The 72,089-nt window shown below is 40.6% G+C and overlaps 2 protein-coding genes and 1 pseudogene across 3 annotated transcripts; all 3 read right to left on the bottom strand.

Annotated features, from left to right (window-relative positions):
* Positions 1-36,904: 36,904 nt before the first annotated feature.
* LOC147443207 (uncharacterized) lies at positions 36,905-39,829 on the bottom strand. 2 transcript variants are annotated; one of them, XM_086529117.1, is made up of 4 exons: positions 39,697-39,829; positions 39,119-39,303; positions 38,838-39,035; positions 36,905-38,411 (listed from the first exon to the last, which is right to left on the bottom strand). In XM_086529117.1, exons 1-4 carry the CDS (start codon positions 39,767-39,769, stop codon positions 38,238-38,240), a joined length of 630 nt encoding a protein of 209 aa, XP_086385243.1. In that variant the 5' UTR covers positions 39,770-39,829; the 3' UTR covers positions 36,905-38,237. The 2 variants fall into 2 exon arrangements, with proteins under 2 accessions (XP_086385243.1, XP_086385242.1); XM_086529116.1 differs by lacking the exon at positions 39,697-39,829 and having other exon boundaries at positions 39,119-39,401.
* Positions 39,830-41,033: 1,204 nt separating this feature from the next.
* On the bottom strand, positions 41,034-41,775 carry LOC147443208 (uncharacterized). Its single transcript, XM_086529115.1, has one exon. The coding sequence runs from the start codon at positions 41,773-41,775 to the stop codon at positions 41,047-41,049; it is 729 nt and encodes a 242-aa protein (XP_086385241.1). The 3' UTR covers positions 41,034-41,046.
* Positions 41,776-41,814: 39 nt separating this feature from the next.
* Positions 41,815-42,906, bottom strand: LOC147443209 (uncharacterized; annotated as a pseudogene).
* Between the last annotated feature and the right edge of the window lie 29,183 nt (positions 42,907-72,089).

A 72,089-nucleotide genomic window follows, 5' to 3' on the forward strand; every position in this document is an offset into this window, starting at 1 on the left:
CATATTTTGATACTTTGCCAACACAGATCCATTGTAATAGCTGTCTAGAGGTTATATTTCAAGTTTCATCCCATTTGGATCACAATTGACCCAAAACAAGTCAAAAGCGGAAAATTGCCAAGAAAAGCCTAAATTAGCCATAACTTGCTCAAACAGAGTTCAAACTGAATTTTGTGAGTGGAAAGAGCATAAGGGGGCTACTGAGAGTGAGCATAACCAAAATAGTCTAAATCTGTGAAAAAAGACATCATACGCGTATAATGTCTTTTTCAGCATAACTGCAACAAAATTCTCACTTGATGAAACAGAAGTTGTCCAACTGACAAGATTAAACAATTGATCAAGTATCAATCAGTTTGGATCAATTCTGACCACAAAAACTTGAGGAAAACAAATTGCCGAGACGGAAAAGTTAAAGTCCTTGAGGGGAATTGATGAATTTGAGATCGGGCAGGAACCTCCAGAATAACCAACAAAACAAGGGGAACCAGCAAGTATCATATCAACCGAGGTAAGTGTAAACCAAAGTTGGGTGAAACCATTAGAGCCGATCTTTGAAGGAAGTGTCTCTGATACTTCTTCGGGGAGATCTTACGAGATTTTCACCGAACACTTGGAACACTTGAACCTGAACAACAGAGAAAATATGGCAGCAGGATCATCAAGCCCTTCCGCCACAATGAAGCTATTGTTCATAAAATACCAGTACGACAATGAGCAAGGTGCCAAGATCTACAAAGATGGAATGGACCGCTATTGTGTAAAGATAGAGGAGAGACCTAGTGATTTCAAGGACTTAGTGCCTGTGAGCTATAGCGGAGATAGATATCTAGATGACGAGGGTACCATGTACTTGGTAGTCCTAAACCCTAACATTGTGGACAAGTGGGGATTGATGGGCACCAAAGCCAAAGTAGATGAAGAACTCGAGGAGAAAGCACCAATAATGAACTTCCTTGATGCGAGGTTAAGAAGAGAGAATGAAACTACAAGGATCAACACTGATAACATCTATGTGGGGCTATACAAATATAATAATGGGGAGCAAGATCTCTATTATAGATGTGAAGAACCCTACACTGGAGAGTTGACAGACCGAAAAAGACTTTATGTCTTTACCTACACAAAGGGATCGGAAGTGAAAATTGCCACTTACGACAAGTATGGGAGGCAATACTCAACAATGGGCAAGAAAGAATTAGAAGGATATACATACTTTGGGGGACCACTACATCAGTATTATGTTACTTCTAGCTCACAAAGACCAGCACCAACAAATGGAGTGCAAAACCCAATGACGACAGGAGGACAAAGAACTCAGGCTGCTGACTCTTTCAGTCAACCTCCGTACTCGAAGCTTGGACCAATGGGATCATTACATTCCAGAGAGTCAATGGATACGAATCCAGGTAGTGCAGTTCCAATCCACACATATACCACTCCAGGTCCAAGGTTCGAAGCGGAACCATCACATTTACCTCCTAGTAGTAGATTCAGGGCAGGGGAACCGACAAGGGTAACCCATGAAGTCCATGATGCTAGAGAAAGCTTTAGCAGGGACACAGGAGCAATGAGATTGGTAGCAGACCATAGACGTATGAGACCATCTCAAGTCGCGAAGTGTATGCCAAAGAAGTATGGTGGTTCGGGAGATCCGTATGCCCATGTGTCACTCTTTAAGCAAGTCTTAAGAGCTGAGCAGATAACAGATTTCCATACACAATACGAGGGATTTGGTCTTACTCTAGAAGGTACGGCATTGACATGGTTTCAACCACTGAACATAGGGGGATTCCATGACATTGACCATTTGCTAAGAGAGTTTGCTGAGGAATTCTCAAAACGAGGGATTAAGCACAATACGGTCTCACAAATATATGCTTTTAAATAGAGAGAACACGAAAAAGTGAAGGAAGCTTCACTTCGCTTCAAACAATACATTGAGAGATGTCCAGTACGTGAACGACCACAAGATGACAGACTATCTGTTCTCTTTATTGAGGGACTGAGAAATGACACTCTCAAGAAGGACTTGCACTTGAAAGCTTGTACAAGTTTCGAGCAAGTAACGAGAGAGGCATTGTACTTAGTGGATAACTGTACGGTTTATGGAGAGGTGTCAGCGGATACAGATTTTGCATCCAGTAGCTCCTCCTCCGTAGCGAGCGAGACTACCACTAAAAAGAATGTTCAAACAACAACCATGCCAAATGTAGAGCAAATGATAGAAGATGCTCTAAAAAGGATGGCACCATACCAAAAACCATTGCCAAAAACATTGAAATGGTGTGCTATTGAACAAAAATGGACAAACCATCCAACAGAGGAGTGTTATTACAACAAAGGGTATGTAAGGGAGCGTCAGTATGCACCTCCTGCTCAATTAGCACCACCTCAGGTACATCCAGTACCTCGATACCCAACGGGAAATGTACCAGGACCTATGGGGATAGAAAGACCGCAACCGGTATTGGGACAACAACCGCCTTTACCAGGAGCAAGACCAGTGGGAATTAGATATGCACCAACCTTAGAGAATCAGGAAGAACAAGCCTTAGTGCCTGTTCAAGCCTATTATGAAGAATCTGGGGCACACATGTCTCCAATTGTGTATTACCCACCAGAAGAACCCAAACAACCAGAACCATGGGGCATGATTGGGAATGCTGGAATACCAACAGTTACAAGTGCTTCTGATGAAGAGAGGTACAATTTGGACGCAAGAACATTGATGTTCATAGCTCATGGAGGGTTAACAGGACAAAGACCATCCTATTAACAAAGGACGAATCAAATGGGACCAAGACCAACACTAGGACCCTGTTACAAGTGTGGAGGTGACCATCTGATGAATGTTTGTCCACATACGGAAATCATTAGAATTAATGCTTATTGCACTGAGTGTGGGGTTACTCACTTCATTGAGGATTGTTCAAATAATCCAAACAAAGTGCAAAAGACGACATTGAATATGCTAGAAACTATTCCTACCAGCAGTGGGTCTGAAAATGAAACTCTGATACCAACGCAAGTTGTTACTAGAGCTCAAGCTAAGAAAACCACTAGAGAACCTGAGAATGGAAAGTTAGCGACTGAAGTGGTTAGTCAAGGACCGCGGAGTCAGAGAAACACATGGAAAGCTAGAAAAGCACGCATGAAGTTGAGAAAAGAACGTGAAGACGCTATTCTAGCTGAGGAACTAAAGCAAACTAAAGATAGATTAGAAAAACTTGAGAGTCAAAACGGGAAACGAGAGATGAGCCCGGAAAGAACGAAACAAAAGAGTATCAAAGAAACAACGAGCTTAAGCTCAGGGGGATCAGTGCTAGTCGACAAAGTACACGAACCATTGGACGCACTGATGAGAGCTTACGAAGCTAGGTTAAAGAACAACCAAACACAAGAACAGAGGTGGATGACATACCCAAACGCGGAATTGGAAAAGCAGAGACTTGAAATGTGCCAGAGAATGATCGAGACTGCACAAGCCTTATTAGAATCACCAAAAGAAACAATGAATTGTGGAACGGAAAACCCAATTCAGCAAGAGACTATCGTTTCACGGGTAGCTGAAATAACTTCCAGTGCACAAAAGCCTGAAAATACACACAAGGATGACCGCATAGTGTTGAACACAACCGATCAGGAGATAGAGAGTTTTCATCCAGTCATACAGAGGTCTTACGTAAGAGATGAGGATTACAATGAATTTTGGAAACAAGTGAGAGAGGCAAACTTTGCAAACGAGCTAAGTTGCCAAGCTAATCAGACAAATTGGGAAAAGGACATCAGGAATCCTCCCATAGTGGAATTTGAGGCAGGATCTCAAGTGGACTTGGATCTGCAATCTTACTGGGGAGATGGGGGCTCTGTTAGAACAATGGAGAGCAAACCTCACGCACTGAACACCTTACCTTCATACTTAGGAGAGTATGAAGCAAAATCCGAGATTAGAGCACTTCCCTCACGAAGAATCTCATCAGAAAAAATCATGGACTCACAAGGATTGATAGAAATCTTGTCAACACTAGTGACATGCACTATCACTCTAGCTGAGCTTTTGAGGCTAAGACCACATATGTGGACCACTGTAGGAAAATGCTTGGAGAAATTTGGGATAAAAGACCTAACATCGAGACTGCAAGAGGGTATACAAGAGCTGAGCAAACCACAAAAGAACGCTAAGCCTGTACCCTTAAACAAGGTCGGAGAGTATTGCGAAGGTGAAGAGGGGAATACAACCTTACCAGTTGAATTCCAAGGCGTGAACACGATGGCAATACTAGATAGCGGAGCTGGGGTAGCCATTGCTACAAAAGAAATCTGGAAAAAATGGGGGAAACCAGCAATAAGGAAGAATAGACTATTGAAACTCCAATTAGCAGATGGACACATGGAGAAACCTATGGGGTTATTAGAGAAAGTTGTAGTGACTTCTTGCGGCATTGAATACGAACATACTTTTGCTATTGTCGATTTTGGCAAGGAGAATAACTATGATATCATACTGGGAAGACCATTCATGAGACAGTTGAAAATGGTCCAGGATTGGGGCTACGATCACATATACCTGAGAAATATGGAAACCACTACACGTGTGAACCTGAAAGACCATAGCTACAAAGATGTGAACCGAACACCGGTGGAGGAGTTTGATTCAGCTACTTTGGCGGGATCCGAATTTCCAGCTTGGTTAGGTAAACCCAAGGAGTTATGGATGTGTGGAGCTTCGAAATGTGGAAGTCTGAAACGAGAAGAATGTGTTTTAGAAAGGGCTATCGAAGACGAAACTTATATAGGAGAACCCTTTCCAGAGGACACGCTTGAACCATTAGAATGGACACACATTCTAGCAACCCTAGATGTTTGTGCAATTCCGGATGGTCCCACAACGAAATTTTGCGACAAGGACGGGTACGACGTGGTTCCGTACTTCATGTTGAGAACTGTACTCGAAAAAGAAACTGAAAAGAACGATACACTGGAAAAGGAAGATGAAGAAGAGGTGTTTCACGACATTCCCGATCATCCAGAGTGGGGAAATGAAGCAGACAACGAGTCAACGGACAATTCAAGCGGAAACGAAGAAACTATAACGGATGTCCGATTTTATGATTTTCCGAACCAAACTAAACAACGCCAGAAACGCTATAGAGCAAAGAAAAAAACAAAGGGGGTTAGAACCAATCCGATGCCTAGAATAAGAGGAAAAAATCAATTCCTAATGCTAGTAAAGGCGGAAGATTGTGTTAAGGACAAGATTTCTGGAAGAATGAGAGGCAATGATCAAAAGAGCTTACGAAAAGACAAAAGAGGCTCAAGAAATCAAGTTCAAAGGAATGGAACGAAAACAGAAACAGAAAAAACAAAAAAGAACAAGCGCAACAGAGAACACACGGAGTCCAAGTTAGAACGTAGAAACAAGTACAGAGAGCTCACGAAAACTCTGAAAGAAGTTTGGACAACAGAATTTGAGAGTGGAGAGGACGAAAACGCCAAAATCAAGGAAAACATGGATGTTCCCTCTCACTATAGGAAATTCACAATAGAGGATAGGAAGGTGGTATTAACCCAACCTATTTGAGAGAGAAGAGAGAACGAATCTTATGACGGACCGGAGGATGCAAAAAAAGTTGATTTAGCAGCTCCAGGTGAGCCACCTAGACCGGTGTACATAGCCACAGATTTGTCTCCAACGGGGAGAGACTTTTGAGTCTTCTCAGAGAGTACAGGGATGTGTTTGCATGGTCTTATAAGGACTTAAAGGGAGTTGACCCATCGATATGCCAACACACAATCCCACTGAAACAAGACACAAAGCCTAGCAGACAGAGACCATACACATATAATGATACGTTTGCTAAGTGAATCAAAGAAGAGATAGATAAGCTAATGGAAGCTGAATTCATATACGAGATTGAACACACCGATTGGGTATCTCCAATTGTGGTAGTACCCAAGAAGAACGGAAAACTCCGAGTGTGTGTCAACTTAAAGAAAGTGAATGCTGCAACAATCAGGGACAATTATCCCCTGCCGATAACTGATCATGTTCTAGAGCGTGTATCAGGGAAAACAACATACTCTTTTCTTGATGGTTTTTCAGGATATAACCAGCTAGCCATAGCACTGGAAGATCAACATAAAACAGCTTTTGCAACGGAGTGGGGAATCTATGCTTATAGGGTTATGCCTTTTGGTCTAACCAATGCTCCCGCAACCTTCCAGAGGCTGATGACGCATGCTTTCAAAGAATACTTAAGGTTGTTTCTAGAAATATACATGGATGACTTATGTGTACATTCTCTTCTGAGAGATGAGCATCTAGAACACCTAAGAAAAGTATTTGAGAAATGTAGGACATATCGCATTTGTCTCAATCCTGAGAAATGTGTGTTTATGGTCCGACAGGGCAGAATTCTGGGACATATTGTCTCACAAAACGGAATATCCACGGATTTAGAGAAGATAAAAGTTATAGTGGATATGCCTAGACCAACCAATGCGAAACAAGTACAGAGCTTTATGGGACATTGCGGATATTATAGACGATTCATTTACATGTACGCTATAATAGGCCAACCACTTTACAGGCTAATAGTGAACTTTGAATGGACAGAGGAGTGTGAGGAATCGTTCAAGAAATTGAAAGAGGCACTCATTACTGCTCCAGTCTTGAAATCACCAGATTGGGAGAAGATATTCCATGTGCATATAGATGCTTCGGCATATGCAATAGGATGCATTCTGGCTCAGCCAGAAGAAGGAAACATGGATTTTCCTATCTGTTACGCCAGTCGACAGCTCAACAATGCAGAGAAGAATTACACCACAACAGAGCGAGAGGGATTAGGAATGATATATGCTGTGAAGAAATTTCGGCATTATCTTCTAGCCAACAAGTTTGTGTTTTTTACGGATCACCAAGCCTTGCTCTACCTAGTGAATAAACCATGCAATACCGGGAGAATAGTGAGATGGTTCATTATCTTACTGGAATTCGACTTCACGGTAGTAGTAAAGAAAGGAAAAACACATCTTAGAGCTGATCATCTTTCGCGATTGACGAATGGAGAAGACCCTATAGGAGTAGATGACGACATGCCAGACGCGTACTTGTTCAACATAGAAATGATACCGAAGTGGTCTCAAAATGTCGTTAACCTATTAACCTATGGAGGAGAGTTCGATAGAAGAGAATACAACCAGAAACATATTGCTATTCAGCAATCCAAGAATCTTCAATTGGTTGCAGGAAGGTTGTATCAATTGGAAAATGATCATGTTTTACGACTATGCATCAATCCTGAGGAATATAATATATATCTGTGCGAAGCACATGTTCAGGAATGTGCATTTCATTGTTCAAGAAGGAACACATATAGGAATTTGTTACAATTGGGAGTCTATTGGCCAGGAATGAAAGAAAGCGTACATGAATATGTCACTGTATGTATTGTATGTTCATCAAAACCGCCAGCAGAGTATTCGACATTATATCAGATAATGATCGCTCCAGAATGGAGTCAGTATATTGTTGAATATCTCACAAATAGAACTTTCCCAGAAGGAACGTCAAAAGCTCGTCAGAAATCTGTAGAGACAGAAGCTAGAGATTACGCTTTAATAGGAGATCAACTCTATAAGAGAGGTAAAGACAACCAGCTTAGGATTTGCGCATCAGAGTCTGAGTATGTGATAATCCTGGAGCAAGCTCATGGAGGAGTAGGTGGAGGCCATTTCTCAGTGATAAGACAGCAAAACTTGTCTTAGCCGCAGGAATATGGTGGCCAACATTACATATGGACGCTGAGGAATACGTTAAACGGTGTGATGACTGTCAGCGGACCAAAGTACCACTTAAAAGAGATGATATGCCGCTTAGACCAATGATGGGGGCAAGAGCTTTTGCAAAATGGGGGATTGATTATGTCGGACCCATTTCACCTCCTGCATATAAGACTCATGCACAATACATCGTTGTGGCTACAGACTATCTAACAAAGTGGGTCGAAGCAAAGGCAACTCAAAAAGCAGATGCCAGGACCACGGCACAATTTCTATATGAATACGTCTTTGTACGATATGGATTGCCAATAGAAATTGTGAGTGATCGAGGCACACATTTTATAAATGAAGTGATAGAGATCCTTCTAGATGAATTCATGGTAATCCATAGGAAATCAGCCCCGTATCATCCACAAGCAAACGGACAAGCTGAAGCAACAAACAAAACCATATGCACGGTCCTTACGAAGATTGTATCTGAGTCGAGAACTGACTGGGACCAGAAGTTTGCATTCAACATTATGGGCATATAGGGTAGCATATAAAACATCAATAGGAACGACCCCATATAACATGGTTTTTGGGCTAAATGCTATCTTACCAATAGAATTCTTGATTTCAACCTTAAGGGTGGCTAAGGATCTAGAGTGGACAGGGCACGAGCTTTCTGATAGAATAGATGACCTGGAAAAGCTAGATGAGCTTCGCCTAAAAGCAGTAGCTTCTATCTACGCTCAAAAAAGGCGACAAAAGGAATTTTTTGATAAGCATGTGCGGACTAAAGAGTTTAAGGTTGGGGACTATGTCCTAGTTTACACTCTGAAACAGCATGCTAAGAAGCTTAAAAAGCGAGGGATGGGACCTCTGGTGATTAAAGATCTATCACCAAGTGGAGCCGTCAAGCTTGCTACATTAGACGGAGAAGAAATGCCCAATTGGATTAGTGGATGCAGAGTGAAAAAGTATCTTTTGCCGCTAACCCAAGACATGCTTCTCAAAATACATCAAGAAAAGCTGCGTGTCCAGAAAAAGAAAATGATTTTGGAGGAAGCGCAAGCCGAGGCGAAGAAAGAATGGAGAAAAGAAGACTACTACGTCAGAAACAGCGCAGTGAAGGAGCAATACGAATAAACGCAGTCAGTATAACAGAAATGGATAATGACAAGGAAGAACCCATCATTGAATGCAAAGTAGGAACCAACCAAATCAAAGCCAGAGCACTATTGGATTCAGGAGCTCAAGCTAACCTACTTTCACTCAGTTTGTATAGACAATTGACAAATGACACTAAACTACAAACTGCCAAGCAAGAGTTAAAGAGTTACTCTGAGAATTCAATCAAAACTGTCGGATGCACAGTTTTACATATACAGATTAACCGTTATGTGTATCCTCATATGTTTTACGTGGTTGAAGACCAAGCTACACAACATCCATTATTGCTAGGACAACCATGGCGGAAGCAATACAATGCAATGATTGACTGGAGTTCTAAATCAATGCTTATCAAATACGAAGGTGAAAGTCAATCAGTTAAGTTCACCAAAGGAGCAGAGCCAACTCCAAAGGGCGAATCCAAAGACAAAGGTAAACAACAACCAGAGAAAAAGAAGAAGCAATGGCAACCAAAAGTTTCTTTACAACCGGATTACTCTTCGACGAGGAATTCTCAACAGTGGATAAGGAAGACAAGCAATAATTTAACAGCTCAACCTTGGGAAAAAACGGAGTCAAAGTTGGTATGGAGACCAAAAAAGGTTGTGCCAGAGAACACAAAAACAGAGTCTTCAATACCAGACAACAGAGTGATTCCAGACAATCAAGGACAGTGAAACAGATCTGGACTCCAAAGAAGTTCATGATGGCACAAAGCTCTAGCAAGCAAATTTGGATCCCAAAGATTTGTAAACAGGAACTCCCTTCAGTACAATCAACGGACACTCCTAGGTATTTCAAGTCGAGGAAATCAACACAAAGAACAAAGCAGGTTTGGGTCGCAAAGAGTTTGTGGCAAGCACAAGTGAAGCGGAAGCAGATTTGGATTGTGAAAAAGAACAACAAAGTAAAGAAGAATCCATCTACTGATTCTACTACCGAAGTGCCAAAACCAACCCAAAACCCGACCACCAATCCTTCAATCAAACAAAGAGCAGCTTTATTGGAAAGACTGTTGTATCATCGCTCTACAATTGCACTGGGAACTTATGACCAAAACAACTACATTGCTTCGCCCACAGACACTTCATAGTCGTCCGGGAGGACTCAGACTAGGAGGGGGGGAGGTATACAGGTATACAGGAGTTACAAAGCAGCTACAAGCGCCAAAAACAAAGAAAAACAAAAATTATATTACAAGGGCAGTGTCTTACATGATTTTGCAATTTTTATGTTTGATTGCGGATATTGATAATATTTATGTCCTTATATACCTTGTTTTGCAACAAGAAGAGATCAAATGATGAATTTGGGTCTCTAGACGTGTAAATATCACTAAATAAGAGTGTTTTTGGAGCAAAAAAGTGAAAAAAAGTGGTAATCCAAGTCCAGAAATCACAAATAAGTGTATATTCATATACACAGGGTTACCAGCTATTTATCGTGTATGTTTGGAATTTGTTGGCTTCAATTTTCTATTTTCCTTTATTTTTTATGATTTTCTTAGTAAAAGTAAAAGAAAAATAAAAAATCAGGTGAAACGAGATCGGAAAAAAGAAAAGAATAGACGGTGATGGTCCTAATGACAAGGGCAACCCATGGTAAAAATTGGGTACAATTCTGAAAAAGTTGCGGAAAGCCCGAAATGACAGAATTTTGGCAAAGTGGACAGATTTCTCAGAAACAGGTCAAACGGAGTCCAAATTGAGAAATTTCAAATCCTAAAGTGCATTTCACGACGAGATAGGAGCACATGTCAAATTTGGTAACAAGTGATCCGGGAAGTCCGAAGTTAAGTATTTTTCACTTCACTTTCAAGCTCATTTCCACTATTACCTTCTTGGAGAGAGCAAAGAGCACACAGGAGCATCCGACCTTCTACCGCCTTCTACGACTGCTACGAGAGCTCAGAGGACACCAGACATGAGAGGTAGACTCGTTGCCATAAGCTTTTGATGCTTATCGTTAACTTTTGTCGCGAAAACTGACCAAAACCAAGAAACAAGAGCAGACGGGGAATGGGGAAGAACGCTAGGTAGGGGCACAACCGCCTAACCAAACCTTGCAAGAACTTAGAGGTGGGTTACCCTAACATAGAAGATGGGTTTCTAACACTCAAAGCTCGAGAAAGAACGACTGGAAAAACCCTAGGTCAACAGAGCCTGCAAGAGGCAAACAGGAAAAAGTTGTCGAAACGACACAAAACTTCTCAGGAAGCTTAACAACATCGAGGGCAATGCAACCATGGAGTATCTCCGGGTTTGGATCACCAAAAGTAGGTCGGAACAACCGATTCGTCGGCTGCGGACACACAAAGCGTCATTTTGGCATAACGGCTAAAATTGACGACCAAATGACATGAAACTTCACAAGCAGCTTCAAATATACATGGATGACTTATGTTTGCAAGCAAAACCCAAAAGAAAGCTGATTCACTTACTGATGGTGAAAAAGACGCTTTCGGGCAACCAAATGGAGAAAGATGGAGAACGGGGAGCCAAAGTCAAGTTCAACCAAATAGGTGGCTTCACAACATATCCAATGAGCTGGAAATGCAACTCTCGAGAAGAAAAGTTGAAGAAATTCAACTCCAAGGCAAAAAGACGACTTCGGAGACTGAAATGCCTATAAGGGGGCTTTTTAGCTAAACTGATGACTTTTTAAGTTGAAAACTAGTTATCAGGGCTTAGGGCACTAGCACAAAGCATTCTTTGCACAAAAAGACCAACATTTCAAGAAAAGACATCATACGCGTATGATGTCTCACAGCATGATTTTCACATCCATTTCAACATTTGAGTGCATAGCCTCATTAAGTAGGCCATAAAAATTGATTTTTGGTCCTAATTTTGTCAAAATAACTCCAAACTCATTGAAACCTTGTAGGATTGTTGATTAACACATCTATAAGCTATCTGGAACCAAAAAGCACCATTTTGACACAAAAGACATCATACGCGTATGATGTCTATTTGCACTTACAGAGCCACAACTGCTCATTTGTCATCATACATCCATTATATATATCTAATACATGCTACATATGAAGTTTGGAACCATTTGGTCAAGTGGATCACCCCATTAGCCCAATTGAGGGAAAATCCTTCATCCAAAGCCTATTTTAGCCCAAATCCAATATACTCAAGTCCAAACCAAGATTTGAGTAGGGACAGTCCTTCACTAATACATGGGGAGTCCACAGAACCAATCCCGTGAAAAATTGATGAAAAAGACATCATACGCGTATGATGTCTCCAGAGCCATTTTTAGCCCAAAATCTATCCAAACTTCATAAATCCACTGAATAAGCCTATCTAAAGCCATATCCAAGCTTATAGAGAAATTTGGTCCAAAAATACACTAAAAGACATCATACGCGTATGATGTCTCACTATGTGATTTTGGCACCTCAGGGCTTCAACCACCAAACAGAAGTGATCTACATGCCATTTGAAGGTGAACCACCAAGTTTTATCCAATTTGGATCATAAAATCCAATTCCCTTTCAAATTTTGCCAAGAGCCGGAACTAGACTAAACTGGCCAAAACTTGACCAAATGGTATCCAAACTCAAATCCAAGCATATGATACTCATGTATACACTATCAGCTACAAGCACAACCAATATGAATTCATTTTGACACAAAAGACATCATACGCGTATAATGTCTCCAGCATGATTTTATGCCCAGTTTGCATATTTTTTCACCTACCCTGCATCCTTAGGCCCTGAATAGCTCATGTTTCAATTTTCAAGTCATTTGAATAGTTAAAAGCTTCATTTCGGCTTTCAGTACTAAAAAGACGCTAACTTCTGAAATTGGAGTTACAGGATCAATGGATTCCGCCAAGTCATCAGCAACAAAGAGAAAAAGATCGACAATCAAAGATGCTCTTGCAGAAGCAGAACCCTTTGACATTCCAGCAGAAACCCTCAAGCCAACCAAAACTTGGGTGGAGGAAGCAGTACTGGAACAAGAGGGAATAAAGATCTACCAGGGGACTTTCAGAGATCCTCAAGGGCAAGCGGTGGATATACCGATGATCCCACAAGAATTGGTGGATTATAGCAGGTCAGAGAACATCAGCAGGTACCTGGAAAGGGCAGACTTGCACAGATTCTTCACCTCGAGACCATCAGGTGTAGATACAAGAAGAGTGTATGAGTTGGCAACCTCCATTCAGAAGGATGGGAAAGCCACATTGACAGCAATAGATGGAGAGAAAGTAGAGGTACAGATCACTCCACAGCTCATTGCAGATGCATTGAAGCTGCACAACAAAGGGAGCTCTGTCAGGGAAAGAAGGGAGGCTATAGAGGTTTATGGGTCCAAGAAACATAATGCAACCTATGGAGATATGGCAGACCAAAGAGCGGCAACTGTACAACCAGTTTCTCCATATTTGCAGTAAAAGACCGCAAAAGTATATGACACCACCCCATGCCATTGCAACTACCATCACATGGGCATTGAAGAGCAATATGCCAAAATAGGTGAATTACGCTCAACACATCCACGAGCAAGTAATTGCCATGCACAATGAGAAGCCAAAGTATATAGGAGGAGCTGAAGTTCTGACAAGAATAGCTTATGAAGCTATTGGAGCCAGAGATCATTGGCCAAAGGTTCCCTCCCAGAATGAGTGGCTTAGAGAAGCCGATGAGAAGGAAGAACAGCCTGAAGTATCCAAGAGGGCGTCCACAAGAGCACGCAGGAAACTAGAAATAGTTTCAGAACCTGAAGAGGATGTGGATGAGCCGCTTATGAAGAAAGCAAAGAAGAGGTTGCTCCCAAGCAAACCAAAAGTCAGAAAGCGGCAAGAATGGAAAGACTGGTGGAGCAATTTAGAGCGGAAAGAGCTCTAAAGGGGGACTTTGAAGAAAAGTGGGTGCCAGACCCCACTAAAGTTGGAACTAGCTCAGCCAAGCCACATGTTGATCAATATGATCAATATATTAGAGCTTATGAGGAGTCAGAGGCTATACTGGAGCAGCAACCTGTCGAGCCATACACTGAAGAGGAAGTACAACTTTTAAAAGATGAGCTGAAAAAGGACGACAAGGGGAAGAAGAAAGTAGATGAGTCTACTGAACCTCAAGAGAAAGACGGGCAAGCAAACAAAGGGAAAGCCAAGATGACTGAGGACAATCAGCCCTCCTTTACTGATGTACCAAGCCCGAAGAAGACGGAAATCATTGTGGAAGAGACCACAGTAGAGATGGACACGGCTGGTATGGAAAAGCCGGAGGCCGGGACCAAGGAAAAGGAGATAGATCCAATTCAGTAAAAGAAAAACGATTATGAGGATCTGGTAGCGATAGGGTACACTGAAGAAGAGGCCCTTGAGGCAGTTTATGGGATCACCCTACAAAAACAAGATGATCGGAGAGGGACGAAGGAAAAAACAAAGAGTACAAAAGAGAGTGAAGAGAAACTGGACGAGCAGAACGTACTAGAAGAGCCGAAGCCAGTGGAGGTGGTGGCAGAAAAAGCTTTAGAGTTGACAGATGAAGATGAAAAAGACATGCACATGGTGCATGAACTGCTCAGCAAGATCAAAGAAAGATCCAAGGCAAAGGAAGTGGAGATTGAGACAGCCAAACAAAGGGAAGCCGAGTTGCAGAGGAAATTAGAGAATGCTATGACTGAATCTGAAAGTCATAAAGCATCACTCTACGACGCGGAAAACGAGAGAGATGGCTTGATACTCCAGCTAGTCGAGGCTTTAAGAGAAGTAACAAGTGCACAGGAAGCAAGGGAGCGGATGGAAGACGACTTGGAGGCGGCTAAAGATGAGCTCATTGATCTAAGGGAGAGAGTCGAGCTCCAAGAAAGAACAATCACTAGACTCAAGACTACTCCTAGAGCTAGCAGAGCAGGAACCGAACAAGAGGGAGCTCTTGTACCAGCTCTGGAAGACCAGGTCCGAAGCTTACAAAGAGAGCTAAGATTAGAGCAAGTGCAAAGGTTGCACATTGCAAAGGGATCATTGGCAGTAGAGGAGAGGCTCACTTTAGAAAATCAAACACTAAGAACAGAGAATGAGACCCTCCGCAACCAGCTCCAAGATCTACAAGAGCAACAAAGAAGAGAGACAGAGACACCACAAGAAGAATCAGGTGGAGCAGCCATAGAGCTACCAGAAACTGGAGAGGCAACCACAATTGAAGATCCAGCCCCAGTTCAAGAGGTGACCTCAACTTCAGGAATCTCTGAAGAAGAAGAACAAAGGCTCCATGACCAAATAGAAAAGTCAACAGAGGAGGGTGCCAAGGCGGAAATGGAATGGGAGAGGAGACTCCTAATCTCCATTAGACTTCAGGGACTAGACACAAAAGTGCTCCATGAAGAGTGGATGCAACCCAACCTGCCTTTCCCTTTGATGAAGTTTGAAGTGATAAAAATGAAAAAGAGAATAGAGGAGGAGCAGTATGTCGCTCTTTACGAAGGCGACATTACAAAAGAGGAACAATCAAAGAAGATTGTAGATTCGCAGCCTAGATGGAGGAAAGGTTGGCCGAACAAATACCCAGCCTACCTCATCTACTTGGTAGAGGCACCAAAGGAGATTCGGGAGGATGCAACCTTCTGCCCGGTGCCAAGAGTCAGAAGTTGGAAAGAGCATGGCAGGATTGCAGAAAAGAAGCCAAATTGGCTTAATTACCCCAGGATGCCAGGACCAAAGGCAGGAGAGAGAATAGGTAAAGCCTACATGGTGAAAACCCTAACGGGCACCATCAAGCTCTTTACTGGCTCTCCTGACCTTTCGTGTCAGATGCTCGAGAAAATCTGCAGGACTCTCTTAGCTTGCATTGAAGTGTTCGCGCCAGATAAAGCCACGACCTCGAGTCTACTATCGACGGCCGACACAGTGGCTGATATGATATATGATCTTTCATTGCATCCTTCTCCAAAAGTGTTGCACCTCCTATACCAGAGGATTATGTTTTTGCCTAGCTTCCACATGCAAACATTCGAAGAAGCTTTCTACACCGGCTTTTTCACCCACGAAAGCAAAATATTCGGCCCAACCTTGACCATCGGCAACCTACGATACGAATCACATTTGCAGATGCTCACGCGACAGGACTTTATTGACCAAGCATAAATGTCATGTCAGGGACGACATGAACGCGGAGGGGGGGAGTGTTGAGCCAGCAGAGGATCACACCCACATTTTTGCTCACACTCATCATTTTTGTAACCATTGATTGTAATAAATGTCTTTCCGACATTGATTTTGAATTGAGCCATTCATTAAGTAACGGGACTCAATTGAGTTTCCAGCTTGTAATCCCGAAGTAATTTCACTTGCTGATGTAATTAGTTAGAGATGTTCTCACCTCCAAGGCTGAGGTATATAAGCCAAAGTTTTGTAACCTAAAGGGGGATTCAGTTTTATTAATCAAAGGTGAGTTTTTGAGCGCCGTGACTGTGTCTGAGAGAGAGAGAGAGAGAGAGAGAGAGAGTCTTATCTCCTTGCTACGCGAGCTACGGAGCCACCATTGGAGAAGCGACACCGCCATTGTGTTAGCAACGGCGAGAGCTACGCACTGATACCAAGAGTGCGCGCTATCGGCTTCTATGTGTGGTAAGTTCCTACGAGCTTCGGTGTGAGTTTTCTTCCAACTCGTGTGTCGGAATAGAGCGTGCAGCATATCTATAGAACCACAACGAGTAGAGCTACACATTAGGACCATCGGGGTCAAGTTTCGATCACCTGTATTTTTCGGCCTGTCTTCATACGCGTTTACCGCACGGAGTGGTTATAGGTTGATTTTGCAGTTCAAGTCTTTAGGGTGTTGTTCTTACCTAGTGTATAGACTTCCCCTTGAGTTTGAGATCGATTCAATGATTCTAGATCCTATTTCGTATAGCATTCGCTCGTAGTACGGATTTCAGTCACTTGCGTATTTTAGAACTTAGATTTGATTTCCTTAGTAGTGATTGTCATTAGAAGGTTGAGTAGGTGATTTGACACCCACCTAGTTGTTTCCATGCGCCTGTGGGTCAAGCTCCATCCTCGTTTGACAAATTCTGTTGTTGGTTGAGTTCTCGCTATTTAGCTTCCGCTAGCGGCATAACCGCCTTAACACTTACCTGTAAGCTGCTTTGATTTTTTGACAAATCAAACAAGTTGACACATACTGTTTAACATTCATTCTCATAGTAGGCCAATAGAAATCACGACATAAATTTTGAAAAGTTGCAGCGAATCCTCTATGTCCAGCGTAAGGAGGTTTGTGCAATTCTTCAATAATTAATGTACAGAAAGGTTTAGTCACACACAATTTTTGTTTGAAATAAAGGAAGTTTTCTTGAATAGTGTATTCGAGAAATGTGTGTACATAATTATCAAGCATGTGTAACCATGTTGTTTTGAAGTCACCATCATGTGCATAAGTGTCAGGCATAGTGTCAAATGAATTTCCCGTAATGGTTGATAGATGATTAAGTGAGAGTCTTCTACTCAAAGCATCAGCTACAATGTTTTCTTTACCAGGTTGGTATTGAATGTTGGGCTGAAAAATTTGAATAAAAGCGGCCCACTTAATATGTCTATCATCTATTAAGGGCTGAGAAAGTAAATATTTGATACTTTGTTGATCAGTTTTAATGATCAAGTCAGTACCCATTACATAGTGTTTCCAAATTTTCAATGCATGTACCACAGCAGTCAACTCTTTATCATAGGTACTGAACTTTGTTTCTGACGGTTTGAATTTACGACTTTCAAAAGCAATTGGATGGTTATCTTGCATAAGGACTGCACCGATACCTTTTCCACTAGCATCAGTGACTACCACAAAGAATGGTCTTTCAAAATCAGGCAATTGCAGTACATGTGCATTAGTCAAAGCATGTTTAAGTGCATTAAATGAGCTTTCTTGCAAATCAATCCATTCATAAGGCGTTCAACAAGAGAGTCAAATAATGTGCTTTGTAAGCAAAATTACAAACAAATTTCCTGTAATAGCTACAAAGACCAATAAAAGATCGTAGCTCATGCAAGTTTTTGGGTCTAGGCCATGATTGAATGGCTTCAATTTTCTTTGGATCGACATGTATTCCCTTACCCGATACAATGTGTCCCAAATATTCAATTTCAGATTGGAAAAATGAACTCTTTTCAGTGATTTTGTGCAAGCAGATCAAATACACGTGTTAAATGCTGCTTATGCTCTTCTTCAGATTTACTGAATACCAAAATGTCATCAAAAAATACAATCACAAAATCTTGATGGTCAATGAAAATTCGATTCATCATGCGTGTGAATGTAGCTGGTGCATTTGTCAAACCAAAGGGCATGACAAGAAATTCATAGTGTCCAGTTTGTGTTCTGAAAGCAGTTTTGTAGACATCATGTTCAAACATTTTGACTTGGTGATACCCTGATTTAAGGTCAATTTTGCTAAAGATGTGTGCCCCTTTCAGTTTGTCTAGTGGATCATCCACTCTAGGAATAGGAAACATATTCTTAATGGTGATTTTGTTTAAAGCCCTGTAATCGATACACATACGAAAGGTTCCATTTTTCTTCTTAACAAGAAGTACCGGAGCTACGTATGGTGAACTACTAGGTCGGATTAGGCCTCGGTCAAGTAAATCAGTGATTTGAGTTTGTATTTCCCTGTGTGCGGTAGGATTTACACGATAAGGTGCTCTACAAGGAGGTTCACTACCCGGTATGATGTCAATTTTGTGGTCTTATGGGCGTGATGGGGGAATTCCAGGTGGCAGATCATGCATGAAGCAATATTTAAATTGTGAGAGAAATTCATCATGGGTGGAGTTATGTGAAGTTTCCGTTTCAGCAGAAATTTGATTTACCAACACTAGATATGTTTTCCCCTGTTTTCGAATTGCTCGTTTGGCTTGAGTGTGAGAGAGGAGTGGAAATTTTTGATGTGCCAGTGTTGCTTGGATGGAGAAATTTTTATTATTATGAGTGAGAGACATTGTACGTGTTTTATAATTAATCAACGGGTCAAATTCATGACGAAATGGCATTCCCAAAATCATGTCAAGACAATGCAATGGTGCTATCAAAAATTTACGTGCTTGAGTGAACTCACCAATGCAAACTTCAACAGTGACTTGAGTTTTACAATTAAAACGTTGATTATTAAAAACAGTTTTGACCTTGTGAGGTGATGAGATTTTAGAGAGGGATAGTTACTGTGTCAATCGTGTGGAAATGAAATCATGGCTACTACCATCATCTAACAGAATGGTGACATTTTCACCCTTAACAATGCCTTGCACTTCAAACAAAGTGTGAGGAGATATAGGAGTACCTGAGGATGGGTTGTCATCGTTATCATAATCAGGATCATATCCCTCACCGTAGTTAACTTCCACTTCGTTGTCGTCGGGTATAGCATCTTCGATGAGGTTAAGAGTAGCTCCGTTGGGGCGGTTGTTGTTGAAGGGTTTTTTATTTGAATTCCTGTTGAGTCCATTTGAATGGCCATTGGATTGACCATTGCCCTTAGCATGACCATTTGGGCACTTATCTGCATAGTGACCATATTGAAAGCATTTAAAATACTTCACCTTTTTGTTACCATTAGAATTTGGAGGAGAACGTTGGTTGAAACAATTTTGGTTGCCTCGTTGTTGCTGGGTGTTGTTGTTGTTGTTGCTCGTATGAGGTTGAGCAGTTGTAGGAGGATTGTCAAATCTACATCTTTTGAAAAAAGTACGGCTTTGGTGTTTGATTTTGTCAAAGTTAGGAAAGAAAGGAGGTCTCTTGTTGCGGTTAGTGTTAGTAGGTTGATCAGTGTGAGAGGAATGTCCACCTTTCTTCTTTTCTTCGTTGAGAGCCAAATTAATGGCCTTTGATAGAGAATCTGGTTCGAACATATCTACCTCAGCACTAATTTGTAGTGCCAAGCCTGATATGTACTTTCGCTTCAATTTACAGCGACTAACATGTTCAATAGATTGCAATTGAACTAGACAATTCCAAAAACGGTCAATGTAACCCTGTACATCTTCATTTCTACCCTGTCGAATTAAATCCCATTGACGTCGTGCTTTAGCTTTGTACTGTGTGGGAAAAAATTGGGGTAAAACACTTTTTTAAATGCATTCCAGGTGCGTGGTCTTCTTCCATGTTGTTTGGTGGCGTTCCACCACGATGCAGCGCTGCTAGTGAGATGATTTGATGCACACTTTACCATTTCACGCTCGCGAGAGTCTTCATCATGAAAATAGTCATCTAGTTGGCTCACCCATGCTAGAACTTTGCTAGCATCTTTAGTGCCATCAAAATCTTTAAAAGTGAAGGATTTTCTGCTAATTTTGTTTTTCTTGGGTGCGTGCAGATTCGGTGCGTGCAGAATGCAATAATTTATCTTCAAGTTCTTGCCTTCGCATGCGTTCATATGTGAGTGACTGCTGCAAATTTTAAAGTTGCTCTGCAATCGTGGGTGTCTGATGAAGGTGTGCCATGATTGCTTATATATATTTATTTATAAATACTTAAATGGTAATGCTGAAAAAGGCTATTTGGTAATATTCATAGATGCAATATGCGGAAAATAAAATAAATAACAAAAATGTAATGTACTTAGCTGAGAAATAGCAGTGGCGTCCAATCTGGAATGGCGATGCGCTAGGAAATTGCTAGAGAAGTAGACGGTCCGACGGTGTGTCACCGAGCCAGTTGAATTTTACAACGTCCGGTCTCCCTTAGTCCCAAAATTAATGGCAATCAGTTGGTAACGTAAAGTAAGGTTTACCGTAGCTTGAATGAGTAGAACCGGCTTCCGTGAAAGAAAAAGCCAAAGGTCATCGAACTGTTATTTTGATTGGTAGATGTATGTCGATTGAAGAAGTTGCCCTTTTGGAATTATAATTGTGAGCGTTGAAAGGGCAAAGAGTGGGACGGACGGCCCTCAACTTTGAGCTTGATTTAACAAGGCATTGAAGTTCTGCAGTGGGGAAGTGCAAGAGGTGTGGCTTAAGTGGTCAAAGCATTGCTTGTAAAGGCATTGGAGCCCACGAGGTGAGGGTTTTGTAAAGCCTTTGAAGGTAAGAAGTGTAAAGCCTTTGAAATGTAAAGCTATAATGGGCGGCCCTGGTTATCTATTGGGTAATCGATTGCATGCATGCCCTTTACTTTAGGGATTAAAAAAAAAACAAGGTGTGAAAAGCTTCCTTGGCGCTGCAGACAGCGAGGACGATAGCGCGCCGAAGAAGATGGAGACTTGCAGGCCAAGGTGGTCCTCCACTGAGCATGTGCCAGGAGGCAAAAACGCTCCCACAGCCAGGGCGTTCCCGTTGATGCCAATTTCGGCCGTTTTCGAGCAGGTTGGCAGAGTAGCCTTTCGACTACAAGCGTTGCTTCCCATGCAGTCTCGACAGTTGCTAGAGGCTAATGAAATGTTGTTCGAAATTTAGTCTTGCCCGATTGCCTTGATTTCTTTCCTCCCTATGTATGATTTACGATTCCGTGCTCCATAACAACCAGATTGAATTATTCTGACCCTCCAAGCTTTTGCTTTCTTCTTGCCGATTAGCCGCCGATTCACCCGCAATTGAAAGCTGCTCGCCAATTAGTCCCTGATTCATCGCCAATTAGCGACCAAGCCATATTTGTTTCGACAATTTGACCTACTTAGCTTTGAATTTCCACAATCCCTTGAGCCTTTGTATTGCAATTTTGATAAATTGCAATTTTCGAGATTGTCGATTTGAGAATCTGCTTTCTTGCAGTTGAAATGTGTTGCCAATTAATTCGAACCTGTTCGCTCTGATACCACTGTTGGGAGTGGAGGGGGAGATCGACCACTTTAAATATTCAACACAAACTTCCTAGCAATCACCATCAACTGTCCACCTCTTCTTCCAATTTCCAAGCACACACACTCACCTAGACACACACACACACACACACACACACACACACACACACACACACACACACACACACAGTAAACATAGAATTGACATAGACAAGCTTGTAAGAGAGTGTAAGAGATGTGTAAGAGATGGAGACTAGATTAGAGAGTACACAGCAAATAACCATAGCGTAAGAGAGTAGAGAAGACAATCTACAAGAGAAAGGCCTAAATCTAGCCCCAAACTCCCCGGCACCTCTCTTGTGGAGTTGGTATTTAATATATTATTTTTGAGTTTAAGGTGCCAAAAATTGAGGCCCCTCTTTTTACAACCACTTTACTTGTCAAATGAGTGAAGCTCATTAGTGCTATGACCCATAAGGGGAGTTCCCACTACCACTATTTACAAAGCCATAGTGGCTTATTGAAATGATGTTCTAAGATACTGTGCAAATATAAAATGTCCAAGAGTAATTGTCGTCACCTCTTCATCAACTCCCCGCATTCCACTCTACAAAATCATCATCAACTCAATTAGTAAAATAAATATACAGCACATAATTAACCATTAAGCCCAGCTATCCCAATTGCAGCTAACCACTACAACAGGAGGGTGCCCAGTTTCGTAACAATCCTTGGATGTACACTCTATCTCAAACACTAAAGAGAAATTTCCTCCTTTCACTAAAGCCTTTGATGTATATAGCTTATGTTGGATTTTTAGATGCTTGATTTTGTGTATTCCATAGCCTCTTGCATAAGAAAAGCAAGATTTTTATACAACCTATTGCAACATATCACCCAAGGGAAAGAGAGGAATCCCTTTAATAGGCCAAAGGCATGGAATTTATCACTTTGTATGAATGGAGCCCACAATTCTAGCTATAATATTGTAGCTTACTCTGGTCTACGGCCAATTGATGATTAAATGATCATGAAATCACATGTTTTTTGCCATTGTTTAAAGTATGCACTATGATATGCTTGCTCAATTTGATTCTTAAAGTCTTTAAGTCTTGTCAAAAATCATGCCATAAATTACTTCATATTCAGTTTCAAAAATGTTGCTAAAGCAATGTCAAAGTTTGAGGGCCAATTGATGATGAAATGATCGTGGAATCACATGTTTTTTGCCATTGTTTAAAGTGTGCAATGCTTGCTCAATTTAGGTATTTAAGTCCTTAAGTACTTTCTAAGAATTGTGCCATAAATTATTTCAAATTTTGAGGGTCATGCACATTTCATGTTGCTAACATGTGCTTCTTGCTATGCGTAGATGGAAAACATACCACAACACACTGACATACCACCTCAAGATGATGATATTCCTTTTGAGCAAGATGATGTACCATCGCATCATGAACATAATGAGAGTTCACAAGTTCAAAGCACTTAGTGGCTGCGGGCTCATAGCGGGGATACTTTTCAATCCAAATATCCCATCCTCTATCTGAAACTATCTCACAAAGGCTTTACCTGTTGCAACATATCAAAAATGTAATACAATGTTGCAAATCATGTTTCACAAAAGATCTGCAAAGTCTTGGCTGGTGATTTAGTTCTAAAAAGAGCATAAGTAAGGCATGTTCTCTAATGAACTTGACAACATGATTAGCGTCTAATATATTTTGTCTCATTGATGACAATTTTCCAAATTCTTTGAGAAGAAAATTCAAAGTGTGGGAAGCACATGGAACCCATCTAAACTCGGGATACTTTTCTTGATTGCATGCCCTGCACCTTTATAGTTAGATGCATTATCCGTGACCATGGCAGTAACATTTTTGGGCCCACCCTCTTTCAGAATTGCGCGCTCATAGATATGCACTAAAAAATTGCTTGTTTTCTCTTTCAAAAATGTATCAATTGCTTCAATGAAAATGGATGCCCTAGGACAAATTAGCATCACATTTATCAAGGGTTTTTTTTTAAACAATGTGTCCAACCATCAAGAGAAATTATACATCTGTATTGTGGCATGTACTCAAGCACTGTATGCTTCAAAATACTCTCTACTAAATCTTTGACTTTATCTAAATATTATGTACGTATCTTGTTGTGACCATGTAACACAAATCCTTTCTTCATTGTGCTCATCAAAGCATCTTTGAAGCTATGATTACTGATTACATTACAAGGGTTTTTGCAAGCAACAAAGGCTTAAGTCCACTTGAGATGTATCTCAAGCATCCATTGCTTGTCAAATGCTTGATGTAAAGTACCAGTCCTATATGCATGTTGACCACCAACTGGTGCTACACCACATCCTTTTAAATGGATGTGGTAGGTGTGGGATTTGAAGCATCGGATGCTTGATTGTATGAAGTAGTAGCATGGGAGCATTTTTCACCCCCTTCTGCAGTACACACAAGGGGTTGGCTTACTTCATTTTCAAAAGTCATATGCACATCCCTCTGGCTAAATGAATTAAGTATTTTCGAACTTTGCTTTGAGGACCCATTCAAGAAACTTTTCAGCGATACCTTTTTGGGGGGTATTTTGAACACATGTTCTTTTATTTTGTGTGCATTCCCACTAAATTTGTTGCTACAAGATTTACACCTCAACCTCAATGAGTTCTTTCCTTCTATCAATTCATCTACATACCTCCACTCATCTCAAATGCTTTCTCATTTAAAAATCACCAAACATCTACAATGTCACAAACATAAACATTTCATAATGTACGTATTGTTATTTACATCTTGAGAATTATTTTTCAATGTGAGCTTTCACTCTACACATGACAAAGAATTGTTTAATTTTTATTTATATTCCCTTTAAGCGTGAGTAAAATCTACACATAACATGCAATTTTCTAAACCTACCTTAAATGACCTTCAACTCTGAGTCAATCTCTGTGCATGTGAGGTAATTTTTTGTTACCCTACCTAAATCACTTCCAAATGTGAGTCAAACTCTACACAAGGTAAGCGATGACCATTTTGCTTGCAAAAATCACCTCCAGTGTGAGCATTGCTCTACACTTGGCAGGCAATCACTAGCTAAGTTTACTTAAGTTACTTTTAAGTGTGAGCATGGTTCTACACAAAGAAATAACTATAAAATTAAATTACTTCAAAGTGTGAACTTTTCAACACATGGTAAGCACAGGCTAAATCTACTCTAACTAATTTACTTTACATAAAATATATAATCTAAATTATATAAAGATCAAAATTCAAATCCAATTATTTATCTTCATACTAAAAAAATCCTTATTTCTAAATGAAAACTCAATAAATATAAATTTTTTTCTTTGGTTTTTGTTTTTAGAGTTCACCTTTAGGTTGAACTCAAGGAAACTAGATCAATAAAGAAGCCTATACTGGGAAAGGTACAATGCAACTTAGCACAAAATTTGAGTGGACCAAAAAATGTGAAGAAGCATTCCAAATATTGAAGCAATGATTGATTTTTATTTTGATTTTGAAATCTCTTGATTGGAGAAAGATCTTCAATGTCCACATTGATGCATGAGCTTATGCTATAGGGTGCAATTTAACGCAACCTAGAGAGAGAAACATGGATTTTCCCATATGTTACTTTAATCGATAGTTGAATAGTGTGGAAAAAGAATTACATGACCAGAGAGAGAGAGAGAGAGAGAGAGAAGGGTTAGGAATGGTCTATGTGGTGAAGAAGTTTAGACACTACCTTCTTGCAAATTTGTGTTTTTTTAAGATCATCAAGCACTATCATATTTGGTGAGACACCCTTGCAATATAGGACGTATTGTTCAATGGTTCATTATATTGCTTGAGTTTGATTTCACGCTATTGGTGAAAGAAGGAACGACACTCGTGGAGCTAACCATTTGTTAAAATTGACTCGTGGGAGAAGCTCCCACTGGGCCATATTGTTACCTTTTTATCATCGATATGGTGCCAAGATGGAGTGAACATGTTATACCTTTGCTCACCATTGGATCACTATAGGTTGAAAGGCAACCATCAATCATTGAGAAAACCTGAACACTCATACTAATAGTTGGAAGTCTATACAAGCAAGGAAATGATGGGATATTGACGTTATGTATAGAGCCAAATGAGAGAAACATGTACTTGAGCTAGGCTTATGTGAAAAACATGGAGACTCACAATGGAAAGGCATAAATATTTCATAGATTAAAGAGACTTGGTGTATGCTTGCCTAAAATGCACAAAACTATCCATGACTACATTAGTCCATGCAAAATTTGTGCAACTAAGGCACTTATATAACATACAACACTATTCAAAGTCATGGTAGCACCTAAGTGGAGCTCCTACATTGTGGATTACCTAACAAAAGGAACCTTACTAGAGGGTTATGCAAAGCAACAATAAGATCCATTTAAATCAAAGCAAAGAGTTATGTGTTGATTGAGGATCACCTCTACAAGAGAGGAAAGGACGTGTATGTGTCCCACAAAGAGTAAATACATTCCTTTTCTTGAGAAAGCTCATGCTAGACAAGCATGCAAACATTTTTTTGCTAACAAAACTACAAAATCAATTCTTGTTGTAGGAATCTGGTGGCCCATCTTATTCATAGATACTGAAGCATATGTAAAGAGATGTGATGAATTTCAACGAACAAAAGTACCTATGTGGAGAGACAAAACGCCTCTAAGATCAATGATGGGGGCAAGAGATTTTGACAAATGGCACATAAAATTTGTAGGATTGGTAGCACCTTTGTGTACCATACACATGCTTAGTATATCATAGTGTCTACAAATTATCTGACCAAATGGATAGAAGCAAAAGCTATATAAAAGAATGATCCAAAAATGATAGTGCAATTCTTGTGTGAGAATGTCTTTACAAGATATGGGCTACTGATTGAGAGAGTCTTACCAAGCAACGAGAAAACTTTTCAAAGCGAACATAAAAACCGAGCAAAATCCAAGCAAAACGAGAGAGAGAGAGAGAGAGAGAGAGAATAAAGGAGAAGAAATTATTTGTTTCCATATCGAAGTCAAGAGTAACACAAATCATACTAAACGATGCAAGCTCTGTGTGTGAATAGAGTCTATCCGTTAGAAACAAGAGTTGAATTAGTAAACCATCAATGCATAGCATAGTCCATATAAAAAGCACAGTGAGGTTTGTAAATCTATTTTACTTTAGCAAACCATATTTTTAACGAATACACATGTCATGCCAGGCTCTTTGTCTATCTTGTGTTGCTTCCCTTTATCTTTGGGCGGCAAAGCTATGATGAAATGCTCCCAACCGTATGGATCAGTAATAATAATCTCTACTTTTGTTTATTAGAATAAAGCATTGAAGCATGAACACTGAATTTCATTCAACTTTAAACATGGCAATGCCAATATCTCCTTTATGTTGAATCATACCATCATTGTGGCTCAATCGAGCCACCCACTTGGACATTGCCCTAAATTTTTCCGTGTCGATGCGGGACACTTTAGGGTAGTGCCCTAAAGTGTCCCGGAAGGCCTTGCAATTGGATGATGATGGGAAAGATAGGTCTATGATGGTGATATAATTAATTAATAAATAGCAATATGATGATAGGAAGGATAGGTCTATAATGGTGATATGATTAAGAAATGCATAGTAGTATGATGATAGGAAGGATAGGCCTATGATGGTGATATAATACAAACAATTAATGCATAGCCATAATATGATTTGTATATCTCAAGTTAAGACTTCGAGGCCACATAATTATTTGGAGTGGCACATTTTGGCAGTGGCTGAGGATGGCCATTGAGAAAGACTCTAAAAGCCTACAATGTACATTATATCTATGCACCAAAACATCCCTCTTAACCGGCATAACGCATTGGCGAGAAGAATTTATGGCAATGTCCCATCCTGAAAATGGATACTTACTCTCAAAAACTTTATGGCACTTGAAATGTAAACAAGGCCACAGACAGAGTAAAGGTCAAGCAGATCAAGAAGTTGTTAAGAAAACGGGACATTGAACTTATCTATCATGTGATGACGTGGTATGGATTAGAGCCATATCCCAAAACAATTATGTGAATCTTTTGTTTGCTTTACAATTCCGCAGTTAACTAGTTTTCTTCACTTAATTAACAAGTTCTTAACTCTCTTGTACTAACGTGGTGCTGATTGAAGTAATGTCCCATGTGATTCTAAGTTCGCTTTGCAAGCTCAACAGATTGCATATTTTTTGTCCTTATCCATCCCACGCCGACACGGTACTGAGTAGGGATAAATCCCACTTAATGCCTGGTTTGCTTCTTTGCTCCAAAGGCACTACTAATTTTATTTGTTTAATTGATGAAGTCCCACTTGATGCCTAGTTTTCTTCTCTGTTCCTCACTGCTAATTTTGTTTGATGACTTAAACTATACAGTTCTATTCTAAATTTCAACGCTGGGTCCAATGTGTGGGAAAAACGTCCACTTGGGAATTAGCAGAAAATAGTGTAATGTGTTTGAAATCATGGCAAAACCTCTAAGGAAAGAAATTAATGTAACCAAGAGTGGAGTGAAGGTTACGCCTTCCAATGCTTTCACTGATTTGTACATTAAACTCTATTAATTTCGATAAACCTAAGAGACCAGGTTTCTGCCCTTTACCCTCCCGCGCCGACGTGGTACTAGTTAGGGGCACGTCCCGGCATTATAGGGGGAAGCACACTCCACATCGACTTCCAAATCTTCCTAAAACCAGGGCTGCCATCACAAAGAGCTTATCGCAAAGGTAAGCTCTGCCCCGGCTCTGCCTAGACTAGGCGTTGTCGCAAAACATTCAACTAATCCTGCAAGCTGCTAACCGCGTGGCCCTCCGCCTGATTACACTGCATGAATTTTGATAAACCTAAGAGACTAGGTTTCTGCCCTTTACCCTCCCGCGCCGACGCGGTACTAGCTAGGGGCACGTCCCGGCGTTATAGGGGAAGCACATGACCGCACTTCGACTTCCAGAGCTTTCCATTAAAATCAGGGCTTCCATGATCCATCACAAAGGTAAACTATGCCCGGGCTCTGCGCCCTATAAGGCTAGGTGCTGTCTCAAAACATGAAAGTGATCTTGAGAGCTGCTAAACTGCGTTGCCATCTGCCTGATAGCAGCTATATTATTACTGCCACTACTAGCTGCTGGCATCGCATATGACTATGAGCTGGTCGGGCACGTGATCAATGCGACTTTCTGTGTGAACGTTTGAATCCTGGAGCTCCTGACTCTGGCCCTAAATATCCCGCGCCGGCGCGGTATGGACTAGAGCCATGTCCCTGTTGGATTAAGGATACAGGTAGAAAAAATCCTCATGGCGGAGAGCGCACCTACTAGCACCATTTGTTGTCCTTTAGCAGCTGCTTCAGCTCCCCTAATTAAAGTCGCCCTGTCCCCCTAATTTGGAAGCACTGCAGCTTGCGGCACAGATTTAGATATTAAAGAGAGAGACTGAGAGGGCAGACGTGGCCACTCTCGCTTTCAAAAGCTTTTCGCCACACTGTGAGGAGCAGCTGCATCGCTAGATTAGTATAATCTCAGTCCATTTACTTTATGTTTTTCACTTCCGCTGTCCCTCTCTATGATCTCTCTCTCTCTCTCTCTCTCTCTCTCTCTCTCTCTACGGTAGACGTCACTCACCTGTAGTGACAGGAAAGCTGGGCCGAGAAGGCTAGATCCTCCTTTATTTTGCGCCCATGGATTCTGAGGCTCGAGCTGCCGACCGACTGTTCGCTGCAAATGATCTACCAGGCTACTGATGATCAGGCGGACACTTTCCCCTGAGAGTGCAGTTTCTGAACCAAGGGTCAATGTTCCAGAAAAATCATTATTCAAACCTTACACAATTCCTGCCCATGGGTTTTCTAAAAGGAAAATTTGAAAACTGGAGCTAATTTTTTATACTTTTACACTATTTTTAACAAAATTTAGGCGGGATTTTTCATTTTTCTCTTTCTCTCACGCGACCTTTTTCAATTTCAAAGCGGCACAAATGTAAGCTAAGACACTTTTTCTAAACACTGCCAAGGGCCTGTTGTAATTCGTTTTAACTCTAGTAGTGTCGTTCCTAATTGCAGGCTAGGATACATCTCCTTTAGGTCCACTACGCCCGCCTGCTCCAATGTGAACAGCCATTCCCTCTTAATCACTGGAGACTTCAACTACATGATTGATGCTCGCTTGCTCAAGAACGAGTGCTTGATTTCTGCCTCCAGAGCCCTCGCGGTTTAGCAGCAAGAGTAGGCTCTATCATACAAGTCTTCAGGTGTATGTGTGTGTGTGTGTGTGTGTGTGTGTGTATATATATATATAGAGAGAGAGAGAGAGAGAGAGAGAGATTAAAGCGCATTCAATTTATTTTATTACCCTGCATGTTTAAGAGCCGAGTCTCACAAAATACTAGTAGCATTTATTAAATTTTGCAATCAAGTGATCCCATTTTTTGACTTTGATATTAGCAATCTAGGAGACAATGCTTGTAGTCTTAAAAATCTTGCAAATACCATGCATTTTGTGAGTATTAGTTGACTCCTATGAGACTAACGAATGAGAACTCAAAAGCAAAAGTAAAGGTCGTGACTCCTTTTCTAAGGAAGGGGAAGATCGTGCAACCAATGGGCTTTAAATTTCAACGAGTAGCATGAACATGTGACAAAAATTTTACACTTTAAATCTCACTAAATGTCTTGATCATATATGAGACTCAGGGCTAAGATCAAACATGGTTTCCTTGTTTCCTGCAATTGCCATTGCAAGAGGGGTGCTTGGAGTTTCGATATCTTATGTTCAAATATAAATTTATATTGTAGCAGCAATGACCTTCATGTGTTGGAGTTTTCAATCCTCTACCAGCTGACCATTTTGTTGGACTGCTTGCACTTGAGATTATGGCAAGGCTTAATTGAAAAAGAAATTTGTGTTACAATTCTATTTACTTTTGCTTGGAAAAATTACACGCTCGATCTTTTTTGCTCGGTGTATGGATTTCCTCCGATTGAGATGGTTAGCGACAAAAAGATTCACTTCATAAATGAAGTGATTGAGTCCTTGCTAGTAGATGAGTATGTGGTAAATCATTTCGCAAATCAGCACCTTATCACCCTCAAGCTAATGGGCAGGTGAAGAGCGCAAACAAAATCCTATGCATGGTGCTCACAAAAATAGTGAGTGAGTCAAGATCATTTTGCGACCAAAAGCTACATTGCATGGGCATACTGTGTAGCTTACAAAACAACGATTGAAATGACACCTTTTAACTTGGTGTTTGGACTTAATGCCATATTGCCCATAGATTTCTTGATTACCACACTTCAAGTAGCCAAGGACTTAGAGTGGAGAGATCACAAGATTTTAGAGAGGCTAGATATTCTCAAAAGGCTAGACGAGACTCGAATACGACCTACCATAGGTATCTATGCGTAAAAACATCACATGAAATTCATGATCAATATGTGATCTCAATAAGGAATTCAAAAAGAGTGACTATGTATTAGTCTACACCTTCAAACAACATTCCAAGAAATTAAAAAAGTGAGAAAATGGCCCATTTGTGATTCAAGACATATCATCAAGTGCAACCATAAATCTTACGACATAAGAGGGAGAAGAGATGCCCAACTAGATTAGTGGATGTAGGTTGAAGAAGTATTATTTACCACTAACAACTATTAAAAAAGATCCATGATGCAGTAAAAGGAAATAAGAAATTCCAAGCTAATCAAGCACATGCTCAGAAGGAAGCTAAGTTGTGGATTTTAAAGCATAAGGAATGATAAAACAACGTGCAAATTCTCTCATGTACAGCAACACCTCCTCAAATTGAAGCAATTTAGAAAGAGAAAAACTGTCTTGGAGGCATGGATATATGCATCCAAATATAGCTTCCACATGGATTGATAGAGCAAGCACTTGTGGACATTGGAGCTCGAGTGAATGTCACCAAGTACTCTACATACATGAAGATGACATGCACCATTAACTACAAATCAGATAGACCTCAAGCTAAAACCCAAGGCAAGGTGGTCAACTTAGGTCAAGAAAAGTTTCAATCAATATCAATGGCCTTGTCAACATCAATTTCATGTAATGGCAGACACAGACCTTGATGAACCACTCATCCTAGGTGTTCCCTGGATGCAGACTTACAAATTTCATGTAATGGCAGACACAAACCTTGATGAATCACTCATCCTAGGTGTTCCCTGGATGCAGACTTACAAATTTCATGTATTGGCAGACACAAACCTTGATGAATCACTCATCCTAAGGTGTTCCCTGGATGAAACTTTTCTTGACCTAAAACCCAAGGCAAGGTGGTCAACTTAGGTCAAGAAAAGTTTCAATCAATATCAATGGCCTTGTCAACATCAATTTCATGTAATGGCAGACACAGACCTTGATGAATCACTCATCCTAGGTGTTCCCTAGATGCAGACTTACAAAGGAGTTCTAGATTGGCAAGGCATTACTTTAAAGTTCAAACTTAACAACACCAATTATGTCACTCCATTGGCACAAAGTTATCATATGTGGGAAGTTGGCAGATAATCTAACACCTACTTCCAGATTGAATGGAATTTAACTATGAAAGGAGAGAGATTTCCTTTAAGAGAGAGATAGCAAGGAGAACATAGGTTGTGCTGGGCTGAATTCTTTACACTATCACACATCAAAAACACTTTAACAATGCACACAATTCAAAGAGAATACCCAATTAATATTGACAACTCAATGAGGACGGTATTTTCTTGGAGCCAATCCCCCCTCCAAAAGAACTTGTATTATAGTCCTCTCAAAATATATATTTGTTACAATAGATGTTTGTGCTCTTGTGGAGCCTTGATTGAAGCAAGAAGATGGTGTATTCAAGATTCCATGGTATAACCCTTCTTTCCAAACCCTAAACACCCTTGTAGGGAGAAAGGAAGTGGAAGATGAAGGTGGAGAGAAGTATTTTTCAAGCAAGAGAATTGATATTCCATGTACCTTGCTCATGGGCAAGCTCTTAGCATAGCTTAGTAATAGAATAGTATAGATGGAGAAGAAGAAACTTTCATTGGCTTGGATTTGCATCCATAGCCAAGAGCTTGAGCCTTGGAAGTCGGAAACAGAGCATATTATGCATTTGAGAACATGTGTAATGCGGAAAACATCAAGTGCAGGGTTCTCAAGAAGTACCTTTTTGACACATTGGTGAAACCAGTTCTTCTTTTGGAGTTAAGTGTGGGGAGGGAACATCTTAAAGTCCACTTGGAAAGAGCTTGAGAATGTCCAAAAGCATTTTGTTACCTTTTTGACACATTGCTTCTTGGATGAGTAAGTGTCTCGAATGGGGCACAAAGACTCTTTGAGGGTGTTAATCCTCAAGAAGTGAACCTAACAAGCAAACACATCAACTCAACAAGCTAACCATCACTCCCATATCAAAAAATATGCATATGTCCTATCTCACCACTATAGGTTAACATGCCATTTTGATTACTAAACAAATTCAGATTGCCACAAAACTTTAAGGAAAGCTATATTAGGTCAATGGGACAAGTATATGAAATAAAGTGTTCAATTGATAAGGTACAAAAGCACAATCCAACATGTACCACATCCCAGAAATTGCAACAAAAATAGCATAAGTATGTCTCCACAGGTCTAATAACACCTTTTATAAACAAAATGTTAAAAAATAGTGCTTTAAGTACTCCAAAATGAAGATAAGACCCACAGACACGTAGTCTCAAACCACAACCGAACTTGAAATGCTTACACTTAATTGAAAGATCCCTCAAGAAAAATAATGTCTATGAGAATCTCCCAAGCTTGGTATCAAAGAATGCTTTGAAGCATCTTACATATATTCATGTTTGTTAGAATCTATCAAGAGGTTGTGTCATGCATCACTTTCAAAAATGCAATAGAATATACATGTAGAAAGAGAGTATTGATAGTGTTCCACTTGGAAGAGAAAATAGCCCTACAAAAATAGAGGTGATATTTCTTTGACTGCAACAACGCATGGGTCACATACTAGTATACATAGTGGAGCATCATCATAGTGGGAGCATTAAGAAAACATATTTGAAACTTCTTCACTTTGGAAAGGAGGATCATGTCACAACTCACGAGAGCAATGGCCATGCTTTTATAATTAGCCACCGCAACGCGTGGCACCACATAAGAGACAAGGAACAAAATGCAATTCATGAAACGAAATTTGGATTATCGAATCATGAGAAGAATGTATTACAAGTTTGAGCAGAGTAGCCGCTTTCATAATTGTACATCAAAATCTCTCCTTTTCCAAGAATAATCCTCAATTCAAGCAAGGGCTTTTGATATTTATACCTAGGAATTTCAAAATTGCCAATGGCCGACTACTTTCACTTTGAGTACATGATCACATTTTACATCTCAAAGTTTTACAACTTTTGATCAAAATTACAAATGTTCATTTACATGGATTCTCAAAAAATAAAATACAACATATCAAAGTTGTGGCTTTGACTGGGTGTGTTCAACTAGAAGAGTTCCCGTTAGCTGCATTGACAAAACAAGTTGTCCTTCCTGGTTGTTGTACATCCTCGTGAAAGCTAGAGGATGTCTTTAGTAGTCGCATTGCCTTTTCTTCAAGGTCTTGATGACTTTGTTGAATTTTTTCACCCTAGCTATGGTATATGCTTTGAATGATAAGTCTTTGAGTGGGTTGTTTAGCAGCATGCTCTGGTAAGCAATGTGTTGTGCTTGCAAATCCTTCATCCATCAGGTTGAAGATGGTAGAATCCATCTCAAAGAAGCCCGTCATAAATGCTTCCTCAAATGTTTGCATGTAATGTGAGGGAAGAAACATTATCTTGGCATACATATCCATGATCATAGAATCACTCTATTTCTAGGTTCTAGGTGATTCCATCAATCCCTTCAAGAAACACTTCCTAGGGGTGTTTCACTTTGTCTATGTCATCAAATTCTTCAATAGTGAGAATCGTCTTTCAAATCTTGCAAGTCATTTGGCATGTTAAGTCTAGCACATCTCTTGGCAGTTTGATGATAGCCCTGAGTGTATGTGACATGTAAGCTTCTGGGACATGTTGTTGTGTGAAGGTTTGGCAATGATTGTGGGTAGTTAATCTCAAGTGGACTCTTCTGATCTTTCTCTCTTTATCTAGCACTTGCAAGAACTGCATGGTGACTTTGTTCTTCAGCTCCACGGCTGAGTAGCCTACAAAGCGTGATGTCAGGTTGCTAATCACTGGCCCAAATATTTTTTGTTTTCCAAGTGAAGAACCATGTGTAGAACGCTTCCTCAAATGCCAGCATATTGTGGGAAGGTAAAAACATACATCTGGCATAGAATCCATAGAGGACTTCTTCGAAAGGTTTCCCACTGAGATCATAACACAACCCTTTGTTACCCTCGAGGAATGACATCCACGGGGTGCCTGCTTTCTCTGGCTCATGGAATACTTCAATGCAAGTGAGCAGCATTCAACCAATATTGCATAATATTGTATAATAGTAGATTTTGTATAATATTGCACATGATAAATCTGGTAGACTTCTGAAGAAGGACATGGTGCCCGTTAGGGTTTTCGCCATGTACTCCTCCATCAATAATCCCTTTTTTGGAGCAGGAAATCTGGGGTCATTCAACCAAGTTGGCTGCTTCTTTATGAGTGGCTCATGTGCTTTCCAAGTCCTGACTCTTGGTACAAGACAGAGATTAGGATCCTTTTGCAGGGTTGCAGGTGCTCTTGTGAACAGAATCAAATACCTTAGATTCTTGTTCAGCCAGTTCAGCCTCCACTTCGGGTGGTCTTGATCTGCACCCTTGACTTGCATGTCGATGTAAGCCTTTCTTTCACTTGTAGAAACTCCACTTTAATCAAAGGATAGGGTAGGGATTGTTGGTGCCATTGTGCATTGATTTGATAGGGAGTGAGTTTTGTAACGTTGACGGAGTGAAGAACTCTCAGTTCCCAATCCATTGATGCCTTCCATTACTCATCTACCTCTTGTGTAATTTTTTCCTTGAGTGCATCTTTATCAGCCTTTGAGAGCTAGACCATTGGCATTGTGTCTGTTTCGGTTATGTGTAGTTGAAACTCTTGCTCGCCACTTAGCTCTTTGGTTGGCTGTGTCTCCATCTCAGCAAATGAAACTCGGGGATCTCTAGCTATGGCTGCTCTGAAGTGCCCGCCTCTTCGTGTTTCCGGTCGTCCCTCTCTCAAATAGCTGGTTGACTCTTTTGAGTTCTACTATTTCTTTCAGCAGCTCGTCTTCTCTTTAAAGCCGCATCAAAGCCAGGTCTATGTGCTGAGACTGATCCAATTTAAGCTCCAGCTTGAGGTCTTTATTCTTCTTCTCTAATGCCTTGTAGACCTCATTTGTGCCTTTGATCGAGGCCACTGAGGGATTTTCTCTGATTTGTGGCAAGAAAATTGCCTGATCATTTATTCTTTGTTCTGAGTACTGTAAGGAGGCATTGGCTACATCCAACTAAACCTAAATCTTCTGAACTGATAGTGTTGTAGTTAGAAGTTTGTTTATAACTTCTGTCAGCTGTTCATCTTTTGCTTTGCATGCATCTAACACTTTTGTAAGCAAATCACCAAGCTCCTCCATCTCTTTCTGTTGCTTATCCCTTGCAAGCTGATGTTGTTCATCCTCCGCTTTCAACTTCTGCACTTGCCTTTGTATTTCGATGATGACGTTTAGTCGATCAAGAAACTCCCCTTGGAATGCATCAATCACCATTTCTAATTCTTTGGCCCTTGTGCTACGGCTAAGTGATGCTGAGTGAAGTCATTCAGTCATGTCCTACATTTGTTTAAAATACTCATTAACTTGCAGGATCACTTCATCATTTGAGTGCCAATCTTCGTTTCGTGCCAGATGACTTGATGTTTCTGCAAATTCTTGTGCGTCCTTTGGTGACGTTGGAAAGGGGGTAGATGGAAACCCGCACAACATGTTGTAGACTTGCCTCTTTATAGCTCAGCAGATACCCAACACCCAAAACCACACAAACTCACACTTAATATAGCCCAATTTACAAATTCCAATTGTATTGACTTGCTCTCGGACACCACCGATGACACACACTCACAATCAATCACTTTTTTCCTCACACTCAATCACATAGATACTTATGTGTTAAACTTATTTTAGCTCATACCTTCCATCTCTCTCATATCCCCTCACGTACTCTATCTTGCTCTTTCTTGGTGCGCACACGCACACACACACGACTTGGGGGCAATACAAGCACACAACCAAGCCAAAGCACAAGAGGTCGTCAAGCTGAGATAGAGAAGATGACGGAGAACCTTCACGCTATGAGCCACTTCAATTCAAGTCAAAAGTATGATAGCATTGTACAATGATATCGTTTTCACAAAAAACATGGATAGTCCGTCGATTCTCATGAAGTTGTGAACTCCTTGCTTGGCTTCTCCCGGCCTGATCACGACCAGTCCCTTCCAGATGACGACCTCCTAGTGTTGCTTTTTATTCCTCATGCATCGAACCAGACCCTCGTCCCCTAGGTAGCCCCACTCTAAACCACGTTCTTAAACGTGTCCTCCGCGTCATCCTAGACCTGCAGCTTCTCATGTTTTTTTTTTTAAAGCATGGAGATAATTTTAAATTGCCTTACACAGCCTGCTGTTCCCACCCAAGGTCAACCGCAACCAAAAGCTCCACAAAATTGCTATAATTCAAGGTCTTGGTCGCCGAGTCCAAATACTTATAGCTTCAAGTAGCCCTGGCCGTCCCATTGGACTCGCACTTCACCTGCTCTGTCATTCGTCGATAATGGCGGCCACTCCAAGTGTTGACCATCGTGAACTTGACGTAATCACGACAAATAGCCTCGTTCAATCTTTAACCATGAAATAGTCCTCCAAAAAGAACTTCGTGGCCAAATAATTGAATCGTAGAGTAGCGAGAGAGAAAATTCCCTACATCTGTGAGCATTTCAATAATTAGAGATTAAAAACCAATGCCTGACCTACTAATTGCCACATCTAGCATACACATCATGGAAAAACTTCCCGTAGTCGACATCTGGTACTGAGTCCCCCATTTTGTCCTGTATTTGCATGATGCCATATGAATGCAGGAGTCATTAACTTGTGCCGACATAACTCAGTTGTACCATCATTGTCCAACCCGCTGGTTGAATATTTATGTTCAACCAATCCAAGTCTTTATTGTTTAAAAACTATAAACTTGCTAATACTATGCAAAGATGAAATAAAGTCATGTACAAAGTATTATTTATGTCTCTGTGCTATCTTAGACTGCACCCCTAAGTGGGATGCCCAGCTCCTTCAACAATAATTTGATGAACATCCGGCGTGAGAGCCCTGTCGAAGTAGAGCATGAGACGAACTCCATTTACCCTGTGTCGAAGAGGCTTACCATTGGACCGCTCTAACTGATAAGTACCATTAGGGAAAGATTTGGAAATTCTTTAGGGTCCAATCCACTTCTTCTTGAACTTTTTCTAAAATGTGAAATCAAGGTAGATCTTGTACTTCATGACCAAATCACCTTCATGCAACTTCTTCTTTGGTAATGTTTTGTTGAACTTCCCTACACATTTCTCTCTTTGTTGCACATAAAAATCTGCTGCAGCCTCTCGATCCATCTTCAAAGCCTCCAAGTGTGTGATTATGTCCTGCAAAACATCTCGCTGATTCACATTAACTCGCCATAAACCGTTTAATGAACCTAACTAGATGTGTACAGGTAAGACTGCTTCTTTGCCAAACACCAATTCGTAAGGAGTGAAATTGGTGGCCACTTTATAAGAAGTTATGTAGGCCCATAAGCACTTATCAAGATTACCCTCCCAGTCTTCCACCTGTTTATAAATATATTCGGTGAGCATTTTAATGATTTGACCATTTGCATTTTCAACCAAACCATTACACTATGGATGATAGGGAGACAAGAATCTGTATTGAATTCCCATCTTCTCTACCAATACACGTACTAGCTTGCTGCGGAATCCCTATCCTCTATCTGATATCAAAACCCATGGAACTCCAAACCGACAATAGATAGAATCAAATAAAAATTGAGCAACTGAAAAAGCATTTACCTCCTTGACTGCTTTGGCTTCTACCCACCTAGTGAGGTAGTTGATAGCTACCAAGATGTACTTTTTTTCACTTGTAGACTTGAGAAGCGGGCCAATAGCGTCCAATCCCCACTTTTCGAATGCATTTTGGGCCAAGATAGCCCCTTGTGACTCTGCTACTAAACGCCGCTCACCCATAACTTGACATTCGTGACATGTCTTACACCAGTAATGAACATCTCGTATAAGAGATGGCCACTAAAAACCTGCTCTGAGAATGCGAAAGAGAACCTGATCTTTACCTTGATGTCCGCTTTCTTCATGGCATTGCACGTCAAAACCATGCCGATCTCCTCCTTGTAGAGAACTCTCCTCAATACTCCATCATGGCCGTATACCATAAGGTCTTCACCTATCAAAGTGAACCTGCTAGCCTTTTGGGTAATCCTTTTCCTCTGTAGCTTGGAGATGCCTGCGAGACCTTGACCTGTGCTCAAGAAACCATCAACATCTTTCAGTGTTTCCCTACCTGCATAGCTGGCAGGCGCCACATATAAACCTGCCACATGCATTTGTACCCGGCTACTGGCTAACTAGTCAGCTTCTTGATTTTGCTCCCTCCTAACATGCTTGAATTGCACTACTTTTAAAAAGTTCAATAACTTTTTAACAGAAAAAAACCAATGCTTGAGAGAGTCCCTCTTCACCTGCCATTGCCCTAAGAGTTGTTTGATAACCAAAAGAGCATCTCCCTTCACTATGAGCCTGGATATCCCAAACTCGATACACTGCTTACGGCCTAAGTGGAGAGCCAAGTACTCTGCCTCGTTGTGTGTATGCACATCCTCCAAATCATAAGCTTTTGAAAAAATAGTGTTACCTTGTGGATCCTGTATAATGATCCCGCCTCCGGCTTTTTGGACAACCCTCCTGTAAGCACCATCGAACGACATGACAAAAGCTTTTTTAGATCCGGTTCATCATTTGCCTCTTCTCGAACCAGCCTGGGATACATAGGCAAATCCACACCCTTATTTACCAGCACGTCTGCGAGATGTGACCTGCAAGTGTGATCAATTTTAAACTCAAAATCAAACTCTTGTAATTCTAGCACCCACTTCATAATGCACCTCCATGGTCATAGGTGAAGCATCACTTCAGGTAATAAATTGTTAGAAGTAAGCACATAAAACTTGCGAACAATTAAATGCACTTTGAACTTCCTGCAAGCAAACACTAGGGTCATCACCCATTGTCAAACTCTGTGTATGACATCTCCCCTGGACTGATGATCCAACTCTCAAAGTAGACGGGTTTGTAGCACCGCTTTTTGTAACAAAACTGCACCAATGGCAACTGTACCCACTGTCATAGCAACATAAAAATCATCCTCACGATTGGGAGGACAAACAGTAGGCAATTGACATAGGATTTCCTTAACCCTGTCAAAAGTTGCTTGTGTGTCTTCATTCCATTGAAAGCCATGAACCTGTTGACTCATTTTTTGAAGAGGGTAGACATAATGTGAAAGCATCCAAAATAAGCGAGAGAGCTACTTCAACTTATGCACAAATGATGCCAAACGTGTAGCACTTTTGGGAGGCTCCATCAACACAAGAGCCTTTACCTTTTCTGGATCAGCTTCAATACCATTCTGTGAGACCAGATGCCCTAGCAGGTGAGCTCGAGGTTGAGCTAACTTGCATTTTTTGGGATTCAATTGACCACCCGCTTCATCCAATCGATAGAAACATAACTTTAACTTTGACAAATGATCATTCCTAGAATTGTAACACCCTATGTCATCCATGAAAACTCTGATGAACTTACCAAGGTAGGGACCAAACACTTTGTTCATCCAATCTTGAAAAGTTGCATAAGCATTCACCAAGCCGAAGGGCATTCTACGGTAGGCAAAATAGCCCCATGGCGAAATGAAAGTGGTTCTCAACTAGTCTTCAAGTGCAATGCTTATCTGGAAGTACCCAGAGAAGCCGTCCATAATAGAGTACCTTTCGTGACCTGCAACTTCATTTAAAATTTCATCCTGAAAGGGTAAAGGATAATAGTTCCTCTTGGTAGCAGCATTTAAAGGCTTATAATCAACACACACTTGCCATTTGCCGTTCTTCTTAGCTGTTATGACAACCGGGGAGACCCATTCAGATTCTTGCACGGGATAGATGATGCCTGCCTCCAATAGCTTGTTGATTTCCTGCCAAAGAGCTTCCTACTGAATTTCACCTAATCTCCTTAGCTTTTGTGCCTTTGGTTTATGCCCCTCCTTGAGTATGATCTTGTGTTTGACTTCCTTGGCACCTCGCAAATCTTTATACTCAGTGGCAAACAAATTAGGATAGGATGCACAGAGTTGCACATAATTTTCCTTCTCTTGCTTTGTTAAGTCTTCTCCTAGCATACCTCTTACCTCTTGGGCATCAAGAGAGGAAACTTGAGCTTGCATACCTTCTTTTGTAATAGAGTTATTGATAGTAACCCCAAAGATATCAACATCAACGTGGAGGAGGTCGTCATCACTCTTTCCCTCTTCTATATATGTGTAGCCTTCATCATAGGTTGACTCCGTTTCGTATTCATAGCTTGTTGTAGAATCATCTCCCTCATCCTTCACCATAGGATGAGAGAAACTCTCCCTCGTCCGTAGATCAAGCATCACCTGCCTATTATTCTCTTTATCAAATAAAGTAAATACCCCTTTCCCCCAATCGTGCTTGGCCCCCATTGCAAGAAGCCATGGTCTACCCAATATGATAGGGTAAGCATTGTTGTCAGCTTTCATAACAAAAAAATCAATAAGGCATTCAACACCCATAACTTTTACCTTCACATCCTGTGCTATGCCCAAACACCTGGCCTTGGTATGGTTGGCCATCCTCATTCGCACATTAGATCTTACCACTGCTTTAAGTCCTGCATCCTTCATGGTGGATTCGGTCATGACACACACTTGGGCCCCTCCATCGATGTATGCATGTACCTACATCTTCTTTTCAATAAGAGCATCAACAAGTGGAAGCACATCCGCTGGACTCCCAACCCTCAATGCTAGATTCCCCACAGTATGCACTCTTGTTTTGTCCCATGGAAGCCTGGTGCTAGTACTAGTAGACCACTGACGTTGCAATTTAGGATTTAAAGCAAGCAGCTGACCAAAAGTAATATTAGCCTTTTGGTTCTTGACGTCACTCATCAAGTCATATTCGGGGTGATCCCTTCCAAGTTGGTAGTTGGATTGCTTGATTTTACACCTCCTTCTTCTTTTGCTCGTCTCTACCTGCTCTCTACCTTCACCGACATTCCCTTTTCCTTTGCGAGCTCTAGTCTCCTACTCTGTCTCCGTCTCTCTTCCTTCACGTGCTCTCTTGTTGGCCAAAACATCTACTACCTGTTCATCTACTCCAATCATATTAACACGATGAGCTTCTTCATTACCTTCAGAGGCAGGAGGTATAGGATTGTCAGACTGCTGCTCTCTTTGCCCGTTGAGTTGCCCTTGTCCTCTTCCTCTTCCGAAGAGTGGATACATACCTCCTCTTTCCCTTGGTGGATGTGGACAATCCGATGCATAGTGACCTTCTTTGCCGCAATTATAACAACGGCCAGGCAGCTGCCTAGCTCTTCCTCTACCCGCTCTTTGCTGCCCTCTGTCCATCACACTCAAACAAAGCTCTTGCATTTGTTTTGATAAATCTTGAATAGTATGTACCTAGTGTTGAGGAATAGCTACCACTGCACGATTCGCTTGATCCTCTGCACGAACCTCGCCTTGAGGGATCAGTGGTCGCTCGTATCCCATCATACCTTGTTCGATCTTCTTCTTGATCTTCCTGCTCTTTGCTCGAGTGATTGCTACAGCACCGTTGTAGTTCTCGGGGCTTTTGAAATCCACCTTTTCTTGTACCTTGGGATGTAGGCATGCCGTAAATTTGTCCATCTTGAAATAGTCGTTGTTGGCCAATTGCATTGATGTGGCTAATTCTGCCCGACATTCTTCAAACCGATTAAGAAAAGTATTAAATTCTTCACTTACATCTTGCTTGAGAGCTTTCAATTTCGCGTCCATATCCATAGGTGATACTTCCTTTTGAAAACTTTGTAAGAAACTGGCCCGTAGAGCCTGCCAGGCCTGTCTCGCGGCTCACCCTGTAATGTATCGAACCATGCTTTTGCCTTGCCTCGTAGCACCAATGGTATAGTGTCCATCTTGCTGTCTTCACTAGGCATTCGCAGTGATAGCATGTATAATTCAAAATCTGCAATCCAATCGACTGGATCCTCCTCACTTGTGAAAACAGGGCCATAGCTTCGAGAAGCCATGTTATCCTTCGGTTGCTCTTTGCACTGTCTTCTTCGAGAAGCCATGTTATCCTTCGGTTTCTCTTTGCACTGTCTTCTTCAACGCGATCATCGAGTCCTTCGTGGGGGCACCATTGATGCAAAGGGGGAAGAGGAAAACCCGCACAACATGTTGTATACTTGCCTCTATATAGCTCAGCAGATACCCAGTACCCCAAACCACACAAACTCACACTTAATATAGCCCAATTTACAAATTCCAATTGTATCAACTCGTCTCGGACACCACCGATGACACACACTCACAATCAATCACTTTTTTCCTCATACACCTAAACAATGACACTCAATCAGATAGATACTTATGCCTTAAACATATTTTAGCTCATACCTGCCATATCTCTCCTATCCCCTCATGTACTCTATTTCGCTTTTCTTGGCGCGCGCGCACACACACGACTTGGGGGCAATACATGCACACAACCAAGCCAAAGCACAAGAGGTCGTCAAGCTGAGATAGAGAAGATGACGGAGAACCTTCAGGCTATGAGCCACTTCAATTCAAGTCAAAAGTATGATAGCACTGTACAATGATATCGTTTTCACAAAAAACATGGATAGTCCGCCGATTCTCATGACGCTGTGAACTCCTTGCTTGGCTTCTCCCAGCCTGATCACCACCAGTCCCTTCCAGATGACGACCTCCCAACCCTTTTTTTCTTTGCAGCCTGTTGTCTTCAACTCACTTATAATAACCCTTTCATTTTTGCCTTCGTCTGCTTATGGGACTCTTTTTTTGTGTGTTGCTTTTTCTTCCTCATGCATCGGACCAGACCCTCGCCACAGGCAACCCCGCTCTAAACCACGTTCTTAAACGTGTCCTCTGTGCTCTTGAATGGCCTCCAAGTCCCTCCCGGGCGTATGCAGCCCTCTCGGCATATCCTACAGGCCGCCCTTGAACTGCAGCACCTACTCTTTTCTTTATGTGAAGCTGACGGCCCTCCACACAGCTAGCAGCCTTTCAAGCTTCTGGAGCATGCTCTCTCTCTTTTTTTTATGATGAGACCCCCCAAATTTTCTTCTCGTCCCTGCAGCTCTTGCCTCTTGAGAACTCAGGCTCAGTCGGGGCTGATCCCTCTCTTGCAGTGCTCTCTCCTTCCTCTTTGGTGGTTACTGCAACAACCCCCGCAACACCTTCGTCCTCTCCCGTCTTGCAGTCCTCCTCCGCCTCTTGCTACACCCCCCTTCAACTGCAGTGCTTCCCTTCAAAAGCCCGCCATGCAACTAGCAGTCGTGTCCCTACTTGCCGGTAGCCCCTCGGCTTTTGCTTCGTCCAGCTCTCCCAGTGTGTTGATAGGCTTTCCTTATGCAATCCAGCGCTTCCCTCATGATCTTGCAGACATCTGTCTCGCATGCCCTTGGTGGTCCTCTTTGCCATGCAGCTCACCGTCTCACCCTCCTTCCCTGGGCGACAAAAAGCTCCGCCACCTGGTGGCGCCATCCTGGACCTGCAGCTCCTCACGTTTTTTTTTTTAAAAGCATGGCGATATTTTTAAATTGCCTTACACAGCCTGTTGATCCCACCCAAGGTTGACCACAACCAAAAGCTCCGCAAAATTGGTATAATTCAAGGTCTTGGTCGCCGAGTCCAAATACTCATAGCTTCAAGTAGCCCTGGCCGCCCCATTGGAGTCGCACTTCACCAACTCTGTCATTCGCCGATAGTGGCGGCCACTCCAAGTGTTGACCACCCCAAACTTGACGTAACCACGACAAATAGCCTTGTTCAATCTTTAACCATGAAATAGTCCTCCAAAAAGAACACCGTGGCCAAATAATTGAACCATAGAGTAGCCAGAGAGAAAATTCACTGCATCTGCGAGCATTTCAATCTTTAGATATTAAAAACCAATGTCTGACCTGCTAATTGCCACATGTGGCATACACATCATGGAAAAACTTCCCGTGGTCGGCATCTGGTACTGACTCCCCCATTTTGTCATGTATTGCCATATGAATGCAGGAGCCATTAACTTGTGCCGACATAACGCAGCTGTACCAACTTCATGGCTATTGGTTCTCCTTGTGGTTGTGACTAATTTTCTGCCGTTTTGTCATCCTGAGGCTTCGTGGATGCCTCGGCCTTCTCTTGCTGTGTTGGGTAGAGGGTGTTGCCTCAGCCTCTTGTTCTCTTAGTTGCTTAGACTTTGTGTTGTCCTCAGCTAGAGTAGGACTTGCTGCCCTTTTTGGCTCTTTCGGTGCTCTTTTTGCTGCTCTTTGTGATGATTTAGATGCCTTTCTTTGCTCAGGCTTTGTCTCTGTGGTGGACTCTGATTTTTTGGCTTTATCTGTTGGTGAAGGTGGTGGGCTCGGCATGGGGTGATCATATTGCTGTTCAGAAAAGGGTGAAGAAGGACAGAGAGACACATCACCCTGATCATGTTGTGTTGCTCCTTGTTCGGTTGCTTCCTCTGCTTGCTTTTGTTGTTTTGCCGTCTCTTTCACTTTTCTTGCCGCTTCTTGGGCTTCCCTCAGCTTCAAGGCTTCTGCTTCTTGATACATCTTTTCTAGTAGTTCTGTGGGATCTTCGGCCTGTTTCCTGGTATGATGTTTTGTTCTTGCACCTTTAAGCTCAATGGGTACCCATCTTGCTGGGTCCTTGTGTTAGCAGCAAGCTAACACGGATATCATTTTTCGGAGTTCTTTTTGTAAAACATTTATTGTTTTGATAAATCAGGAATATTGTAACTCCTATTTTTTCGGCTAAACTCTGTAATTAATGAGCTGTGGCTACAAGCTTCCAGATTGTATCAGTCAGTCATTACCCAGCTTTGGTAGTACTCCAGATTATTAGTTTTGACCACCCAAAACCTTGGCTAAGGTATAAAAGCCAATTTTTGTAAGTTTTTTATAAATTCTTGGATAAGAAATACACAGCATGAGATAACGGCGTTCACTCCTCTCCTTCTCGTGCTTCCTACTCCCTCTTCGGTTGTCACATTGCGATTGCGTTTGTTGCATTGCAACCGCAGGTAAAAGCTCTACGCATTGACGTAAGCAGTTCACAGTATTTTGAAGCTTTTGGAGTCGCCGACCCGCGGCCTAATTTCATCATAACTAGGAATGTATACTTTTAATTCAAAAACTAAGCATAGGCGGGATATTGGGGCATCATTGCTAAGCATTTAGATGCATTCTGGGTCGAAAACGACTAGGTCAAAAATCCACTACTGTTAATAATCGCGATTTTGGAACTTGACTTAAAGTGAGATTTGAAACCATAAGCATGTGTGCTTAGGTCTTATAAACTTGTCATAGAAGTTCTGTTATGTTTGAATGTCATTTGATGTTGTAACAGATGTGATTTGTTTATCGATGAGTGATTGGCTTTTGGTGATTTAAGTCACTTGAGTGTAGCTTGAGTTAGATGCGATTTATTAGTTATTTTCCGAGAGATGGACAGCCTCTTGTAGCCTCTATGCACTAGTCGAATCAGCTTCATCCCATGGTTTAACAAATTAATCGTGGTTCTCGTTAATACTGCAATAAGATAGGATGGTGAGGTTAGACATGCGTCCCACATTTGGTGCCGCTGTCGGAGATCGAAGATTCCTAAACTAGGAAAAAACGCAAGCATCTTGTGAAGTTATTCTTTAACTTCCTCTAGGTTTGCCTAGAGTTCAAAACTTTCTTTTAGAAATCGCATAGCTTAAGATTATCGTCTTTTGCTATGTAGAGGTAGCTTGGAAGTAATCGTACTTGCTGAGTGCCTTTAGGATTGTAGGATTGTAGATTTAGATTAGGATTTGGAGAATGATTGAAAGGCGAGACAAGTCTTAAGGTCAAGGCTCTGAAAACCGTAAAAAACAAAAAAACGAGTGTTAGTGGATACTTTCCACAACCCCATTGCATGAGAATCTAGGAGTAGGGTAAGTAAGATCCGAGGTGGATTTTACAACATTGCTCTCTTTGAAGGAATCAAGTGTGAGTTGTTATTGGAAGTTGCAAAATTTCAGGTCTACGGCTAGAAATAGCTCGAAAAGACTCGAAACCACTCAATCCGATTGGAGAGTAAGCCTAAAAGTTGTTTGAACTAGTTGGTAAGCTCAAAGACACTTCGAGGTATAAAATTTCAAGAGTTGGCCAAAACTCAGATTATTTACTTTTTTTTGACATTTTAGGCCAATTAAGTTTTGACTTGATTCATACGCTTAAAACAGCTCATGTAAAGACTGTGTTTGAAAAAATTGCAAAAAAGTGTTCATTTCAAGCTTAAAGTTAATAATCGCGATTATTAACTTTCTGCTCTAAATTGACCAAGGTTCATACCATTGACTCATTGCATGTGTACAAACAACTTTTGTAAAGGACCAAGAGATTTGGATCACTAAACTAGCAAAAAATTGGGTAAAAACTAAAGCTTGTACTGACTTTTTGAATCTTGAGTATAAATTGGGAGAAAATTTGTCCAAACTTGTTGAAAATTGATTCATAGGCTTATATTGATGTGATAAACATGTGTACATGCTCAGTTGACCAAAAAGATGCAAAAAAATTGTCAGTAGTAAATAATCGTGATTATTAACATCTGCCCTATTTTTCAACTTTTTTGACCAAGTCAGCATACCACTAATTTTACCATGTTTTTGGTAAGATTTGGATCACTGGATTGAAATTTGTGACTAAAATTGCATAGTTAGTCTGCGGACAAATAATTGATGACTATTTGACCAAAAATTATCCAAACTTGATGAAACTTGGCTAGTGACCTTAACTAAAGGTGCTTAACATATATGTGTCAAAGTTGGGGAAAAAACTTGCAAAAATATAGCTGGAGTAAATAATCGTGATTATTTACATCTGCTTCAAAACTTGATAATTTTGCAAATTTGAGTACCACAAGGTCAAGCACATCAAGTAGACCTCACAAATCAATTTTGGTGAAATTTGGATCCCAAAAGTGAGACTTAAGCCAGATTCTCAAAATCAGAGTCTGCGGACACAAAACAGTTGATAAACATGATCAAAATTTGTCCAAACTTATTGAAACTTGTCCCCAGGGACTTTAAAAAGGTGTATACTTGCCAAACCAATCAAAAAAGTGCAAAAAAATGACAAAAGTAAACATTTGTGATTATTTACTTCTGTTATCCAGAGACATCAATTTTGACTTTTGAGCTTATACAGTGTTAGACCAACATAATATACAGCGATAGGGTAATTTTGGGTTCAATCGGATCAAAATTGGTACAGATACATTCAATTTTTAGGTTGCAGATCAAACCTTTGAATTTTTTGCTAAGTCAAATTTGAAAATCAAATTTTGACTCCCATAGCTTAATTTGAAGTGATACACAGAGACCTATCACAAGAGTTATCAAAAGCTCTACTGTTTGTATAGAAGAATAGCTAACTTGACCAAATTTGTACACGAATCAGGTCAGATGAGGAATCAGTGGCTTGACAGAAAGTCGCAATCGAATCAAGTGGAAATTGATGACAAGTCAATCCAAAGGTGAGTACTCTATCCAGGGCTTCATAAGTCTATATGAAGCTTAGATCCAGTCGTGTACTAGGAAATCAGGGCATACTCGGAGAAACCTCCAGTAGAGTATCCACCGAAGAAAGCGTGAATCAAGACAATTCCTTGCACACAATTCCTGAAGAAGTCTCAAACACTTTTTCAGATTCAACATTCAAAATGTCTTTTTACTCGACTCACTCGAAAACCGGAATGACAGAGCGCTATAAGCATATACTATCTTTTTACAAGAGTAACCGTTGAGTAGCGTTAAACGGTAACCTTGCATTTGCACTACATTTTTACTCAAATGTATATATTTTTTATCAAATTTTTAACCTAGTGTTCATTCTCTCTTTCCATAATAGCCTTTTTCCATACAAACACCTTACCCTTCTTAGATCTTTATGCATTTACATCATATTTCTCTCTTCATGCTAAATGTAAATAGTAAACTTAATTCTACTCTCCTAATTTTTTACTGCATATTCTTTTAACTAATTACCTTTACTAATTTAAATAGCTATCTACATTCCATCATTTATAAATAAATAATTTATGGGCACTTATCTTACCCATCTTCTCTCAAGGGTAGGGTTAACCTTGTAGGCCTTCCCTTCCCCACCACTATGTGAACCAACTTTTGGATCATTTACTTGTGTTGGTCAACAAATCTTAAATATAATGTATATCCCCAATAAATAAAACTTTATTGGAGCCTACCTCATTTGTTTAAGGTGGATTCACTTTTGAAAAAAACATGCTACACCTTGGATGTGAGGGTCCCCTACAAGGAGACTTGGTGCAAAAGGTGTTTTGGATGCATCTTGAATGCCTTAGCTCGTGGAAATACTTGAGGAACACTCCAAAATCAGCTTAAACACTTTGAGAAGGTCAACTTTTCCTTTTACAGCACCTAATTCTGAATTTCAGGCTGAAAGTTATGGTGAAAACAACGTGCTGCAGACACTGTTACTGCAGGTCAAAGTTACAATCAGGCAAACCACAAAGGTGAAAAGTTTTCTTGACTTCTTCAACATTCTAAAATACCAATGGGGAGTTAAAAACCACTTGCATGTGGAGGGGTCGGCTCAAGGTGCTTTGCATGTGGAGGGGTCGGTTCAAGGTGCTTCCAGAGACACAACAAACAGGATGGGGACACTATGCAGGAGCCACTGGAGGGACATCATGGTGGGGCCCATATACATTATCAACCCTTATGGAGCCTCCACGACTTAAAGGCTATTTTTAATGAGAAAATAAGTCCCTTATTTGCATAATTGAAGGAATGGTCAAAAGGAAATCTAACTATGGTTAAATACCTACCCTAGTCAAGTTTAACCTAACCCAAGGTCTTGTACAGCTATAAAAAAACCCTTTGGCAAGCACAAAAACACACACACCTACTCCACTTCTGCAAATAAGCTCCTCTAAGGTTATGGAAGCCCTAATCTCTCTCTCCTCTCGTCTCCCTATCCATTTCCTAAGCTCGCTATCATAAGCGTTGCCATAGAGAGAGCATCAATATGCTATTGCTACCATTCTCTTGCAAACATTTCTCTTACCATACTCATCCCTAAATAAGGATTGTAGCTTCTATATGAGAGCAAGGATATCAAGTTCAATGATCTATCTCATGGTTTGATCAACAAATTGCTACAATTGGGGTGTCGTTGTCACACTATTGCTCTAAACGATTGTAAAATTGGTAAGCATATCTTGGCAGCTTCTCATATTTTGTGCTCATTGGGTTGCTTGTTTTGTTGAGAAAGTTTTTTGTGCACCACGGTGTCTACTTGCTTGGCTTCTCTCCTTATGTTGTGTGTAAGTAAGTCTTGGGGCTGCATAGATGGAGAAGAGCTCTATGCATGCCACCTTATGTGTGTAAGTAGTCTCTTCTTTTGGGAGAGGAAAGGAGTTGTCAAGTATTTGTGAATTGTGGTGTTTTGAGCTTTGCTAAGAGTTTGTGTGTTTGCTTTTCATAGAAGTATATGAGTACTAATATGGTGAAGGTCACTCTTTGCATGTGAGTTTGTGCAGTGTTCAAAGGGATTGCTTAACACTAGGTTGGTAATGGGACACTTTTATGTCCTGGGACACTTTCATGTCCTATTAAGTGACCATTTTCCTTGAATTATGTCAAGAGTTTCAAAATGGATTTTGGGGTGCTATCTATCTAGAAAGTTGTTTCATGAGCTGAAAAAAACTCGACATTTTTTTGGAATATCAATTCCATCTTTAACCTTGTCCTTGCACAACATTTCACGAACTAAACTGTGTGAAAAAACGGGTCCTGTTTTTGGCTTTTTTCAATTTTTTGCAACTATACCACTCTAGAATTCATGTTTGTGAGGTCTATAATGCTAGAGAACTATCTTTAGTAGTCCTCAACATGTCCTGATGCTTCTAGGGAGAAATAAATGTTAAAGTTGTAAGTTATGACCAAATTACAAAAATTGTCAAATCCTGTTTTTTAGCCAATTTTAGCTCTTCTATGATTTTTTTGGTGGCTTTCATGATATCCAAATGCAGTTTTGATTTTCTATGTCGCATATTGTAACATAAAGCTAATATTCCTTGAGTTTTGGGGCACCTAATACCCTATTTTGCATAGTAGACAACGATGATTGATTTTTTCAATTATAGAAGAAAACGAAACATTCTAGTATATCAAGTATAGCTTTTTCAATATTGTTAGTTTCTTGTGACAACTACATGCATTTTGTAGGTAGTAACCATATCTAGTCATAAGGATCAAATTTGGCTAGATATTGAATAGTTTCTATGGGATTCTACAACTCATAATGTTGAACCCAGATTTTTCATGTTTGTTGTATTTAGCACTTCATCTTTGTCCCCAAGATTCCCTTGGTAAGAGATGTAATATTCTTTTGACATGCTCCATGGATCCTTATGAACCTAAAGAACAATAGGGAACTAAGAAAACATGCATATATTATTTGTATTGAGCGTGGCTATAGAAACTTTGATGATAGGTTTGCAGAATGGTAAAAATTCAGCTTTTTTGTACCTATTTCTTTTGGCAAAACAAAAAATAGTGAGTGAGAAGCAATCATATGTTCTGGTCACCAACCCATTGAAGTTAACTAGGGAATTTATCTCAAGTCCTACAAAAATCCCTAATCTTATTTTTATGCAACAAAACGTAAGAAATGACTGTTTTGATGAAAATGTACTGGTCGATCAACTTTGGAGGCTTGGTGTGACCAAAAGATGAGAAATTTTACAAGTTTCTTATTTTTTACATGTGTAGAAGGCCTTGAACTATAACCTCATGAAAGGATTTTACAAAATGAGTGGATCTACTATGGGTTTGGACCCCTGAAAGGACACTTTTATGTCCTGTTAGGTTACCAACCTAGTGTTAAGGAGTGTGTGTTGAATGGTTGAAGGGCATTTTGTGTTGAAGCACATAAGGAAGGTGTGAGTGTGTGTGTGTGTGTGTGTGTGTGTGTGTGTGTGTGTGTGTGTGTGTGTGTGTGTGAGTGTGTGTGTGTGTGTGTGTGTGTGTGTGTGTGTGTGTGTGTGTGTGTGTGTGTGTGTGTGTGTGTGTGTGTGTGTGTGTGTTGCATATGGTTTGTTTTGGTTTCCTTCTTTTTCCATAAAAGAGGGTGGTGCCCCTAAGAAATATGCATATGTAGGGCCTCACGGAGTGGTTTGTCTGGTGGGAGCCTTGAGCTGAGCCCCATCTCAAAATCCCGCTCTCACCGTCATGGAGCCCAGGTTTAGTTGGACCCTAATGAGGAGTATGCTATTCGCATTGATGACCATGGTATTGAGTTTGAAGAAGAGGTTAGGACAAACAAACAAGGAAAAATGAACATGGATCGAAACGAAACTTAGTATTTACAAGTTGAAAACCCTGACGTGATAAAAAAATGGGGGTTAGAAGTAAACACCATAATCCCAGATATGTCAGCAAAAGAAGGATCACCAACTTTAGAATTCGAGGGATACGATTAAGTAGACTTGAAGCCTTTGAAACGGCTTAGTACGGATAATCCTAGGATTGGAGTCTATTGTTGGGAAGATAGAAACATAAAAGATCTTTTGTGGACTTCTCATGCCAAACCATGAAAATTAACGGCCATGAAGATCATCTATATATTCAAGATCAAAGATAAGGTATCAGTGGACCTACCAACCTACCTGTTTAGGGATTCTTATAACAATAACTTTGTTATGATGACTCATGAGGAGGTAGAAAACAACCCAAATACCAAGGGTATTCCATATGGGATTGGATATTAGGACAAGGACCCAAAACAATTCCAAGAGATGAACACCGTGAGAGATCATTTGAGAGTAATGTGAAGAAACTAGAAACCACCTCATCACGTAGAAAATCGGGTGACACTAAGGCCAGTCCAAGGCTACATGAATCACTATTTCCAACAGACTGGTTTGAAGGACTCGAAACGGGACCAACTGCCAGAAGACCGGGAGTTGAACCAAACAGACGCGTCAGACCAGCTGATTTTCAGAAATGCATCAGAAAATACAGTGGATCAAGAGATCCATACGACCACTTAGCAAGCTTTAAACAAATGCTAAGAGCAAAGCGTATATTCAATTTTCATACTCAATTCGAGGGGTTTGGAATGACATTAGAAGGAAAAGCATTGACATGGTTCCAAAACATTCCACCAAGGTCAATCATGGACTTGAACACATTAGCTCAAGGATTTGTAGCTGCTTGTTCCAAAACGGGGATCAAACATAATACGGTAGCTCAAATCTACAGCTTTAAACAGAAACATGGTGAGTCTATTAGGGATTGTGCAACTCGAATGAAACAATACATTGCCAGATGCCCACAGCTAGAGATACCTGCAGAAGAACGACTTGTATCTTTGTTTCTGGAGGGATTGCTAAACAAAGAACTTCATGCTATACTCTATAGTAAAAAGCATACAACCCTAGAAGCGTGTGTGTCAGATGCTATTGACTTAGGAGACAATTGCAAAAATTTTAATGAAGAAGATGTCCCTAAGGATAACCAAAGCGAGAAAATGGCATCCACTAAACCAGCACAAGTGGGAACAGCTGCTACAGCACCACTCTCAGCCATAGAAGATATGCTAAAAAGGATGAACGGCATGATGAACAACATGCAAAAAGCACCTTTGAGAGGACCAGGACAAGGGATACCTCCACAGGGACAACCAATTAGGCCACAAAAATGGTGTGCAATCAAGGGTAAATGGACCAACCATGATACCCACGAGTGCTACTTTAGACCAAAGTATGATGGGAATGTTTAGTATGTGCCCATGAGGCCACAAGGACAACCCATGTATAGATATCATCCTAATGTGGCCCAAGCTCGTGGCCCAAGCTCAAAGACCACCAATGGGTATGGAAAGACCTCAACTTGTGTTGGGACAACAACCTCCGTATCCAGGACATAATGCAGTGCATGTAAAGTACATGCACTCTGAAGGAGTCATAGATGGACAAGCATTAGTGCCTATTACATCCTATACAGAGTCTAGTCCATCTACAGTAATAGTAGAAGGAGATTGGTATAATCCACATCCACCACCAATGGAAGAAACAGTGACTTATGCTTCCCCAGAGCTCGCACCAATGTATCATGTAGCTAATCAAGGTGTTAGACCTCCCATGGTAAGACCCATGATGAAGCCAAGAATAGGAAACTGTCATAATTGTGGTGCTGATTATCATTGGAAAAATGAATGTCCAGAGCCTGACATAAACCTCAAACCAATTGAAGCCTGTTGCATACAATGTTGCAAATAGGGAGGACACTTTCCGGAAGATTGTCCCAAAAATCCTTTGAACAAGGGTAAAACGATAGTGAACGTAGTCCAAGTGATACCTAGTAGCTCATCAGAGAGTGAACCGATTGTTTCAATCAAGGTAATCACTAGAGCCCAGGCCAAGAAAAAGAAACACAACTCCTCTGATGATTCGGAAAATACTAAAGTTTTCCTCTCAAAGAATCAAAAGGAGCAGAAGCAAAAGATATGACATGAGAAAACAAAAACAACGGGTTGAAATCGAGGAGAAATCAAAGAAGCTATTCCAGGAGAAGTTGAAAGAAATTGGAAGTGAATTCAAGGAAACAACCATAAAATCTGGAGGATCCATTCGAGTTGATAAAATTTTTGAGCCTATTAATGCCACCTTGGAAGCCTACCAAGTAGGACTTAAAGCAGGCCAAAACATAGAAAACAAGTGGAAAAACTATCCTTCTCCAGACATGGAAGCAGCAAAGCTGGAAGCTTATCAAAATTTGGTAAGAGTCACACAAGAAATGCTGGAAAAACAAAAACCCGAGCTTGAAAGTATTGAAAAGCCTAAAGAGATTGTGGTCAAAGAGACAAAAAAGAAATTGAAGGTGGCAGTAGAACCCCACCTTGACACAAAAGAACCAGATCTTATAGTGCCTGACAACAAAGATGCCTTAGATAGAATTCCATTCGTAGAGGAAGACTGGCCAGGACACTTATGGAAAAAAGTGAGAGGGATCAATGATGGAAGCTTAACTCTGAAGTTAGCTCCTATAGAGGAAGTCTGGTTGGATAACCTACCTTCTGATATGAACATGGATGTACAATCTTTGTACGGGGATTGTGGATCGGAAGCTTCATGAATGTCGAAACCATTGACCTTGAAAACATTACCTTCTTACTTGGGAGATAACAAAGATGAATCCATCGTGTGTAAGACCACTCAAGTAAAAAGACATGAATAGACCCTAGAAGTAGACAACATTTATTCGATCATGTCTACACCCATTCAAAGCACTCTTACCCTGGGAGAACTGTTAAAACTTAGACCATACTTATGGAATGATTTACAAAAAACCCTAAAGAAGGTGGAGATAACAGGGTTAATCTCAAAAAATTTGGGCAAATTGAAAAATGAAATGGAAAGCAAAGAGATCCGATCAGTTCCCATGAACAAAGTTGGAGAATATTACCAAGGGGAAGAAGGAAACACCACCCTTCCAGTGAAATATAATGACATTGAAACCATGGCAATACTGGATAGTGGAGCTGGCATAGCCATAGCCACTAAAGTAGTATGGGAATCTTGGGAATAGCCAGCCATTAGACAAACTCAAATGAAATTGCAATTTGCTGACGGACACATTGAGAGACTATTAGGGCTGCTTGAAAAAATCATAGTCAATAATTGAATATCAACACACTTTTGCCATAGTAGACTTTGGGAAAAAACTCAACTATGAAATCATATTGGGAAGACCTTTCATGCGATAGGTACAGCTTATCCAAGATTGGGGAAACAATTATCTGTACTTGAAGCAAGTGGGATCTGTAACAAGAGTAAATCTAAAAGATCACACTTATAGAGATGTTTTGAAAACACCCATCCAAGAGTTTGATTCAGTTTCTTCGGTTGAAACTAAACTCGCATCCTGGTTAAACAAAGGTACTCATATTTGGATGTGTGGAGCTTCAGAAAACGGAAGCTTAAGACGAGAAGAATGTATCCTAGAAAGGAACTGCACAGACGAAGCATGTGTACCTGAACCCTTTCGAGAGCATTTGTTTGAGCCATTCAAGTGGACTCAAATTTGAGCAACAATGCATGTATGTGTGAATACGTCTATACCTACTGAATTTGTAATGAGGATGGCTACAACATAATTCTCATCCAAATGATTTCAATCCTCAACATTGAAGACGAAGATGAGGAACCCAAGGACTTAATGAAAGCTCAACAAGTCTTTTCAGACCTCTATTAAGATGCAACTCATGAGTTAGATGAACACTCAGCTACCTCAGAAGATTCGGGGTCAGAAAAAGAGCATATGAGAGCTAAGCTACTCTTAAAAGGAGGGGAGAAAAAAAAATTGACTTTCCAAACCAGAAATCAAGAAGACAAAAATGGTATAGACGAAAGAGAGACACCAAAATGGTGAAAACACAACCTATGCCATCAGCTTCCAGTAAAACACAATTCCTGATCCAGATAGATGCAAATGATTGTGTCAAGGACAAAATAACTGGCAGATATCCTTCAAACCAAAACTCAAAAATGTCTCAAACATCGAGAAAGACAAGGAAGGGTACTCAAGCAAACCCGCAGGGTAAGAAACCGCTTATGACACGAGTCAGGTGGAAAAAGAAATATCAAGAGTTGAAAAAATCCCTAAAGGAGATATACACAACTGAAATGGAAACCACGGAAGAGGATGGTAAGGATGTAATGCATGTTCCATCCCATTACAAAAAGTATACTCTCCAAGATCGAAAAATCATAGTTGAACAACCTGTTAGGGAACTACGGAAACAGGGTGAATCTTACGAAGGGCCTGAAAACGCTAAAAAGATAAACTTGGCTGAACCAGGAGAAGAGCCTAGACCTGCTTACATCGCGAATGACCTAACAGAAGAAGAAGAAAATATTTTGCTAAGATTGTTAAAGGAATACCGAGATATCTTCGCTTGGTCTTACAAGGACCTCAAGGGTGTTGATCCAGAAATTTGTCAACATACCATATCCATGAGAGATGATGTGAAACCAAGTAGACAGAGACCATACACGTATAACGAAACATTTACGAGGAAGATAAAAGAAGAGATTGAAAAACTAAAGGAAGCCGAATTCATTTACAAATTGAACACACAGATTGGGTGTCTCCAATTGTGGTAGTACCCAAGAAGAATGGAAAATTACGAGTGTGTGTTAATCTCAAAAAGGTGAATGCAGCTACCATTAGAGACAACTTTCCTCTTCCGATAATTGAGCATGTTTTAGAACGAGTTGCAGGAAAAGAAGCTTACAGCTTCTTAGACGACTTTTCGGGATACAATCAACTTTTGGTTGACCCAAAAGATCAGCATAAAACTGCTTTTGCAACAGAATGGGGTATATTTGCCTATCGGGTTATGATGTTTGGGTTAACCAATGCTCCAGCCATGTTTCAAAGATTGATGAGCCATGCTTTCAAAGAATATCTTAGAAAATTCTTAGAAGTATATATGGATGATCTATGCGTACATTCATCAATCTGGACTGATCATTTTGAACACCTCAAAAAGGTATTCAAAAAATGTAGACTTTATAGGATTTGCTTAAATCTTAAAAAGTGCACATTCGTGGGAAGACAAGGAAAAATTCTTGGACATGTAGTGTCTAAAAATGGCATAGCTACTGATATTGAGAAGATTCATGTCATTGTTGATTTGCCTAGACCAACAACAGTCAAGGGGGTACAAGCCTTCATGGGGCATTGTGGATATTACGACGGTTCATCTACATGTACGCTATAATTGCAAAACCCATGTATAGCTTGATTACGCACTTTGAATGGACCGAGGCATGTGAAGAATCCTTCATGAAGCTTAATCAACCTCTCACCTCAGCTCCAATATTGAAAGCACCAGATTGGAATGAGGTATTCCACGTACATGTAGATGCTTCCAATTTTGCTATAGGTTGTATACCAGCTCAACCAGGAGACAGGAAAATTGACTTTCCTATTTCTTATGCTAGCCGACAATTGAACATGGTGGAAAATAATTACACCACCCCCAAAAGGGAAGGATTAGGAATGATCTATGCCGTTAAAAATTATAGACATTACCTATTAGTCAACAAGTTTGTGTTCTTTGTGGACCACCAAGCTTTGTTATATTTGGTCAACAAGCCATGCAGCACAAGGAGAATAGTGAGATGATTCATCATTCTTCTCAAATTTGATTTCATTGTGTTTGTAAAAAAAGACACTACACATCAACTAGCGGATCATTTGTCAAGGATTGTTTTAGGAGAATCACCTAAAGGGGTAGACGATGATCTACCAGATGCCTATTTGTTCTCCGTGGAAATGATATCTTGATGGTCGGAAAACATTGTGTCACTGATGACAATTGCTCAAGTGGATTCACAAATACCACTTCCTATCACGATCCGCTTAATCGAGCAATCGGCTATGTATCAATTACTAGCTGGTAGGCTATACAAAAGAAATCGGGACGGGATATTTCTCTTATGAATTAATCCTAAAGAAAAAGAACAGTACCTAAGTCGAGCACATGTTACCATAGTAGGACTTCACTTTGCAAAAGACCAAACTATGCAACGAATCTTGAGACTTGGAGTATTTTGGCCGACTATGAGAAGAGATGTTTGATATTTTGTAAAATATTTCCCTCAATGTCAAAAACAAACACCCATACTTCATTTAACATTGTTTCAAATGTCACTTGTTCCTAAGTGGAGTAACTATCTGGTTACTTATCGAGCCAAACATTTCTTGAGGATATGAGTAAATGCCGTCAAAGAGCAATTGAAACTGAAGCAAGAGACTATTCTCTTATTGGGATCCAATTGTATCGGAGAGGTAAAGATCAACATTTGTGTCTTTGTGAAAATGAAAACGAGTATATTTTGATTATAGAACAAGCACATGCTAGATTAGCTAGAGGTCACTTTTCTAGTGAGACCACCACAAGAGCAATCTTGATAGCAGGCATATAGTGGCCAGCACTTTTTGCAGATGTTAAAGAGTATGTTCGAAGGTGTGATGCTTGTCAACGAGCAAAAATGCCAACATGAGTAGATAGCATGTCCTTAAGACCAATGATGGGGGCTAGAGCTTTCGCAAAACGGGGTATAGATTTTGTTGGACCAATACAGCCACCTGCTTATAGAACCCAAGCTCAATATGTCATTGTAGCTACGGACTATTTGACCAAGTGGGCCGAGGCTAACGCAACTCAAAAGAATGATGCTAGAACCACTGTTGTATTCTTATATGAGTATGTATTCATGAGATATGGATTGCCAATAGAGGTTTTCAGTGATTGGGGAACTCATTTCCACAATGAGGTAATCGAGTATTTGCTTAATGACTTTATGGTCATCCATAACAAATCATCTCCCTATCACCCACAAGCAAATGGACAAGTTGAGCACACGAATAAAGTTCTTAGCTCAGTGTTGACTAAAGTGGTTAGTTCAAGAAGGACAGACTGGGAAATGAATCTTCATGCTGCTCTATGGGCTTATCGAGTTTCATTCAAAAACAACTTTAAATGCTACACCCTTTAGCCTTGTTTATGGTCTTGATGCCATACTGCCAATAGAATTTCTATTGCCGACATTAAGAGTAGCACAAAATCTTGAGTGGTTGGACATGAATTGTCAAAAAGACTTGAAGATTTGGAAAAGCTAGATGAGCAAAGGCTAACTGCTGTAGCTCATATCCATGGACAAAAGCAAAAACACAAACAGTTTTTTGATTCCCACTTAATCACAAAAATCTTCAAGAAAGGGGACTTAGTTTTAGTGTACCGTTTATCATTGAAGATGTACCTCCAAGTGGAGCAGTAAAATTGTCCACCCTAGATGGTGAACCAATGGCTAATTGGATTAGTGGATGTCGTTTAAAGAAATACAAATTACCATTAACCAATGAATTGCTAAAGAGAATGCATGCAGCCAAGCAAAGAAATATTAAATGACAGCAGGTTATATATGAAGCCCAAGAGGAAGCCCGGCTTTGGGTACTCAAGCGGAAAGCTGCTCTCAAGAATCAATAGATACAGATTCCCATCAACACTCTGGAAATAGATGATCGACAATGGGAATTATCTAAAGACACAGTTTCAACAGATGATGACTAGTTAGATGGAATGGACCTGCGCATCAAAGTACAGCTCAAAAATCATAGCACCAATGCTTTGGTTGACACAGGAGCTAGAGTAAATGCAGTCAGTTATTCCACATACAAGAAGGCAACAAGTCAAGCATTGACGGCGGCAGGGATAGCGACAATCAAAGGATGCAATAAGAACCCAACCCCAACATTGGGAGTAGTCAACTTAAACGTGATTAGTACATGGATGTTCATGTCCTCATCAATTTGTATGCTTACCAGATGAACACATGAATGAAACGATGATTCTTGGAATTCCCTGGATGCGAACATACAAAGCAGTACCATATTGGAATACAAATCAGCTAAAGCTATCACCTAAAGGGGGGCAACTCATTGTTCCAATTGCACCAAGCAAGGAGGAATGGAAAAGAAGCAATCAGGAGACCAAACCACGAAGTAGTCAATCTTCTCCATCCCCTCGACAATCAAATGCTACAAGTAGCATGCAAGGAGTCAGGCAAATTTGGGTACCAAAGGCACAGCTTAAGGATAAACCGATTCAGATCTAGGTGCCTAAAACTTCACCGACAAAACAAAAGAAGGTTCACAGGGTTAAAACACAGAGACGAACATCTCCGAGCAAGGAACCTAACATGGAATGCGAGTCAAGTCTCAAAAGACTCCACCACACCATGCAGCACCAAGCAGACCAAGCTACCAATGGCGAGAAAAAACTCGACAACAAACAAAAGTGCTACCAACAGCTCAGGCAATCAGTGTGCCGAAGCATCCGGATGGTACAATTAAACAGAGAGCACACAAGCTACAAGATTTGCTCTTTGGAAGACATCAGCAGTAAACCTCGACATGGAAAACCCTTGAATCAATTACTCAAGACCCAACTCTTGCATAGCATATTGGTTTGAATTGCATTGATCTTCATAGATGGTAGAGCCAACCACGGCTATGCATAGACACGATTGTTCAACCCATGCACACAGTCGTCCCGGAGTACGCCATCTAGAAGGGGTGGAAGGGCACTAAGTATTAAGTAATTAGGGACAATGTTTGAAGAGGAAGGAAAAAGTTTGATGTTAACGTGTGATTTTTTGCAGAATCACCTAATAAGGCCCTTATAATTCATCATCAAGGGAAAATTCACTGATAATATCTTCCCGATGAATGTAAATAGTGTATATACTATCAGGAAATCATCAAAAATAGTCCTTTTGGATATTTTTCTTCATTTTTATTGATAATGAGGCTTAAAAATAGATAAATCCAATAAAAAACAATAAATCTGTGTTTTTCGATGGATTTTCTTAATTATTGGATTTTCACTTTACTTTTTTAGAGCAATTTTGTTATTTTCTTTGATTTTTTCAAATAAACAGGTCAAAAATTAATAATAAATAGCAGGGAAGCTCAGATGGAAAAATGGAAGACACGATGGTGATCAAAAAGACAAGGCGGACAAGCACAAAAATAATCAATGAAATCAGAAGATGGAAGCGGGAAGCCTAAATTAGGCGTCCATGCCTTCTTTTGCAAAGTTCTTGCAAAATGAGCTACAAGAATCCGATCAAGGAAATTTTTAAGTCTAACATAGATATCACAGCTTAGTAGGACTAATGGGGGAATCTGGGGAAATTTGGTTCGGGAAGTCCGGGTATAGATATCCAAGGTAGGCTAAAACCACCTCATTTCCACTTGCAGCCTTTGCAAAGAGAGATTTCGGCCTCTTTCGCGTGACTTTTCTGAAGCCCACAGTTGACCATTTTCAATGTTGTTTCACATGAGACATGATGGGTAAGTTCTTTACTCGTCAATGATCCATTTTGTATGGCCGGTAGCTAGTCTAAAGCCCTAGAAAAAACCCTAGAAATCGAGCAATGCATGAAGACCTACGACCTAAAACTGACCATAGCAGCCTGCCACTCGACCAAATCAGATGGGATTTGAACCATAGCATGCCCTAACATAATAGAACCTTTCTATAGCATCAGTTGACCATTCGGCAGGGGTCGAGGGGGTCCCCAGTAGAAAAGTTAGGTTTTTGGTAAATGCCAGAATTCTAACATGACTCCACAGATGGCTTGCTTATGAGGTCCATATACAATCTATATGATTGGTTTGGTGAAATCCATCAGGCAAAGCCCTCAAAAAGCAAAAAATGGCTCGAAGGTTACAAAGCGTCAAATTCGACATACGGGGTCAAATTGACTCCAAATGAGCCAGAATTGGACAAGTTGCTTCACGACTATGTTGCGGACAAGTCCAAAGCCTCAAAGATGATCGAGCAACCCAACAGGCAGTGTAGTCACAAAAAACGGTGATTTCAGAGTCGACAAAGCACAAAGTGATGCCGGCATGACCAAGCTTGACCAAATTCAATTTAGGACTTGTATTAGGTGTATGGAATATGTCTAGGTCAAAATTTGTGAGTTTTGCAAAGAAATTGTCACTGTTGTAAATAATCGATAATATTTACTTTTGCATCAGTTTTGCTTGGAAATTGTCACCTCACCTCACCTATCATGTGTACACACCTATTACATACCAAAAATCAAGTATGAGCCAAAATGACCACCCGTTACTTGGAAAATTGTCAAAAAATGCAAAGAAGTCTTTGCAAGCCAATTTCTTGGTTATGGACCACATTTCTTGATCCAAATTACCTTAAATCCCATATACAGGGTCTATACAATGCTTAGAACCAGCTTGTACCAAAAACTGTCAATTTTGGAAGAATCGCAATTATTTACTTTCTGGTCAAAATTAGGGAGTTTTGATATTTTGCCATCATACATCCAAAGTACATGATGTGTTGAGCCCACTAGCCAAATTTGAACCAATTTGGAGCTCAAAATCTCAAATTTTCTTTATATCTACTGTTTCAGAAACCTAAAGCCAAAATTTGGTACCATTTTGACCCTATGCATCCAAATGAGACCATATTTCACTCAGAGCATGTATTTGGTATATACTTCAAGCCTATGAAGCCAAGTTTGCAAAAAGTTGAAAAATTTCCTCAGTTGTAAATAATCGCGATTATTTACTTTGGTTGCAAATATTTGTTTTGACTTTACAATTTTGTTCCTTGCATGTTTTTATGCATCTATGCTTGTTCAGAAATTGATTTGAAGCAAATTGGACCAAAATTGTCAGCATTTCAGACTAAAGGACATTTCAGAGAAAATTTTGATAAATCTGCTAACTTTGCACTCTATTCACTGAACAGGAGCTATGCAAGCAGCAGAGAGGGCCAAGAAGAAGCTCGACCAAAAGGAAAAGCTACAGGAACTGCCCGCTTATCAACTAGACCCCGAGTCAGTCAAAGCAGCCAAGGCATCATACCTCTCCACAGAACAGCTAGAAGAGCACCACACTACAGTCTTCACTGGTAGATTCAAGAGTGAAGAGGGGCATCAGGTGGAGTTGCAACTCCTACCAAAAGAAGTCTATGATGTAACCACAAAGCCAGAGACAAAAGAGGCTAACCGTAGGCTGGGACTCAGGGATTTCTACGAACAAGAGCCTTGCGGAGTGTATTTTCAGAAAGCTTACGAGCTTTTATCCACCATTAAAGAAGATGGAACCACACATATCTCTGACACTCAGGGAAATAAGGTCAAAGTGGTCATCACTAAAGAGATAGTGGTAGAGGCACTCAGACTGCCCACAAAAGGAAAGACCATGCAAGCAAGGGACAGGAAAACAACAGGAACATTTACCAAAGAGACAGTCGTGGCTACATTCACCGATTTAATTCACAAACAAGTGGAAGAGCCAGCCCGCTTGTACCACCAGCACTTCCATTTTTTGGCAAAAAGTCCACCAAGGTACACTACGCCAAATCATGCCGTGGCCACCACATTCACTCAAGTTCTCAAGTCGACAACAAGGCAACCAGTGGACCATGTGCAGTATTTCGTGACTGCCTTGAAGGGCACCAAGAAAGAAGGCAAAATCACTTACTTGGGTGCACCAAAGGTCTTGACGAGGATAGCATACCATGCCATTGGCATGGCTGACAATCTACCACCTGCTCCTGACCAGAACACCTGGATATTGGCAGCACAACCCTCTCCAAGAGCTACAAGGTCAGGAAAGAGATCATATAAATCTGATGAACAACAATCACAACGCAGGGACCTGGCACTGATGCGAGTTCAAAGAGAAGAGGAGCTCCTAAAGGAAATAGCAGAGCTCAAGCGAGTTAACCAACTCCTCAGAGATAGAAAACCAGACATGCAGGAAGAGGAAGGTACTTCAGAGCCGCCACAAATAGACATACCCTCGGTCTCATTTATTGAGTTTGAGACACAATCCACAGCAGAGCCGAGTGGTAATGAATATTTTTAGATTAACATCACGAATGCAGATAGTGCCAATGGTCTAGTTGTCAAAAGCTGAAGAAGACGCACTGAAAGATAAGATCACCCTAGAGGTGGATGATCAGTGGAAAGCGGAAATGGATTGGGAGTTGAGAGTTTTACACTCTGTCAACATCACTCAACTCACTCCCAATTAGATCAATGCTCAATGGCATCAACAATCCCTACCATACCTTCTCATCAAAGTGGAATTATTACATGTGAAAGAGAGGTTGTACAAAGATATGCAAGAAGATGGCGCAGATAAAGACCACCCAAAAGTGGAGGTTAAGCTGGTTGAACAAGAATCCAAGATACCTGATTCTGTTCACAAGAGCACCTGCATCCCTTCAAAGAGATCCAAATTTATGTCATGTACCCAGAGTAAGGACATGGCAAGCGCATGAAGCACTAACAAAGAAGAGGCCAACTTGGCTTAACTACCCCAGACTGCTAGCTCCAGAGAGAGGACAAGCAACAAAGGAATACATGGTGAAAACCCTAACAGACGCCATGTCTTTCTTCAAGAGTCTACCAAATCTCTCCTGCGCCATGTTATATAAAATCTACAGAATGTTGCTCACATGCATCCAAGTTTTTAATGAGCCTGAGCAAACAAGAGCCCCATGGATATCATTTTTAGAAGGTAACAAAGGCTTGTATGCCAGATGTATGTTCTTGCCATTGAATAATATGTTGGCCTTTGAAGAAGCTTTCTACACTGGATTCTTCACCTGGCGCACGAAGATATTGGCGTCAGTGATCAGCAACCTTACATCTAGGTTTGTAGGCTACTCAGCAGTGGAGCTGAAGAATAAAGTGACCATGCAATTTTTGCAAGTGCCAGACAAAGAAAGAAAAATCAAATACCAAAAGGCACTGGATGCGCTTAGAGACCGCCTCGCCAGCCGCATCAACCCAAAGACTATTTGAGCCCATAAAGATGTGTCAAGGGACAACACAGGCGAGGAGGGGGGAATGTTAGCAGCAAGCTAACACGGACACCATTTTTTGCAGTTCTCTTTGTAAAACATTTATTATGTTGAAAAATCGGGAATATTGTAACTCCTATTTTCTCGAATAAACTGTGTAATTAATGAGCCAGGGCTACAAGCTTCCAGATTGTATCAGCCAGTCATTACCCAGCTTTGGTAGAACTCCAGATTATTAGTTTTGACCACCCAAAAACCTTGACTAAGGTATAAAAGCCAATTTTTGTAAGTTTTCTATAAGTTTTTGGATAAGAAATACACAGCGTGAGCTAACGGTGTTCAGTCCTCTCCTTCTCATGCTTCCTACTCCCTCTTCGGTTGTAACATTGCGATTGCGTTTGTTGCATTGCAACCACAGGTAAGAGCTCTACACATTGACGTATGCAGTTCACAGTATTTCATAGATTTTGGCGTCGCTGACCCACGGCCTAATTTCATCATAACTAGGAATTTATACTTTTAAACTAAGAACTAAGCATGGGTGGGGTATTGGGGCATCATCGCTAAGCATTTAGATGCATTCTGGGTCGAAAACGACTAGGTTAAAAATCCACTGCTGTTAATAATCATGATTTTGGAACTTGACCTAAAGTGGAATTTGAGACCATAAGCATGTGTGCTTAGGTCTTATAAACTTGTCCTAGAAGTTTTGTTACGTTTGAATGTCATTTGATGCTGTAACAGATGTGATTTGTTTGTTGATGAGCGATTATCTTTTGGTGATTTAAGTCACTTGAGTGTAGCTTGAGTTAGATGCGAGTTGTTAGTTGTTTTACGAGAGATTGACAACCTCTTGTAGCCTCTATGCACTAGTCGAGTCAGCTTCGTCCCATGGTTTGACAAATTAATCGTGGTTCTTGCTAATACTGCAATAAGATAGGATGGTGAGGTTAGACATGCGTCCCACACCCTGCCTTGTGCTTGGCGGCTGCATTCGTAAAAGTGCTTCTCTCTTTCAAATTTGGCTTGCTTTTGTACAGGTTCCTCCTGGTGTGCTGCCACGGCTTTCCTCTTCATTTCTTCTCGTCGTGCTCTTTTTTCCTCGTTATCCAAGCTTTTATTGTTGTTGTGCCGTTCTGGTGAGCTTTCAACAGACTCTTCATCAGACTTATATGATCTCTTGGCAGATATTGTAGCTCGAGGAGATGGTTGCACCCAGATAAGTGATCTTCCCTTCTTTATTTGTCCCTTGCAATATGGACAAAACATATTGTGCATGGTCAATTGGTTGCCTGGTTGTTGATTTGAGAACTTGTGTAAAGGTCATGGAAACAGCATGATTTGGTGTTGTATTAGTGGTCTTTTTGCAAGGAAGTGGAAATGATAATGGTATAACCTTGCGGGCTCTTCCACCTGTTTGTAGATGGGGTCGGCAAATGTCGTAGCGGCGATTTCCTTGGTGAAAGTACCTGCTGTCTTTGTATCTCTTGCCTTCATTGTCATTCCCTCTGTTGACAGTTTGAGTGCCTCTGCCACTATCTCTTTGGTAATCACCACTTCAACTTTATTCCCTTGTGGGTCAGAGATCTAAGTGCTTCCATCTTCTTTGATCGTGGACAAAAGCTCATAAGACTTTTGGAAGTCCACTCCACATGGATCTTGTTCATAAAACTCTTTGAGACCAAGCCTCTTGTTGGCTTCTTTGGTCTGGGGCTTTGTGGTGACATCATATACTTCTTTGGTAGAAGTTGCAGCTCTACTTGGTGTCCCTCTTTGCTCTTGAATCTTCTGATGAACACTATTGTGTTATGCTCTTCTAGATGTTCCCTTGACAGATAGGTTGCTTTGGCAGTTTTAACTGGCATATGTCTTCCACGACCTCCTTCTTGGGATGACGCAATCCACAGGTGTTGGGGAGCATTTTGGTAAGTTATCTCAAGAGTTATCTCCTCATGTTGTGTTTGGGGACTTTGAGGGGAGTCCAAAATTAAATCCAATTCACTTTTCCCCTATCTCTTGGACTCCTCCTCTTTCCTATATTCTGCTTTCCACTTTGGTACCTCTTGGATTCTTTGTCTTGTAGATCCTACCAATTTGATATCAGCTTTAGCCTTCTATCTTCTCTCTTCTTTGAGTTTCTCTAATCTCCCATCCAGCTCTCCATCATCCAAGTCAGATGAGGAGGATACATGTTGGGATTCCTTTGCTTTCCTCTACTCCTTTGCTTTCATGGTGCTCTTCTCTTAAGCGGTGAGCTTATTCTATAGAGCATTTCCCCTGTGTTTTGGAGATCCACTCCACTTGCTACGGCTTCCTTCTAATTAGAGGGATTTCTACCTCCTCCTCTTCTTTGGTGGACTAATATTCTGATGGTATGTCCTCTTTCCTTTTTGATCTCTCCGCGAAGCTCAAAGTATGATTTGGTTGCTTCATTGTCATTCTTTGGAGCTTTATAGCTTGTTCCACGTGTTTTCCTCTTGGTTGATCTTGTAGAAGAACTCCCCACATCTTTGACAGAGTGCTTTGACTTGTGGAGGAGGTCTAGCCAAGATTCTACCTCTAGTAAGCATGGGCCCGGCGTTCATGTAGCATTTGTTCCTGTCATTTCTCTTTAGATTATCTTCCACCAAATTCTCTAGGATGTAATTTCCGAGATCACACTTGATGACTTGATGCTCTATCAGACCAATTTCCATGACCACCGTTAAGTGTAATAATGGTTCTATGCAACAGGGTAGATTTTGTACTTTAAGATGCTGCAAGATCAATCTTAGGGATAGCTCCGTCTCTAAATATATCTAGTCTTTGCATGTTAGTTTGTGTCCTTGTTGATTTATGAAAACCTTTTGATTGTCAATGGCCTTGGTCTTTAAGAGCAGGTTTTGGCTACCCACACTGGTAGATGGAGTGCCTGACAGATAATGTCTCTTGTTATTTTTACTTGTACGTTGGCTCCATCTTTATATGTTAGTGTTGCTTTTACATTTTGCACTATCCATCACCTTTGGCTTCTGGTTGAGCTCCATAGCTCCTTGGGAAAGATGGTAGCTTTGACTTTGGTACCCTTCACTGCCTAAAACTTTCCAAAAAAGATTTTGGCAAGGATTTGCTCTAATTTTTCATCTAATTTTTGCTTTTTTGTTGGATGAGATGTCAAGTATCTCTTATGAAGTTGCTTCCCACTCCTTTTCTGCATGTAGACAAGGAGTCCTGCTAACAAAATTTCAGCCTTTTAGGGTCGAGAAATGGTTCCAAAGTTGTCAAAAAGGTCGCTATAGCGCAAAACTGACCATAAGTGAAAAATGAGATTAACTTAAGCAAAAGAGATCCAAAATTTGACCAAATTTCACAAGTGTGTCTAAGACCACTATAGGCACTAGGTCATTTCTGAGTCAGAAATACATGGATCGTGATCCATGTTGGAACACATTTTTTAGTGAGATGGGAACCATTTAATTCAACATGATAAAGGGATGCTATGGGTGAAAACTTTTGTGATTTGGATCATTGATTGAAATTCTAAGTCAGATTTTGCAATCTTTTCACATACTTAGAGAATATTGAGGTTCGCACAAGGAGTTTGGTTTCCAAATGACTTGAAAATTTAGGGTTGGACTTCATATGGCATGTGGGACATGTGGTTTGGGTTTTGGTGCAAAAATCTGGAAAAGGTACATGGATCGTGATCCATGTTGAGCCAGAGTTTGGGCTAAGACTTTGTGGGTATGTTTCTATAGCTAATCCTAACACACTAGCATTTGGTGAGATCTTTTTCAGTTCAGATATATTTACTAAGTTAACCCAATTTCCCAATTCATGGCCCTATTTTTTTGACTTTGACCATATCTGTTTTTGGATCCCAATTTGATGCATTTTTGTGGTAAATAGGTGTTGGCTTTTGTTCATATGATGCTTTAACACCTTTACTTGTACCTATCCTTCAAATCTCACTTCATTCTAACTTTGAATGACCCTTCTAGCCTTACTATCAAACTTTGTACTTTTTCCAAGCATCTCCTAGCTATTTTATGACTCTGAGTATACAAACATGTCCAACTTTACTTTATGATCTTTCTCCCCAAAATCCTAACTTTGGCACTTTGACACTTTGTAGTTGCAATCTCTTAGAGTTTTAACCAATCTTGCACAATTACCTGATGCTTCTAGCACTCCAATACACTTAGTAGGAACCAAAATCTGGTAGTTTGGCACCTGGGGGTCATGATGCAATCCATGTTGGGAACCCAAATCTCAAAAAAATTGCAGGGAAGCATTTAGGCATGTCCCTAAGGTAATTGGTTACCAATTTTTGGGATTTGTACCCCTTTTCCCTTGGCTTTGATCAAAATAACCATTTGTAGACTGATTTTCCAACTATTTAGGGTTTTTAGGGTCTAGTGGTGTCTAGATTTTCCCAAATTTGAGGGTTAACTACCCAAGCCCTAATCTAAATATGGCCCCAACTCTTGGTCCCATTCTGAGTTGTTGGGGGACATGGATCATGATCCATGTCAGAGTAGCTTTTTATACTATTTTTGCAGAAGAAATTAGGTGTTGTCTCTGACATGCTACAAGTGAAATATTTTTGAAGTTGGTGATCCATGTTCCACCACCAAATCACATTGTGATGACATGGTCTGCCCCCCTTGTTGAGTACCCCGACCAATTCTTTTTGAATATGGAGTGCTTTTACCCCCTCTTCTAACCTTAGACAAATTATAGAATCTCGAGCTTGATTTTGATTGATGTGGATTGTCTAGTGTTTTTTGTGTTGTGTTGCTTACATACATTTGTTGAGGGAGGAAGTAGATCATACATGTTGAATTTGTTGCAGATCTGTAGCCATGAATGCCCGTGGTAAGCAAGAGTCTACCCATGCTTTAGGTCGCAAAGAATTCTCTCTCTCTCTCTCTCTCTCTCTCTCTCTCTCTCTCTCTCTCTCTCTCTCTCTCTCTCTCTCTCTCTCTCTCTCTCTCTCTCTCTCTCTCTCTCTCTCTTCTGTGTGTGTGTGTGTGTGTGTGTGTGTGTGTGTGTGTGTGTGTGTGTGTGTGTGTGTGTGTGTGTGTGTGTGTGTGTGTGTGTGTGTGTGTGTGTGTGTGTGTGTGTGTGTGTGTGAAATGCAAATGAGGCCTATTTTTGCCCTATTTGTGTATATGTATCCGACTTACCCAAAATCTCAAGTGCACTCTTACCTTCTTTGTCTTGATTGCTCATGGTATAACCTTGGCTCAAATAGCTTGTCATTTGCACATCCGATTGATGTTTGCCCTTGATTCTACGAATTTGTCGTAAGTTGGCCAACAATGTAATTTGTACCAAATCTTTTGAAACTTGACATGCTTGAAGCTCTTGCTCTTCTGATTTGACATTTGCTTTTAGAACTTGATTTCGTCACTCTTGGTTTATTTTTATTAGCTAAAAATTAAATAAAATCACTAAAAATTATTATTATTTGGCCAAAAATTAGCCAAAATTATTATTTACACTCATATATGCATACTCTCACTCTAGGCATCATGATTGTCAAAAATCTGTCAATATGGCTCATTATTATGCCTGATAAGAGGTGAAAACTGGATTAAAAATACATAAACAGTAAAAATTAAGCAAAAAAACACACTTTATACGCTAGACACATGAATTCTCATCATCTTGCAGTTCATCATCTAACAATAGACTACTAGCATTAGGTTGATAAACAACATGAATTCTCATCATCTTGCAGTTCATCATCTAACAATAGACTACTAGCATTAGGTTGATACTCTCACTTCCCATTTTGAGTTGTCTCGGATGAAATGATGTGCAATGGGCATGGGCGGTAACTCTGTGTTTATGCATGGACATGTAATGTGACCCTATTATGCCAATTGAAGAGATGCAAGGGCTAACACTATGTTGTGCAAGATATGGGTACTGAACGGATTGTTTAGTGGTTTTAGTTGTTGAAGCTAGAGGATGCTTTTTCTTTTCTTTTGTTGTCACTTGTGGAGTTTTTGGTTTTGGTATCCAAATCTACTTGGGCTTGTTTGCCATGATGGACTTCTTCACCCATACTTGTCATGTGGTTGTCCGTGGAGCTGTTGTATAGGTGTAGTCATCATCATTGTTGTGGTTCCATAACAATGGGTTGTACTTTTGTCATGAATATTAATTTCTAACCTTCTAAAAGTATTTTCCAACTTAAATTGTTCACTTAAGTCCAGGTTAAATAAAAATTGATTAAGTGCTAATGGACCAACCAGTCAAGGCTTGGGCCAAAAGAGAAAAGTCTATAAAAGAGAAAGGGTAATTGCTAACTAATTGTCTCAATCATAGATACAGGTCAAGGAAGGATAATTGTATTTTGGTCAGCCTTGATCAAAGGTATAGGACAAAGGAGATGACCGAGAATAATTATAGGAATCTAAAAACAGAAAGTGAATGTGCTAAGCTCGTAGCAAGTTTTCGGAGCATCTTGGCGGCACCTCCAAAGCACTATGTTAAGGTTTTTCATGGGAGGTG

Source organism: Adiantum capillus-veneris, chromosome 14 (genome assembly GCF_014529385.1).
Source record: "Adiantum capillus-veneris isolate H3 chromosome 14, ASM1452938v2, whole genome shotgun sequence".
Lineage (NCBI taxonomy): Eukaryota > Viridiplantae > Streptophyta > Polypodiopsida > Polypodiales > Pteridaceae > Adiantum > Adiantum capillus-veneris.

Coding starts and splice junctions, on each gene's coding strand:
- LOC147443208 (XM_086529115.1), bottom strand. CDS start 41,775: ATGACCGAATCCACCATGAAGGATGCAGGACTTAAAGCAGTGGTAAGA.
- LOC147443207 (XM_086529116.1), bottom strand. CDS start 39,388: ATGCATGTGGCAGGTTTATATGTGGCGCCTGCCAGCTATGCAGGTAGG. Junction 39,036..39,118: donor TGAAGAAAGCGGACATCAAG/GTAAAGATCAGG, acceptor TACTGGTGTAAG/ACATGTCACGAATGTCAAGT. Junction 38,412..38,837: donor AAGCCAAAGCAGTCAAGGAG/GTAAATGCTTTT, acceptor GATGTTTTGCAG/GACATAATCACACACTTGGA.